We start from the raw sequence: 72,089 nt of genomic DNA, 5'->3' as shown, positions 1-72,089 counted from the left end.
CTACTTGCATTTTTACGTGCTTTCAAACTGCTAGGTTGGCAGAAGCTAAGACGAGTAACAGGCGCTCAGTCTGCTACACGGCACTCAGGATTCGACCTGCCAAACTGCCGACCTTCCGATCGACAAGCTCAGCGTCTTGCCTTTATTATTTTAAAAAATAACTCTAGAAGGCAAACATATCCAACACAACTTCCTTCTCCTATTTTCCCCACAGCAACAACCCTGTGAGGTGAGTTGGGCTGAGGCACTGGCCCAAGGTCACCAGCCAGCTTTCAGGCCTAAGGTAGGACTAAACTTGAGGTCAGCCGCTTTCCAGCCTGGTTTCTTAATCACGAAACCAAGCTGTATTTATTACTTACTGTCTTACGTAACTACAATCAATCAATCTATATAGCCAAACCCCCAAAACTATGTGACACCAGAAAGCAATTCATATTATCATGCAAAGAGAAGAGAAATGTTCAGATAAAAGATTTTCAAACTGCAACAATAGTGCTAAACCACTTCATGATGAAGTGGAAATGAGAACCTGGAAGTTTCACCAATCTATAATGTTGGCTCCCAGAAACCCAAGATCTGAAATACTTAGTAGTCGGCAAATAGTCCACACACTCAAAAAACTGCAGCCCACTGGTAGAATTTAAAACAATTTAAGTTGCTAGAAAGAGAAGGATTCCTCAGTCTTTCTCCCACACATACATGGTTGCCATATTGCGAGGAGAAAGTGGAGCCATTACGGTAGCTTTATCACTGTCACACATCCCTAGTGCCACTGATATTCAATCACATGGGAAGCCAGCTTCTGTAGGGAAAAAACAACCCATCCCATTACAGAAATTCAAACAGCCAGTTTGGGGTAGTGATTAAGGGAGACTGGGTGAGCGTGAATTCTAGTCCTGCCTTTGGCACAAAGCAAACTGGAGGATCTTGGGCCAGTCACTCTCTCTCAGACCTAGGAAATCTTGCCAACTACTTCTGAAGTTTTGCTAAGAAAATGGCACTAAATTGACTCACCAGGAGTCAACACTGATTTAAAAGCACAAACCCCTGTCCCCCCCCCAAAAAAAACCAACTATAGGAATTCAGCGCCAAACATGTTGAGGTTGTGCACCAGAATGGCAATAGGAATGGTGCCAATAAGTTTCTATCCGAGTTCCTCTGATTAAGTTAGTCTGAAAAAAAAGGGTATTAGCAAAATGTATTGGAAATCAAGTTCAGGATCCTCTGGGGCCAATGGTCCAGAGGAAAAGAGAAGCTGCCCTAGATTGCTGAAACTTTTTTCCACTGTGACAGAGCTACATCATTAGTAACTGATATGCCAGTTGATTTGGAAACTGCTCGTCTCTTTTTATTTTGAGGTTTGATTGCACAAATACGACATTAAATATTTGTAACAAAAGATACCATTGCATGTATTTCAGGAGCACCTGCCTAACGGTTAGAAGCACACGGCTTATTTAATACAGAATGACAAAATCTGCAGTGCCTCTTTAATCTAATGGGTGGCTTTACACCAAGGGTACGAGAAATTATCAGTGCGGTACTGTCCAGCCATGGTGGAACTTCCATGCATTTTCAACCCTCAAAGTCACCTTCTGCAAGAAATCCGGATTCTTAACGTTCAGCTGCCTTATCCACTATCAACGGCACCATGTGAGACTTGGAGGGAAGCGGGTGTTCCCCCTTGATATCCCCCCTCCCCACCCTACAGCACGCTCTCCAACAATGCCCTTTGTTCTTTAATGACTCACAAATCTGAAATGCCTATTCAGGCTCCTTCCCAGTTTGTGCCACTAATTCTTTTAATTAATCCCCTATGAAACAAACCGTTAGAATACCCATTGTTAATTTGTTCCAAAGCAAATGATTATCTAAAATTTACACAGTAGGGAAATTCTTAATTAGACTGTCATCAGCTAGGACTCTAAGTGCCTCTGGGAGTAGGAGGCTAATTAATTATTCCTACCGCCAATGTAGAGAATTTTTGGTTTAGCTCTAGCTACTTCATTGTCCAGGCCTAGTGTACCACAAGACAAACTGCTCGCCTCAGAGATCCTCAGAAGGGCGGTCTTTCCATCACTATGAAATGTTGATATGTCAGAATCTCAAGATACATTTACTCCGTCAAGTGTCTAATGATTTATTGCTGGAACTTGCAGTTAGAAGCACCATGCTAAAAAAAAAATGTAAGAGGACTTGTAGAAAGGCTGGCCTACAGATGGGGTGAGCAGAATTAATGTAGAATAGGCAAGCTTGACATAAAAAAAAATAAATGGAGTCAAACTCGATTTCTGGTGATTTTATGGACAATTCCCTATAGGCTTCTTGGTAAAAGTGGTTTGCTATTGCCTTTTTTTCTAAGATTTTTATTTTAACTTCTGCATCTAGACTACAACTCTCAAATGGCCCCAAGGCATGTATTAACCCTACAGCCCGACATTCTGTTATTTAATTACAGTAAATATTAACAGAAATATCAATTTCATGAAATTTAAAAAAAACAGTTTGTTGATGATTCCAGTGCCTCTGCAATCATATATAATATGAGGAGGTAGAAATAAAGTTGACGTTTTCTTTTAAGAACGTTTGCCTGCAAATGTTCTCCTCAATGGGCAGAAATATTATGCTTCGTGTATCTGAAGAACTAGGTCTTAGTCTACAAAAGGTTATGCTATAGTATTATTTTTAAGGTATTTTTAAGGTAATGCAAAGCTCTTTGTTGCTTTTATTTCCAGTTATCACCCTGGAATCAGAATATAGTGGATGCAAACAGATGCTCTTACAGAGGGCAACACAGTTAACCAGCTACTATACATGTATACAACAAAAGAAACTGCATTCTAAGAATATTTAGCCACTTCCACTTCCAGTTCTAAACTCCCTTTTAAAAGTTTCTATTTCTTATTTGTACGGAAACCTTCCATGGCATCTAAATGCTTCCCTATTCCCACATTTTCAACTGATTTCAAACTATGAAAGCTGTTTTCAAAGTGGTCTCAAGAGCCTGTTATTGTTTGATCAGTAACTGCAACAGGTCCACTCATATTCCACAAAAGCAGCTAAAATTTGGTAGAAATTATTTGTTGGATCTAAAAAATATATAAATTCAAGTGTGGGGAACCCTAATAGTTCTGAGTGCTGATAAGGAGGTGACAAAGGCATGCAGTTGATAATGGTCATCTCATTATTTTCTCAAGGCAGGTCTGTTAGATATTTCTGGATTGCTGTCTTTCAGTAGGCAATACTGGCCAGCTAGAATGCTGAAAATTTCATTCTAGCAGAGAAGAGGAACAAAAATGATTAGGGAGTGGAGGCTAAAACATACAAAGAATGGTTACAGGAATTGGGTATGTCTAATTTAATGAGAAGAAAGATTAGAGGAAACAATAGCACTGTTCCAACATTTGCGGGGCTCCTACAAAGACAAGGGGTGGTGATGGTCAAACTATTTTCCAAAGCACCAAAAGGCAAAATGAGAAACAATGGATGGAAACTAATCAAGAGAAGCAACCTAGAACTAAGAAGAATTTTCCTAATGATGAGAACAATCATCCAATGCAATAGCTTCAGAACTTGTGGGTGCTCCATCACTGGAGGCTTTCAAAGAGACTGGACAACCATTTGTCTGAAATGGTATAGGGTCTCCTGCTTGATCAGGGGGTTGGACTAGAAGACCTCTGAAGTCCCTTCCAACTCTATTATTCTATGTTCTGTGTTCCAGCCACACCTGGAAAATCATTTTCCTCTCCTCATTCAAACTACTCAGTAGTTAGAAACAGATGATTATAAAGATTCATATCCAATGACAGTCCGTTTATTTATCTGGAATCAAAATTCATTTGCAATCACATAATTAATGTAATCAAACTAGTGTTTCTAGGTGTACTTTTTATGTGAAATCTTCTAAGAATGCTTTATATTTTATCTCTTCAATAACATATGTCTGGCTGTGCATGAGAATGCAGTTCTTCTTTAGTAAATCAAGTCAACTATTGTTCTTTGAAAGATAAAAACTCAATATATTTGATTATATCTGTTTTACCATAAGAAACCTCACACACTGTATTAAGCCAAGTTTGTTTTGACAATGGTCAAGAGTGATTTACATTTTAACCATCATGCTGCATCAAAATCAAGTTCACACAATGTTTAAAGAAAAGTGAGATCCCAGAAAAGATTCCTTCTACAGTGTTTGGTGAAAATAAAATGTAAAACAAACAATACAAAACAGCTGCTATAATCTTTCCCAACTGAGTAGTAAAGCCCAGAAATTATTACAGCAGCTGTTTTGCTTTTGGTGTATTGCTTAGAGCAGCTGTTTTGATCTTTTGTGATTTTTATGGAAGGTTAATACCATAGTCTTCTATAGACTGTACAGAAGAATACATATATTTATCTGCCTTACATTCACACTCTCTCATGCAGTTTCCTCCAAATTTCTGGTAAAAAAACACTTTTCAAATTAAATGGGAAATGCAAAACTTTTTGTTCTCTGGTATTATTTCATCGACAGCAACAATCCTAGAAAGAAAATGTGTTTCCTTGTAACATTTTGAAAACATATCAGAATGGATGGAAAGTAAGCTTCCAGGTGAGGATCTATGATGAACTAGATGACCCTGAAAGAGTGGAGATCAGCAGCCCGAAAGCAAATTCTGGCCAGCACTGTCTTTCCAGATAAAGGAGGTATCATGAGATCACCCATTTGAACTCCGGACAGCTGCTCTTCAGAGGGCAGGAACTAAAGTTTTTGCAGTTGATACATGAGTTGAGCTGGACACAAGGTTTGTACATGGCTCACTTTCTTAAACATTTTCAGATGTAATTAATTTGCAGCAGGATAAGAGTATTCCACTTGGTGAATTGAAACATTAATGGGAAAAGTAAAAGAAGTTGAAGCATTAGCAGGTTTGAAGATCAACAAACTGAAGACAAAGATATTAATGAAAATAGAAGATTAATAAAGTGGGCTTTAAAGTAGAGTAGGAAGTAAAGTATCTGGGCATCACTATGATAAATGTGGGGAAGAAATGGAGGTAGTGACAGATTTTATTTTCCTGGGCTCCAAGATCACTGCAGATGGGGACTGTAGCCAAGAAATTAAAAGATGCTTGCTCCTTGGGAAGAAAGCGATGTCAAATCTAGACAGCACACTAAAAAGCAGAGACATCACCCTGTCAACAAAAGTGCGTATAGTCAAGGCTATGGTCTTCCCAGTTGCAATGTATGGCAGTGAAAGCTGGACCATAAGAAAGGCTGAGCGCCAAAGAATTGAAGCCTTTGAACTATGGTGCTGGAGAAGACTCCTACGAGTCCCTTGGACTGCAAGGCGATCAAACCAGTCAGTCCTAGAGATCAACCCTGACTGCTCTTTAGAAGGCCAGATCCTGAAGCTAAAACTCAAATACTTTGGCCACCTAATGAGAAGGAAGGACTCACTGGAGAAGAGCCTAATGCTGGGAAAGATCGAGGGCAATAGAAGAAGGGGACGACAGAGAATGAGGTGGCTGGATGGAGTCACTGAAGCAGTAGGCATGAGCTTAAATGGACTCCAGAAGATGGTAGAGGACAGGAAGGCCTGGAGGAATGTTGTCCACAGGGTCGCGATGGGTCGGACACGACTTCGCAGCTAACAACAACAACATGATAAATGTGCACTGTATGTTATTTCAAAATAACTATGTTAAGACATGAAATGAAATTTAAAAAGATATGTTAAGATGGGAGAAACTAGACGTGCCCAATTCCGGCAACCCTTCTTTATATGTTTTAGACTCCAGTTCCCTAATTAGCTTTGTTGCTCTTCTCTGCACTCTTTCTAGAGCAGGGGTGTCAAATTGCCAGCCTGTGAGCCGGATGCATCACAACGAAACTGCGCCTACCCCATTCCCGGCAATGGCAAAAAAGCTGCGATACGTTGCGTGACGTTGCGAGTTTGACACCCCTGTTCTAGAGTCTCAATAATTTAGAAGTATCCTAGTTAGTTGTTTCACTAATGATAAATTTTTAATCAGTGACTGGTACTCCCATTATAACCTTACAAATATTTTGAAAAGGGAGTAAATACTGTTAGAAAAGCCTCCCCATCCTTGAATGTCTGAAAATGAGAATAATCCTTTTTGCAGTGCCTTTACTATGGTGACTTATTACTGATTATTACCCTCACGTTATTTTTGTTCAGAGAAATACAGTGGTCATACACAAAGGGACAAGTAAAAATGATATTCACTTTAAAATCTAGGCAATTGTACGAGCTGACTCAGTTAGGTTGCCATTTGGTTCTAAGTAGTTACACAGATGCTAAGAACTCATTAAAAGCTCCCCACTGAATAGACTTTTAAAGAGTCTGCATCAGAAATCTTTTAACATATATCCCACCCTTGGGACTATAACCATCTCCATGTTCATGCCAGAAAAATATACAGTAGTTTCCTCAAGCTAGTCTTTTTTTTTGACTTTCCTAAATATCTAGCCTTAGGGGCTTATTGAACAAATCACTTTCCTCTTATAATTCAGACAATTTGGAACGTCTTCTGCTAGAGTCACCGTCACCAGATCTCATAACTTGGCCATAGGACTATCTAATCAGCTTGCAAATTCACCAGATGGCAGCTGATGGTTGCAGAGTCTGTACACCATGTGTCTAGTTGTTATCCAGTTTTGCAGCCCCAATACAGGTAATCCTTGAGTCATCTGATCACCTTTTGTGACCTTCTGAAAAGCGAAGTCAGTGGGGGAAACCAGAGCCGCTTAACAAACATGCTACTAACTGAACAATTGCTGTGATTCACTTAACAACTACGGCAAGTAATATCATACCCAATTCCAGCAACCGTTCCTTGTATGTTTTAGCCTCCAATCCCCTAATCATCTTGATTGCTTCTCTCTGCACTCTTTCTACAGTCTCATCATCTTTTTTACATCATGGCGACCAAAACTGGATGCAGTATTCCAAGTGTGATCTTACCAAGGTATTACAAAGTAATACTTCATGTGATCTTGACTGTTAAGGCAGTATAGGACTGTAGTGACTTTTTTGGCAGCTGCAGCACACAACTTTGTGGATAGAGCAGGGGTAGGGAACCTTGGCTCTTTTATGACTCGTGGACTTCAACTCCCAGAATTCCTGAGCCAGCCATGCTGAGGGGAAAGAGATAGGTTTCCAAGCTGAGCCATGCTGGCTCAGGAATTCTGGGAGTTGAAGTCCACGGGTCATAAAAGAGCCAAGTTTGCCTACCCCTGGGATAGGGGCTGGGACGTCTAGCAGGTATGAAGTTTTGGCATAGTGCTTCTATGAGAGTCTAGCAGGGGAATTCTGGGAGTTGAAGTCTACAAGTCTAACTTCAAGGACACCCTTGCTATAGAATCTGCTACCAATACTCATCAATGTCCAGCCCTATTCACATCTGAGCAGTCATTTGTTAAGCGAAAATAATTGGGCACTATTTTGAGACTAAAATAGATCTCTCAATATAATGGAGCCATAGGTGGGCAACTTTGATGTCCATTATGGGTTTTTTTCTAGAGGGAACTGGCACATTTAAGGATAAATAAAAAGATAATTTGGGGGTTTTAAAGTGTTTAGTTTCTTACTCATTTGTGATGTGCTTATTTGGTAATGATTCTGAAGAAGTGTTTCAGGGATTATTATATGAGCACAGCAGATCTGTTAGTCAATAAAGTAACCCAGTTTTTATTTTTAGTTTCTGCACAAGCTTGAAAAAACGGTGCTGGGACTTTTTCAGGCTTGCGTGGAAAAAATGCAAGGGTAATATCATGGCCAGAAGTACTTCTTACGAATAAATTTCAAAATGTATAAATCCCTAAAATTTTAACATATTTTAGTAATTTAGAATTGTTTTGAGAACTCAGAAAAAAGATCTGAATTCCTCAAAAGCTTCCTACTCTTCTAGTTCAATGCTTTTAGTGGCATTCCTAAGGAAATATTATTCCTAAAAGATTGTTTGCTGAGCCAACTGCCAATTGTTAAAAATGAGTACAATTTAAGGCAGGGCTTTTCAACCAGTGGTACAGGTACCAACGGTGGTACATTGGCACCTGGCAGGTGGTACGTGACCATCCTAGAAAAGTGGTAGTGGGGGAGGGGAATGAGCTGAACCAGTGGCAGCACCGCACAAGCCTGAGTGAGAGACGGCTGGAGCTGCAGGGCTGTCAGAGCTCAGTGGAAGCGCCAGGATCAGCGCCAGGCTCCAGCTGGAGCTCGGCGCTGATCCCGGTGCTTCTGCTGAGCCCAGAAGAAGCGCCGATCAGCTAGAATGCTGCAGCATCTCCAGGGTCTTGTGATTTACATTCAGATGCTTGGCAACTGATTCATATTTATGACAGTCACAATGTCCCAGGGTCATGTGAAGTGCCCAAAACCTGCTGCAACCACGCAGCAGACAGAGGAATAAAAACCAAACACCCCCCACCCCACCCCCACTGCCAATCCTCAACAGAAATACTCACAACAATGAAAACCTCGGACAGGAGGAAGAGCACCACTGGGCGGGCAGGCAAGTGTCTTGCTCGGCTGTGGCTTGGGGGGCACTTTTTCCAGTGCCATTGTAACTTCAGTCACAAAGCGAACTGTTGTAAGTCGAGGACTACCTGTGCTTCATCACTTTTTTCCTGTGTTTTTTTTTGACACCTTGCTAGGCGACTGGTGGTACTCGGATGTTGGCATATCCTAAAAGTAGTACAATGGGTGAAAAGGTTGAAAAACCCTAATTTAAGGGACTTCAGCTCTGACAGAGCCTTAGCACCTGAAGAATTACGGTAATCCATTTTAGGCCATAGTTATCTAAATGGTAGTAAGGCACATTGGCTAATCAATGAAATGTATGTTGTGATGCAAGCAGTGTAATCTTTCGTAAAATAAAATAAAAAGCCTGTACTGGTGGCACCTTAAGAAACAAAATGAAAGATAAATGGACAGAATTCAGAAGTCATGGTGCATGGTGCTTAAAGCGGGCTTGTGTTTCTGCCTAAGTAGTCTGGCGTATTTTGCAACTCATGCAAACTTCAGCAGCATTGAAGGTGAAAGCCACAGGATGAGCGGTCTGATCAAACTGAACAATGATTTAACAGATCCAGAAAAGATACAGAGTTGACAGAGAAAGCAACTCTCCACAATGAAGGCAAATAATGGAACAAGCCCAGTGGAAAAAAGTGATAAGTGGAAGCAAGAGACCTATAAAATATTCTGCACTGCTGACAGTCAGAAAACGCTTTCAGGCCATTGCAGAGAAGAAACAATTCTAAAACCTCATGGGAAGAAAAAGAAAATGGGGTAGAACGGAAAATGGGAAAGACAAGGGGGAATGCAGCTATGCCTTGCAAAAGACTAAGAGAATTATAGCAGATGATGATTCACTAGTTATAAGCAATCCAAGTAAATGTGTGTCAACTGGACCTTGCAGATTGTGATGTGTACTATCTGCCAGAAATGCAGATTAGAGATATGGCAGAATCTTCCAGGCTTATTGAATTGACTGACAATTATCCCTTGACACGGAGACAAATGTTCCTGCAAAAAACATGCAACGTTATTACCTTGGCCTTTGAAGATTTAGGAAACTTAAACACCTAGGAAGTTAAGGCAGTCTCTTTTAGCTTGGAAAATTGGGGTGGGTGGGTGGATTTCTAAGCTGTGTAGATTCTATTCACTGGAGAATAGGGGTCAGTTATCAATCTATGATTGTCTGTGACCTTGGATAAGCTGCATCTCATAAGATCTTTATTTAACTTTTAAATTTAATATTTAATTTAAAAGATCTTTTACTTAATCCTTCAGTAAGGGTGGTGGTTTTCAATCAGTTAAAAGTCCTCCCGATTAAGATTATGAACACCACAACAAAACACGCTTATCAGTCCTTAAGTGTTTAATGCTCTCCCTCCCCCTCCCTCCCCCCCCTCTGTTTCCCTCCCTCTCCTGTGTTGGGCTGCAAAAATCAAAACGATCATTGACTACTAGACCAAAGACTTAACATTTCTATATTTCTTTGCTGCCATCTAATAGTTGCCTGATATATTTGAAGGCTTAGATCTGACGCCTCTACTAAAAGTCCAATTGCAAACAGTTTCAACCAGGAGAGGGGAGGCATCAAGGAGAACCAAATTAAATAAATAAATAAATATGTTTGTGTGCTTTATGCAGTGTGTATGTATTATGATGAAACCTGAAAGGATATACAGTATAGCAAATGGAAAAATGGACTAAAGAGAAGCATACAGTGCTTGTCCAGAACAATAGAAAGACAAAAAAAAAATTAAACTCAGAATATGTTGAGATTGGTGAGGGTAAAAATGTCAATGGGGTTCAAAATAAAAAGAAAATATTCTGTATCAGCTGTTCAGTGAAGGCAGGAAACTGATGACAGTTAAGAAATAAAAAATAGGCTACTTAAGTCCAATTTGGATTCAGTCTTCTCCCATATGTGCTCCATCAGGCAACAGTGAAGAGTAAGATGAAAGGACAAAATTGGAACTTGAGATGGATAAAACTTTGCAGGGGAAAACATATTGACTTTGAATTAATTCAAATCTATAGAGCTAGATGAATTGCATAATTGGGTTCTAAAGAGCTTGCTCATGGTCTGGAATAATTTTAATGTATTATCTTTATAAAAGCTGGAAAGAGGATTAAGATACCAGATGCCTGAAAAAGAATAATTATTGCCCCTATATTCAAAATGGGGAAAAGATGGATCAGGGAACTCTAGATTAGTTGGTCTAACTAACATTGATAGCTCAGAAGATTCTAGGGTATGTCATAAAGCGAACCATTTATATACCTCTTGGATTTCCCAAACACACGTTTTGTCTAATTTTATCTAATGTTTTCCACTGGGCAGCTTAACTGATTTAATGTCTAATCAGCAAGGTAGTTAAAGGTGGACTGAACAGCATTATAATTAAGTAGATATATAACAGGCTTTAACAATACCTAAGAGAATCTACCAGTGGTTTCTCATTGAACTAGAGTCAAATATGGAGTCAGGTACGTTGAGATACAGTCTCAGGGCCTAGTCCTCTCCCCCGTTTATGCCAACGGTTTAGATGAGGAGGTAGAGGCTATACTTATCAAATTTGCAAATAACTGGGAATGGGAATGAATAAATACTATCCTAGATGGGAATGAATAACTAATATCCTAGATTACAACCCAGAGTGTAGAACAAAAGACAGATTTAAGGTACAGAAAGGCAGATTCCAATCGGTTGTTAGGGAGGAAAATATTCTGACAATGAAACCAGCTAGGCAGAAAAGTAACGTTGCTTGCTAAATTAGTCAGAAAAGGTTGCGTGGCAATTTTGCATGGGAGATGCTTCAGCCTGGATTCATGAACTGAGTGGGGGAATATACAGGATAGCCTAGTACAGGGGTAGGCAACCTCGGCTCTTTTATGACTCGTGGACTTCAACTCCCAGCTGGCTCAGGAATTCTGGGAGTTGAAGTCCACGAGTCATAAAAGAGCCGAGGTTGCCTACCCCTGGCCTAGCAGTTCTTAAAGTGTGGTCTAGGGGCCCCTGAGGGACCCTCTTTCAGGGGATCTGCAAAGTCAAATAAATGTTTTTTAATTTCTCAAGTTTAATTTCTAAAACAGCAGGTGTCTCTAAACTTGGCAACTTTAAGACTTGTGGATTTCAACTCCCAGAATTCCTCAGCTGGCCATGCTGATGGGAATTCTGGCAGTTGAAATCAACAAATTACTGCAATACAGTAAATGTTAACAGATACAATTCCATAAACCAAAGTTCTGTGAGACCCTAAATTATTTTTAGGAATGTAAAGATGTCCTGAGACCAAAATGTTTGAGAACTGTTGGTCCAAAGAGATGAACATTTTGATTCAATTATTCAACAATGTATTCTGATGGTGTGTATAGAATAATTTCTCATATCTTCCATTTCTCTCTCATTTCGTTATTTCAGTAATGGAAATTAATAGTTACAACATAAATTTATGTTAAATTTAGACCTAGAAAATATGTTTAAAATATGGGACTAATATTTTTCTCTCTGAAACAAATGGGAGAAATGGCTATGACATGTAACAAATATATGATGAAACAGTTGAAATTTACTTGCCTTTTTCCTGCTCATTTATCTCATGCATATTTTGGAAAGTTTTAGAACTACTTTTCTTGTATTTAATCATATTTATGCCATATCACCAAGAGTTTAATTCCTCCCTTGCATCTCAGAAAAGATTTAATAGGTAAACTGAGATTCCAGAGGCTTATCTTGCTGTCCATCTGCTCCGGCTAAACAATAATGAAAAGTCAAACACTACCATTGCAGGATTTTTTTTTCTCATGTGAAACCTTCCTCTTCTTGATAGCATTACATGTGTGTACCTTCAACCCCACTGCATTTAATTTCCAGTAAATTTAAAACAAAAACAAAAATGTGTATGTACTTTCACATAATAAATGTAATTCTGTAAGCAACTCCCTCAAACATACATTGTTTTATATGAAATGTCTGACTTATCCAAGTTGGTTAGTCTTCAACATACATGTACAGACGTGCACATTCAAAAATGAGTTCCACTGTTCTCGAGAGGCTTGCTTCCAAACAGAACAGCTCTTTAAGGTGGAATCCTATAATTGTTGTTGCCCTGTGAACCGCCCTGAGTCCCCAGGGAGAAGGGCGGTATATAAATTAAATAAAACATAAACATAAAACATAAAACATAAAAACCCTCTCTTCTTTAGAGCCAGTTTTCTGAACAGCCAAGAATAATTGGTGATTTAGTTGTAAAAGGCTCTATGCTGTCATCTATCAACAAGCATTTGTAGAAGTTTAGCTCAGCTGGCATCATTTGATTCAATCCTTGTTTTTCTTTCTGTTTTTAAAAAGAAATGCATAATTCTACACTGTATTTCAAACTGCTACTGTTATCATTCACACATACGTTTATGTGTATTTATCACTGGTTTCACACAGTCCAAAAAAGTTCTGTAACTTTACGTTGCTGAAAAGGAACAAGGACACCACATAATCAACATTCTCTCTGTTCAAATAACATATCTTTGTAGCCTGAATCTTCAGGATCTGGATGCATTTTCTATTCAAGTAGAACATAAAATAGTTGAAAAGGTAAAAAAAAATCACAAAATATAAAGCAGTCTAATAATACTTATTTTATTAATAAAATATTAATAACCTAATGAAAAATTATTTATATTTAAGCGTTAAACCTAAAAGGAATTTAGGTTTAATTTTTAACCGATGTGCTAGCAAATAAATCCTTTCTTGTTCCATGCTACAAAATAAATTCAAGTATCGAAGGGCCTGGAACACTTGATCTTTTTGAGATAAATTGCCTCGATTATTTTTGTGGCTATTCGTCACCATGCAAAGCATGTTTTAAAAATGAGCTCCTCGCTTTGTGCTAAAATGCGCTATTCAAATGATTGCCTAAAGGGCAACGATGGAAGCGCTGATCCAGAAAGCTATTTGGGCTCACATAAGGAACTATTGCTAGTACAGCATTTTTTAAATGGTTGACCTGCATATCAAGTAAACACACGTACTTGTGCAAATGCAAACAACCATTCCCATTTCAAAAACAATTTATTATGCTATCATCAATCATCGTCATCATCCAAAACCCTTTAGGCTCTCAGATTTAGTTTTACTATTCTTTGTTTCTTAGATTTAAGAGTCAAAGAAGGTGGAATTAGGACTCCTTCTCATATAGAAAGGCTAGGTGTCTAATTTATCTTAAAGTATTAAAGGTAAAGGTAAAGGTTCCCCCGCACATGCCTGCTAGTCGTTTCCAACTCTAGGGGCCGGTGCTCATCTCCGTTTCAAAGCCGAAGAGCCAGCACTTGTCCGAGGACGTCTCCGTGGTCATGTGGCCAGCATGACTAGATGCCAAAGGCGCACAGAACGCTGTTACCTTCCCACCGTAGTGGTCCCTATTTTTCTACTTGCATTTTTATGTGCTTTCGAACTGCTAGGTTGGCAGAAGCTGGGATGAGTAACAGGCGCTCACTCTGTTACGCAGCACTCGGGATTCGACCCGCCAAACTGCCGACCTTCTGATCGACAAGCTCAGTGTCCTAACCCACTGAGCCACTGCGTCCCTGTATTATGTATTATGCTCCTCCTTTCTCCTCTGCTTGAGAGCATTAGCCTTCCAAATTGAGTTTAACAACAGGAATGGAGTTTATCAATTGCCTTGTTCAGTGGCTGCCTAAGTATGAAATGGGTTTTAACCTGTATTTTGTATTCATATAAACTTCCTGCCATGGACCACAACTGCCAGGATTTCCCAGCTCCATGGACGTGAGTGGGGGCATGACAGTTGGGTTTTTTCCCCAGCATGATTGAAAGATAACTGGATCCTTCGTCATAACTTCCGTTTCCATTAAGATTTTTTTCTAATATTTAACAGAATATTCCTTGCTATTCTGCAATACGAGAGCCAGTTTGGTGTAGTGGTTGAGGGTAATGGAGTGCATGAATGACCTTGCAGAAAAGACACAATAACAGAAGAAGGGCAGGAGCCCGCAGTTGCTTATCAGTCAGAAAAAGAAACTTAGGAAAGACAAGTCCTAATGGATTAAGTCATTAAAAATGGAGATGGAAAGTGTGTCCCTCCAGACTTGGAACATTCTGTTAATGCAGCCTTACAATAAAGTGGAATTCATCTGGTTGTGTCTGTTCATGTGGGAGAGCTGACATTAGGCATCAGGCTAGAAATTGTGAGTTCCAGTCCCATCTTAGCCAGTTGGGTGACCTTAGGCCAGGGGTAGGCAACCTTGGCTCTTTTATAACTCGTGGACTTCAACCCCCAGAATTCCTGAGCCAGCCACGTTGAGGAAAAAGGGAGGTTTCCAAGCTGAGCCATGCTGGCTCAGGAATTCTGGGAGTTGAAGTCCACGAGTCATAAAAGAGCCAAGGTTGCCTAACCCTGCCTTAGGCCAATCCCTCTCTCTCAGCCCTAGGAAGAAGGCAATGGCAAACCACTTCCAAAATCATGCCAAGAAAACTATCCTGGCAGCCACACTGAGTCAAAGATACAAAAATTAAAAAAAAATAATCTGTAATATAAGCAGTCTAATGCACCATTGCCCTGTTTAATCACAATCCTATGTAAAATTAACGTATATCCGTGGTGGTTGGATTTTCTGCAAAATTGTTTTTTTTTAAAACTTAGTAATGTTTAATAATACTACTACTTGTGAAGACTTCTGAATAATGGTGAAATGATGCAAATGTGTTTTTATGCATTTTGAAACAAATATTTGTTCAGAAACAGGCCACCCTATTAAACAAAGTATCTAGCAATCTTCATCCTTAAAATGCAAACAAGCTACAGCATGATCTCTAATTGGACAGTATCATTATATTCCTCAAGAAATTCAGCACAGCATGGAGTCAATATTTCCATACATGAACTTTGCCCTGCACCATAGGTAACTCCACATCTCTGCAGACTTCGATGTTTTTATATTTGGCAGCTCAGCTGCATTATATTCAGAATGGCAGAAAAAGCAATCTTTCCTTTGGCGGGGATGAAATTTTGCATAGCTTATGGGCAGGCCTTGTGCCCACTAGCAAAAACACACGGTCCTGACATAAGGCCCCTCCCCCCATTTTGTAAATCTTCAGCCTCTTCTTCTCCATGTATAGCTTTTAAACAATTCCTCCCCCCACTTTTCTAGTTGCTGTAGTAGCATGTAACCACAATTAAAAAGAGTGGGGAAAATGCTTGGCTCTGGAAGTGCCAACATGCTTTATTTCACCATCACAGATGCAAGGAATGGCATCTTGTACACAAGATGTTTCCTTCGTGGTACCAAAATTGGTTTTTTTTAAAGATTGCATCAGGCAAATATACATCACATGTACTGAAAAAATGAATAATGGAACATTAGGAATTTAATTTTTCTTAGAATGCAATTTTTATTGCTCCAGCTACAGTAACTTTAAGGGAAGTACATTCATACATACTGTAAATATGATCACTTCTTTTGTATAGCTCTGTTAGTAACATAGAAACAAACAATAATTCAATTTGTGGTATACGACATTGCACAAATTATGTGAATTATATCATTTACATTACTCATATATCACAACAAAAATAATGTACACTACAATACTCATGATGCATTTGTCTCCACTCCTTGTAGACTGATGCCCATGGCGGAACGCAGGACTGCAAACAAATGGAATAAATGTGGTCATGGAATAAAATTTGAATAATAAACCAAGTGTAAATTTAAAAAGACACCTTGATACAAACCTGCAGATTATTTATTTTACAAAGTCAGCTGATATAAAAATTTAACCCTCTTGTAGTATACTGCTCAAAAAAATAAAGGGAACACTTAAACAACACAATGTACTGTATTTAATAGTAGGATGTCTTATTTTTTGTTCCCTTTATTTTTTTGAGCAGTATATATTGCTTCTCAACAAGCAACATGTTGGCACGGAATAAAGTATGTCTCATGAAACAAACAAATCTGAGAGTTCCTATGATTATGGCCATATTTGAGCTCAAAATATCTGTTGCCAAACATGACAGTTGAATGAATTTTATTACCGTACTTTTCTTGCCAGAATTGCTAAATTAATCACTTTAGTAAGACAGTTATTAAGTGAATCTGGCTTCCCCATTGAATTTGCTTGACAGAAGGTTGCAAAAGGGCATTGATTACATGATCTGGAGACACTGCAACCATTCTAAATACAATCAGTTGCCAAGCATCTGAATTTTGATCATGTAACCATGGGGCTGCTGCAACAGTCATAAGAGTGAAAAATGCTCATAAGTTACTTTTTTCAGTCACTAAACAAACAGTTGTAAGTAGAAGACTACCTGTATATGAGAATATATTTTCCTCTAAGGGAGAAGAAAAGCATATAATTTTGTTCCAAAAGATAAAAAAAATCAATGGGGTAACCACGTAATGAGATTTTCTAGCACACCTGCTATGTTGTTCCTCACTGCCTTTGCCTCTGATAAATCCTGGATGATTTAGAATTAGATGCAATTTTTTTAAAAAGTGACTTTTTTGGAACGAATTATTGATATAATAGTTAAGACTGCCTTGCACATACATTGTTTACCACTGGGCATCCCAGTGAGTGAAAAAACAAGCACGTTAGAAGCAATGCTGCAAGATGGATGGAAAAAAATTGGCAAAGTGACTGTAGAAGCTGTTAGAATTAATAGCTTCTGCAAACACACTGAAACACTAGCCCTTGTGGAGGTTTTAATTTGAGCTGTACATCAACTAGGCCAATGAACTCTAGGCTCCACATCTGTCAAAAACATGTCAGATACTTTTAAGGGGCCAGTCACAATGCATTTTTCCTGATAGTTATGGTAGTAGCTAGCTTGCATATTTCCTTTTTTCCTTTTTCTCTTCCAACAATGGAGATTTTAAAGAAGACATTGCACAGCCATTTGTCCAAATGGGATAGGGTCTCCTGTTTGAGCAGGGGGTTGGACTGGAAGACCTCCAAAGTCCTTCCAACTCTTATTCTGTATGCTATTCTTTTCCCATCATTTCTCACGTGTGTGTGTGTGTATGTGTATACATATATATATATATATATATATATATATATATATATATATATATATATATATATATATACACACACACACACACACACACACACACACACACAGATATGTGTGTGTGTGTGTGTGTGTGTGTGTAAAAACATGACTTGGGTAGTTAACAATATTAAATATTAAAAAAGATGTAAATTATACAAAAAACATGCTGCATCCAGGAAAAATTACACAAGCAATCATCAGCCACTCAATATAACCAAGACATTTGCTTTATCATATACCCAGGGGCCCAAGCTTGTCCCCAGAGCCAAGTCTTGTGGGAAAATCTAATGTCTGGTGGAATGATATTCCAGAAGGTGGGAACAACAAAAAAGGCCAATCTGCTTATGATTATAACCCCTCACATAGATTCATTATTTGTTTCTGTCCCAAATACAGATAGTCCTCAACTTACAACCATAATTAGGACAGGACTTTCCATTGCTCAGCAAGGCAGTTGTTGAGTTGTGCACAATTTTATTCTCATTTTTGCCATGAGTGTTAAATGAATCACTGCAGTTGTTAAGTGAATCATATGGTCATTAAGTGAATCTCGCTTCCCCCATTGAGTATGCTTATTGGAAGCTGGCTGGGAAAGTCACAGGTGATCCTCAGACACTGCAGCCATCATAAATACATGTCAAGCACCCGAATGTTCTTACAAACTGCAGAAATGCTACAACAGTTGTAACTGCCAGACTGATGTAAGTCAATATTTTCAATGGCACCATAACATCAAACCCTCACTAAATGAAGTAAGTTGAGGACTACTTTTTAGGACTACTTTCTTAATTTCATTACAAATTTCAGTTCAAATAAAAAGGAAACCTCTGGAAACATTAGAGTTCAGTGCTGGATTTTGAGATAAGGAATTCCAATTGCATTCTACAGAATTATGGCATTCTGAAATAAGGAATATTTTACCTAACGTCAAACAATATAACTACTCCTTTAGTTATTTAGATCTTAATTTGGAAGTGATTAGTCTTGGGGAGTAGGACGAAGAACCTGAACATTTCAAGTGAAATGTGGCACTGGGAAAAAAAACCCAGGTACTTTTGTTCTTCCCATATATTGGTTGCAACCAAATGATCCTTTCATTTACACTCCCAATTTATTCACATTTAGAGCCTGTTATGCGCTCCTGGCCACTTTCCTTCATGACCAGAGACAAGCTCGCCTGACCAATAACCAGCCAAGACACAGTGAAGGCCTTTTGTTTCGTTTATTGCAATAAGCGGGGGGGGGGGGAGAAGCTATCAAAGCTTGGTTCTCTCCAAAGTTTCAACCCAAAATATTCCCATTTTTATACATCCCTGGCCCCGGCCGCAAATCCCTCCTCTTTCCCCATTGGCTGAGGTACTATGAGGTTACACTCTTTCCGACCGCCTCCTACATATTTCCTGCTACATACTAAATCACCCATCCCATGTACATTAAAATTAAGAGATAATTTATGCAAGGTGTGTCAGTTAATATTAATCAACTAATTGCACATGCTCAGTTGCCTGGGTTCTGGCCCCCTTTTTTATGACCTTTTAGAAAAAAAATAGGTTCTTTCCTGTTTTGCTAGTTATTTTCTCTTACAGATGTATTGATAGCTTGTCTTCTTCCTTTCCCACTCTTAAGACCCAGCTAATTTTTGCCTACTGTTTCACTTAGCAACCTCACTTAGCACAAAGCTCTCCTTTTCTGGTTCTCATCTTCTTAGTAAATTCAGTTTTAAATTTCTCTTTCAATATTAAAATTTGAAGACCTTTCATTTACTTCTATCAGAGCCCAATATAAATTCCCACATTTCTTTTAACTTCGTTGCAATTTGCATGATTGATCACAAGCAATAAAGATTTATCTAGAGAGCAGTTCCCCCCTCAGGCTTTCTTTCATATTATATTATTGAGCCAGAAGCTAAAGAAACGATGGCACAAAGAAGCATTCAAATCTGTATCAAACATTAGATTGCTGTGGTGAGTTCTACTGAAAACAAGACCTTCAGATGTATTTATCTTTCTCTGTGAAAAAAAACGTAGCTGACATTTGACTACACTAGCAAACACCTGGTTTGGGGGAGTGTTCTGAAGCAAACTGGCATAAAATGCTTGACGCAAATAATTCACTCTTCCCATCTGTCTTCTTGGCAGCATCACCTGACTACTTAGATTAGAACCTCGGAACCTAAGAAGTGATCCTGGCATCCATGTTAGACAAGTTTCGACAGAAAGCAGTGAAACATATTTTATGCACATCCCATCTACAAAAGATATGTATATAATGTGCAAGATGATAATGATGATTATGATCATGATTTCATCTATTCCGTCATGTCCAACTTTTGGCAATTCTATGGGCCAGGTCTCTCCACATCTTCTGATCTTGCACTACTTCTTTGAGTTGTTCTATGCTCTGGCTGGTGTTAGCATTGATAAGAGTCCAACTATTGTGTTCTTTGATGGCCTGGTTTCCTTTTACTGCTAACTCTTCCAAACATAATTGCTTTCTCCAGTGAATTCCCCCACATGACATGGGTACAATATTAATACTCTCACAACTGGTTTCCTTTTCTCTTTCAAAAGAAATATAGTAAACCTATATAGGGATGAAGGGACCTAGGCAAGAAAGTTGAAAAAAAGAAAAGAACATATATGTCTTAATCTGGAACTAGATAACGGTATGGTATTTGCTCTTTCACATACCCCATGGCTCGGTAGGTGGCAACACCTGATCAACCTTGTATTTGCTTGAAAGATAAACAGGGTTGAGGCCAGTTAGTATTTTCATGTATGCCATGAGGATTCAGTTTAAAGTGGGAAATTGAGGAAGCATCCTAGATCAAGGCAATAACAAATCAAGAAAAGTCCACTGATGAGTTCATGAAGCCATCAACAATACAGCTCAACTTGAAGAGGTTTTTACCTTTCTAAATAATTTTGAAGTACCTCATCTACCACCCATTTAGACTGCCTCTCACAAAATATCCACTTATCCCATTATTTCTAATTCCATAAATTTTGAAATAATGTCTCTAAAGGAAGCTGACTAAAGACACCACCATACTCATACGTACAAACCAACCAACCAATTAACTGGATATAAAAGACAAACCTTTTCACTAAGACTGCAGTTGTAATTCAGACTTTTAATCAGAACTGAACTTTGTGGTTTATTTAATAATAAACAGGAATTTCAGTCTTAGAAGTACATGTTTGTATAGAATAGATTCCAAATTCAATTCTTTGAATTCCACAGTCAAATGTAATTTTTCCTGAAAAGTATAAAATAGCAATGTGAAGGATGCCAACTTTGGCTCTTGTAGAACCCTTATGAGGTAGCACAGATTGTACTGTGATAGAGAGACTTGACCTAAGAGGAATTCTCTTACTAAACAAGCAAACAATTCCATTAATTTCCATTCTGGCTTACCGTGTCAGACAATGGGAAATGGTATTGGACACCTAGATAACATTTTGATAAAAAGGGAAAAATAATTTCTATTTAGTTCCCAATCTGAGATACTAGTTCCAAGGACAAAATGCTTTCTTCTGCTACTCTTTTCCAGACACTTTCTTTTTCCTCTCAATACCATTAATTGTTCAGATTTTGTCCCCAAGGCTGCTCTCTCTTTCACTCACACACACACATACACACAGACACACATAGACCTAAAAAGGGAGTGAGTGCCTGTTATTCGTCCCAGCTTCTGCCAACCTAGCAGTTCGAAAGCATGTAAAAATGCAAGTAGAAAAATAGGGACCACTACGGTGGGAAGGTAACAGCGTTCCGTGCGCCTCTGGCGTCTAGTCATGCCGGCCACATGACCACGGAGACGTCCTCGGACAAGCGCTGGCTCTTCGGCTTTGAAACGGAGATGAGCACCGGCCCCTAGAGTCGGAAATGACTAGCACTCATGTGCGGGGGAACCTTTACCTTATTTTTATAAGGAGAGTGCCAAATGCAGAAAGGTCCATTTGTGGGCTCATAAATTATGTTCCGTTGTAAGCACTACATCGCTTCATGACATCCTCATATTTACCAGAAACTCAGTCGCTAGGTCTGAAGTCACACATTGTGTAAAACTGTTGCCAAGTACATCCCACCTGCACGAACAGTAAATGTTATTATAGTTAGATGTGAGGTGTCACCACTTGTTAATCCGGCGGCTCTTTTCCTAGATGCTTTTTGTAATGTATTGGCCTTAACTGCTGAAATCAAGTTGCACAAAGTGTTGACCTTAATTGCTGTGCTCAAGTGATTGACTGCTCAACAGTTTTGTTATTGCAAGCCAGAGTGTCTGTCTCCAAGCTGTTAATTATGTTTTGGACAGGAATGTCTCTCTCTGTGTGTGTGTGTGTGTGTTTTTTTAAAAAAGTACATATTTGTATAGATTCCAAATTCAATTCTTTGAATTCCACAGTCAAATGTAATTTTTCCTACAAAGTATAAAATAGCAAGCAATGTGAAGGATGCCAACTTTGGCTCTTGTACAACCCTTGTAGAACACAGATGACAGCTGTTGCAAGCAGCCACTATTCGGTTGTTACCGTCCAGCGCTACAAACGAAGGCGGCCCTCACGTGCTTCCCAACAGAACTGCTGCTCTGTGGGGAGGAACGAGGCAGACTTGTTGTTTACCGTTTAACTACTGCTTGGCGCTTTAGCGCTTCCCTCTTCCTCAAAACTGAGGCGCTGAGGTTTGGCGCCTCAAATTTCTAGGCGGCGGCTGCCACCCGCTAGGAAACATCCCGCCATTTCTTCCGCGCAGCGCGGGCGCCTCGGAAGAGGGAACGAAAGCGGGAAGGCCGAGCTCGAGAGGTCGCAGAAGGACTTCAAGCGCTGGTGTTTTGCTTGCGTGGAAAAGCGCGCGGGGGTCGCGAACTGCGCTTCGAGCCTACCTGGAGCACGCCCGGGACACCCACCCGCCGGCTCGCTCGCCGTCTACACGTGGACGGGCCGCGTAGCGGCTTTGAAAAGGAGGTCCGTGGCCCCTGAAGACGCGCGTCTGCCTTGCCTTCTTACGGCTTGCCTCCTTGGAATAGTTTCGTCCGGGATCTGAACCAGCCAAGCAGTCATTTTTAGGCGCTTTTGTCTTCTTTCTTTTTCTTAGAGAAGGATGTAGGTGGATGAGAGGTCGATTTTGTTTCGTTCCTCTTGATGGGGCAGAATGCAAGTCGGGAACCGCAAGCATGTGGGGTTTTTTCCCCCTTTCTTTGAGAACTAAATTCATGGCGTCCCACCCGGACTCGTCGAGGATCGCCGCTTTCACGTGCTCTCTCGTCTCCCCTATCCACGCAAGGCCGAGCCCCAGTCTTTGACCCACAAACGTAATCGCGCGTTACCTAATTCCCTCGCTCGCTCGCTCGCTCGCGTACTGGGCATATTGAGAGCCTCTGCTAGGGTAAAAAAAAAAAAAGCCTTTGCAGTTGCTTTTAATGCATCGCTGATCTCTGGCCCGGCAATCCAAACGGAAAGAGCGAAGAAGCCCCTCGGGATTTCAACGTTGCCTTCAGGCTGCCGAGGCATAAGGCAGCTCGCCGAGCGGCATCCAAAGCAGCGACTGGAAGGGGGGGGGCGGGGGCGGGAAAGGGGAGCCTCGCAGGAGCCGCGTCCAGTTCTGGGGCTACGCGACGGCGCGCTCCGTCGAAAGGCCGGCCGGGAGTGGACGGGGAGGTGAAATGAGGCCAGGCGTCCGGTGAAGGCTGCGAGCGCCTTTGGAGTCCGTCAAGGAGCCGCCTCCCCAAGGACACGGAGCTCGCTCGCCCGCTCCCCCTCCGCGCGTTTCTTCGTGGAGCGACGGGACGCCCACCCACCTGCCCCCAATGACCTAGAGCGCCCGTAAGCCATGCGACCCGACGACATCAACCCTCGGACCGGACTGGTGGTGGCTTTGGTTAGCGTCTTCTTAGTCTTCGGCTTCATGTTCACCGTTTCCGGCATCAAGGGCGAGACTTTGGGCGACATCCCGCTCCTGGCTATCGGGCCGGCCATCTGCTTGCCCGGCATCGCCGCTATCGCCCTGACCAGGAAAACCGACGGCTGCACCAAATGGCCCAACGTCAGCTATTGCCCGCCGTGCGGCGGCGGCGGCTGCTGCTGCCGCAAAAAGCCTCAGGACAAAGAGGTCCTGGAGTTGCTGAGGACCCCCTCGGACCTGGAGTCCGGCAAGAGCAGCTGCGACCGGCTGGCTCCGAAAGCTTGCGACGGCCAGCCGGTCGAGGCCTCCCTCGGGGGGAAAGACTCGCTCGCCAGCCCCGCCGCGCGGGACTGCTTGGGCTTGGAGCCCCGAGTAGCTCAAGAGGAAATGCTGAGGTACTTGGAGAAGTGCTATCCGGACATGCCCGGCGGGAACATCTTTGTGGCCGAGGCCTCCCCTTACGGTGCCTTAGGGCAGCCGCGGCGGGAGTCCCCTGCCCTCGAGGGGGCCGCCGCCTGGCCGGCGGAGGAGGTGGAGGACGATCTGAGCGTCGTCCCCAGCGACAGCGTCATCGTTTGCTCCTACACGGAGAGCAGCCCTTACGACAGGTACTGTTGTTATATAAACCCCGTCGAAGACCTCGCCTCGGATCCCCAGGCGGTCGTCTGAACGAACCCGCGCCGTCTTGGCCCCGCGTTCTTTCAAACCGGGACGAACGAGACTGACCGACTCTTTTTGGTTTGTTTGTTTCCTCTTCCAAATAACGATCAACGGTAGTAAAAAGATCGTGCTAACGTTGTAATCCTGTTAGCTGGGGGGTTTTTTTTTGCACTGCATGGGGCTAGCTAGCCGCCTGGCTCAGCTCTTCACTTTAAAATCTGGTAGGTTGGAAAACGGTACGCGAACCTTTGGTGCCTGAAATACTTTTTCTTCGTTTTCTTGTCGAGGCAAGTAATAATAATAATAATGGCTCGTCCAAGGAGAATCGGCCTTTGGTAGGGTGAGTTCGAAGCAGCCAGGCTTTTTCTTATACAGTACTGGGCTAAAGAAATGGGGTTGAGAATTCCCCCGCCCTTGCCAAGTTCAACGTTTAATCGGAAATGGACTGGGTGCTATTATTAATGTCTACGGAGATTCTCAGTCGTCCAGGTCGTGGTTGTCCCAAAGGTGGTTTTTTTTTTTTTCAAAAGGCAACTGGACTTGTGTTTTTTTGCTTGGAAGACATTTTGCTTCACATCCAGGAAGCTTCTTCGGTTCTGACTTGAGGAAGCTTCTTGGATGCAAAGCAAAATGCTTTCAAGGGAAAAACACAAGTCCAGTTGACTTTTTGGGGGAAAAAAGCGCCTTTGGGTGCTGTTATTAATTTTTTTGCAAGTTAATATGGAGGGAGGTCCGTTAAGAGCCTTGAAGTTGTGCGGGCCCCCTTCCCTTGTCTGTCATTCCTTTCTCCAACTTTTAGCATATTAAAGATCCCATTTGGCATACTTCAAAGTGTGTGTTGTGTGCAGAAATCAAAGCCTGAAAACAATTGGGACAGACCGCATCCGTGAAGGGAAATTAGTGAAATTTCATTAATACCTGAGTTTTTAAACTTTACTAATAGACCATTAGTTTCCAACTGCTTTTTCTCTCTCCCTGTAGTATACTCAGCATTGTTTCATGTCATGCCATCTCCCTTCTGTAATAGATCTCCAATGAAATTGGAAATAATGATGTAAGCTAAGAGTTCTGGTTTTGAACTAACACCAGATTTTAAATTGGGCCATACTTGTGTATTCTTCTGTGACTATTCTGAATGTACAGTAAAGTTAAAAATGTTATTTAATCAGCAGTGCAATCTGACAAAACCAAGCCATTTTGGGTTCTATTAGTTTTGTGGGGAATCTTGAATGTCTTGCTGAATCTCTCTAGTTGAAATTTATGGCGTTCAAAAGGGCTTAAAGTTTGGCTAGGTTATCCTCCTAGCTTTTTCTGCTCCCCCTCCCCTATTTTTTAATACAAGGTTAGTAGTTTAATCGGCATGTAACTCCATAAGAGTGAATTCTTAAATAAGCCTCTCAGAAAATGCAGAATCAGCAAATCTCATATACGTATTTCTGTACATGCAACATCATTTCATATGTATGTTACATATTTAATCTATGCAGGATAACTTCCAAGGCATGAAATGTGAGGAACAACATACTTAATAAATTTAGAACAATTTGTACTTTGTTTTAGCTTTTTAAGTTTGCCTAAACCATAAATGTCTTCTAAAAAGCTTCCCGTTTTAAAAGCCAGGCACATTTTATTTCTGATAGGTTTGTTAAGCTTCCTGTGATCCATCTCTGTAGAAAACGAGAGGTGGTCGCGCACAATCCTCCTTCAGTTTTGTTGAGAGCAACTGACCATTGAACCCTTGTGCATATGATCCACCTTAACAGATAAAATGAAAAACACCTGTGAACACTTTGCGGGAAACATGGTTAAGTAACGCTTATTTCCAAGCAGAATATCAAAGGGAGATCTTGTCGTTTCCTGTTAGGAATTTTTAGATTTCTATCGGAAGGCGGGCCCATCACATTCTCTCCTCCCACTCTTCCCTACTACAACATCCTTGTGAGGTAGGTAGGACTGACAGAATGGGTGGCCCAAAATGAACTTAATGAAGTTTTGTGGCTGAGGATGGGCTTGAATTCTCCCAATGCCTGGGCAGCATCTTAACCATAATACTACTACTGTTAATATGCATGTGATATTTCTTACTTGTTATGTAAAATTCTTACTGGAGTAGGAGGACAGAATGGGAACAAATTCTTTTGGCCCTTTGCACGTTTTAAGGGAACAGTTTGAAACACCAGACAAAAGTTAGCAAACATACATCATCATCATCATCATCAAAGCACAGGCCCGCAGAGACCAGATTATGAAGAGAATGGAGCAAAATGTGTCCCAGGACTATAGATGGCTTTCCAGCATTTCTTTTTCAGGCCACAAAGTTCCCCAGACAGAGCAAGGCCAAAGTTGGTCTCTTAAAGGTTCAGGTTGATAGCAAGTGCTCAATGCACCAGCGTCATCCTTTCAAAAGTCCTGTTCTTCCTAAGGAACAGCAACTAGCTACACCCACTTTTGGAGTGTGTCTTTGAAGATGCGCACAGTCTCGTGTGACTTTTGGGCTAAAAAAAAAGTGCATCCTTGGCCAGAGGGCAACATGTGCTGTCAGGTTCCTTAGATTCCTTTAGATTCTCCAAACATTTCAGAATTCAAATATAACCAGATTCCATTGAGACTAGAGAGCGTGCCACAGGCCAAAATTCCAGGTTTAATCAAGGTGGAGATGTGGTGGAAGAAGGAGGAATTCACACTGATTAAACTGCATGTGGGAAAGGTTCATTCCCTGAACCAAGTCACTACCTTTCCCCCAGTGGCAGCAGTCTCTGTGGCACATATTAAAAGTTAAGCCCTGTTTTCTTTAAAGCCCTAAATGATTTGGGATCACATTAGCCGAAGGAGCATGTTGTCCTGTAACTAACTTAAAATAAGATTTTAAGACCTAATGAGGCCCTCTTCCAAGTCCCCACTACCAGCAAAAGGCTTGATGTGGGTCTCGACAAAGAGAATTTTTTTTTTTGCAGTAGCATCTGATTTGTGGAATTCTCTCCACAGAGAGGCTCAGCTAGCATCCACTTGAGGATCATTTTGACACAAGGTGAAAATCTGGCTTATTTCCCCTGACCTTTTTACTGCACTTTAATTATACTTTAATTTGTATTGTTTTAGCTTCGTATGATTGCCTTGCTGCTGCCTAGCTTGCATTTTATTTGATTTTTTGGTATATATTTTTATTAAAATTGTAAATTTTAATATGTTTTATTGTAAATCACCCAAGAGTTTCACTATTTGGCAATTTAAATTTTTTAATAAACAATAAACAACACTTTTAACCCTAATACCTACTTTCCCAACTATTTATTCAATAGAACCTTGTTTTGTGCCCATAATGTACCTCCTTGGGCAAATAACTGGGAAAAAGGGGGAAATTATTAAGAATTTAATAAGATGCTTTTAAGAAATTACAGAAAACAATGTGTTCTTTTTCTGGGCCTCAGCCTGTCTATTTGCACTACAGGAATAATTGTATTGATCTACTTTGGTGACTTGTTTTAAAAATTGCAAGTTTATTTAAATGAAACATTTTGAATGTTCAGAAAAGATTTATGCATGCTAACTTACTCTGTGTGACTTTGCTGGTTAGTATGTATAATTTTAGTAAGCTAGTTAGTTTGGGAGGGAAATTATTTAGAGTGCCCTTAATAGCCTAATTGAAAAACTTGTATAAGTGCATGACCTGTTGCTAAAAATCAGTGCAATCACAAAATCATTCATTTAAATATGAGCCTTGAAGTTTAATTACAGGCTTTTAAAGGGACTACAAAAGATAAAGTGAAGGATTATTAACTGACTGGATACTGGAAAAGAGTATTTCATCTTAAAATTCTGATGACAGATGATTCCATCTTATTTCCATGAGATGGTCATATTTTTAAAATCCATTGATTAAAATATCAAATATTTCATATCATTAATTAAACATAAAGTAAGAATAAACTTCTTCTTTTCCCTTTTAAACAATTTAGTGTACAATTCATAATTTCAATATTCATGTATTCTATTCTAAATTTTTAGAATATATTTATGACACTGGAGAAATTTATAGTAAGAATGATCCCAATACATGTAATAGAAAACGGCTTATAAACTCTAGAAAAAGGATCACAATTACAAAAAAATCAACTAGAACTAGAAGCATAGTTTTAGGTCCTACCAAGAGATTGCAGTTCCTATGCTTATGGAAATCAATGAAACTTTCAAGATAGAAAGCAACGGAAAGAGAAAAGTATTGAAAATGTGAAATGTTAATGTATTCTTAAATAAAAAGAGTTATAATCGCTATTATAATAAAGAACAAATTTTATCTCTTAACATCTGAAAAGCAAGTTTTTTTTCTCCAACTTCTGACATTCAATTAATGCACAAAGCAAAACAGAATAGCAGTTTCATATACTGGCTATACACTGAAAAGAAATTTGAAAGAGAATAGAAGTTACAAGAAGCAAAAAAAATCCTTCAAAGAGAAATTACAGACAATATGAATCTTTAAAAAATAGATAGGGAAACAATTATTATTATTATAATTACTGAAATATTACTGATTTACAATTTGGAATCTTAGGGGTAGTTAAGCTCAACATTTTTTCTAATAACGACTGGACAGGAAAACCTTTAACTAATCTAACACAAAAATATTTAGTTACTGTATAAGACTGAAGTATTTACTCCGTTAACCTACAGTTTAAATTCAAGAGTGACAAGTTCGCCAACTCAACACGTAATCAGCATACAGAGAAAGAGAAGGGAAATAAAATTTAATAATGACTGGATGTTCTAATATATGGCAAATTTCTCAGAGGGTATTTTTCACAATCTTTAGGCACGATACATGTTTTCTCAACCAGTCTGATTGGTCCAACAAGGTTTTTTTTTTCTTAAATCACTAGGAGACTTGAGCATCTTTGAATGCGTGTGCATTTAACTGATGCTGCACAGTTCTGCAACATGAATATCACTCACAGCAGTAGTTATTTAGGAACAAAGGAAAGCTTACAGGAAACAGCCAAGCTTTTGCTTCAGGAATCAGACTGCTTGGCCAACATCCCAAATTCCCAGAAAAGCCTGAGTGATTGTGATGTCCTTGATGAAAAAAGCCTTGCATTCTTCAGTAGCAAATGGAACCCAGCATCCCAAAGGTGAATTAAACAGTGCCAAGACAGAATGCTTATCCTCATAGAAAAAGGCACAGAACAGTATAGACAGCTTCATGATTTGTTTTCTAAAGTGTTTTGCTTTGCATCCAGACCTTGCATTTGTGCCTTTACTGGGTGCCTGTTGCCCTTTCAGCCTCCAAAAAAAGTTCTGAATATAATAGAGGTGAAAAATTATACCATCATGTATGAGTTTTGATACAGTGCCTGGATCAAAATCTTAATAAAACTGCTTTGAACAGCACATCTAACACAAACTGCCGTTTATTTCATTGCCTCCTATTTTTAGCACTTTAAGCTCCCCTATTTAGTGTTCCCAACCAAATGGAAATGGAAACGTGAGCAAGCTTGCTAGTTCCAAATTCTTGTGTCCTCTCTAACTTTGCCTAGTAGTTCTGCCCTAAGGCAAGAGGGAGAGTCTAAATCAAAGCGGGTTTCTACGTACAGACTATGTAGTACATTCTCCCAATCATGTCCTCTGGGTAGCTCTTAACAGGGATGGTGTATAAGGGACATTACAAGGGGAAAGAATGAAACCTATTCTTGGCTTTCACGATTGTACAATTGCTGATAGCTCCGCCCATCTTAGTAAAGCTGCTAACACTAGTTCTTGAACAAGAACTAGTGGCCTAACACAAGCTATAAAGCATGGTCACAAATTACAACTGCACTCACAACTCTTGCTAAGCCAAAACCAATGGCAGGATGAAAATGATACGGTATGTGTCCTCAGGTATTCAGAGAAAATACAGGCGAGCTATTGTTAAAAGAAAAATCAGGGTCCAGTCCAAGCCGGGAATAAACAAAATGGAGACTGCTTTAGAAAGAAGGGTTGTAGTTTACTGAAGAGCAGAACCAGAAGAGATGAGGCTCTGGATCAGCTGACCACATATAGCTGAGAGTGGTGGGGTTTTATACCTTCTTGGGCTTTTGAGGTTGTTTCCTGTTCCTGTGGCATGGACCTGAGCTTCAGTGTGACTTTCTAGTATTCTGATGGTGGTGGGTTAATCCTACTATGTCCTAAAGGTCATGGGTTTGGGTGGAGTATGTCGATTTTATAGGTCTTTTATCTTTCTAATGCAGTCTCCATTTTGTTTATTCCCGGCTTGGACTGGACCCTGATGAAGATTTTTCTTTCAACACTATAAATAAACTGGGGTGAATTCAGATGTACTAATCTGTTAAAAAAATAAGCCATAGTTTGATATGACACTTGAATCTTCACAGCGACTACTTGGGTCAATCTGTGAGTTGAGAATTGTATTGTTTGTATGGTTTGTTTGAAAAACAAGAGCCTTGAGATAACTCAGATTCTTCCTGCTTATAATTTCTTCCTGCTTATAATTTTCTAAAAAGCTGCAGAGATCAGCCATCTGGTAGCATTGTTTTGTAAGCGATTTGAAAACGGACCATTCTATACCAGGAATGATACCAAAACCACTCTGGTTAGTAGCTTGAGCGGTTGCATCTGGGCTTAATACCTTCTTCTGAATTATTCCAGACTTTTTTTCCTTCCAGCCAATACGTTACCATGTCGCCTTTCCCCTAAAATTAAAAACATAACAATAGAGCATTCTAGTAGTGTCAGTAACCTTACTTAGTTTCTGAGGATATTTCTGCCCTACCCATTATGACAACTGAGAAGCAGACTAGCCTACTGCTTTTTAAAATTAAGTTTGACTAGAGTTACAGGCGGCAAGCAATATACTATGGACATTAATCAACTCAAACATGCATTTTAATTAACAGAGCTGCAAGTAAAGATTACAAGATGGGTATGAAGTAGTTTTATTTTCTGGGATCCTAAAATTCTTAAGTTAATTTGAAATGAAACATTATTTCCTATTCTTCTCCCCCTTTCAGGACTAAGGATTGAAATAATTTTGAGAAGTGGCTTAGATGTGCTTCTGAAATAAGAAAAAAAAAACGCATTCTGAAAATCCTCTCTTAGCTTAATAAGCCAGCTAGACCAATCACCCCCTCCTCTCTCAGCCAACTCACCTCACAGGGCTGTTATGGGAAAATAGGAGGATAGCAATAGCACTTAGATTTATATACCGCTTCACAGTGCTTTACAGCCCTCTCTGAGCAGTTACAGAGTCAGCCTATTGCCCCCAACAATCTGGATCCTCATTTTACCAACCTCAGAAGGATAGAATGCTGAGTCAACATAAAGCCGGTCAGGATCGAACTACCAAACTGCTGGCAGCTAGCAGTTAGCAGAAGCAGCCTGCAGTACTGCATTCTAACCATTAGGATGGAGTTTTGTGTGTATTTGCTGCCTTGAGTTATATATTATTTATAAAATAATAATATATAACTATATTATATAAAAAATAATAAAGGTAGGATATAAAAAAATATGAACCAGCCTTTTTGTCTATGACCAATGTGCATTCCTTCCTCCCCAGTTTGTGTTTAACAGAATAAGATAACCTTGTTTGTCACTTTTTTCTGTGAACCCCACTGGCACACATTAAAAATGAAATTCTGATGCCCGCTCTCAAAAGAAAAATATATATAACCATACACCCATGCACGCCCATGTACACATATATACATATGTTGTATATATTCGTGTGTGTGTGTGTGTGTGTGTGAATCTTTTGTTAGAATAGCTAATTTCTTTTTATCCATAGTAGAAAACTAGTTTTAGAACTTGTCCAAGATAGAAATGTTAAGTCAGATACATGGGGCTAAACAGCCTGGGCTGTCTTGATGTTGTTAGTCACTAACTAAGCAACAGATTGGTTTACTGAAGGTGCTCTAAGTTGTCAATCAAATCATTGGTCACCAACAAACAGTGAAATGGCTGTTTGTAATAACTTGGAGTTTTATTTTAGAATGAAGCTGTGCAGATTCATCAGAACTGTGTCAGCCTCGTACTACATGCAAGTTATTCAAATCCATTCTTAATTCCAACACTTTGTAAGGAAGCCAACAAGCCATATGCAGGCTTTGCATTGCACATATTCTTTAGTGCTTCACTGGATTCAATTAATGAATGCAGCACCTTTGCTATACAGAGCATCTATCGTTCTTAATAAACTCCCTACTCTCTGACAAAAGGCCATGCCTGTAAGGGAGTTATACCTCTGTTACTTTGGAGCAAATTGGAACAAAAGAAGATATTAACCAGACAGGCAGGAGTAGGCAGGGTTCTAGGCAATGAATATACCGGGGGAAACAAACTCCAGGAATTAAATGAATAGGGAACAAGAAAGAGCCACAATTCTAAACCCAGTCAATACTCTCAGAAAATTTAAAGAGCCTCTCCTGGCATCTGCCTTCCAGCTACTTCTTTCTATTTTCTCTGATAGGGCTGTTGAAAGCTGGAAGTAAAAAAATAGTCATATAGTAATTCTATGTAGTGTTGTGATTCAGTGTCAGCCTGTGCTCCCAACAGCTGAATCCAATGAATCTGAGGAGGAGGAGGAGGGGTTTGAAGAGCCTTTGGTGTCAGAGGCAGGCCCTGATGCTCTGCAGGACTCTAAGCCTGGCCCCTCCAGTCGTGTTCCTCATGAGGCTCAGCTGTGTGAGTACGAGGTGTCAGACTCAGAAGAGTCACAGCTGAATCTGTTCAGAGACGCTAGAAGCAGAAGGCAATCCAGCAGAGCAGAGAAAATCAATGAGGCAACTCAGTGAGAGAAGGCAGTGAGAAGCCACGCCTTGGGACTGATAATAAAAAGGGAAGGGAAGGGACATTCTAAGGGAATCCTGGTCTGTTCTTGATACTTCTGTTTAACTCTTGTTTGTTGACTCTTGTCTGATATTTTGATTCATTTATTGAAGGAAATATTTTTGAACTGTAAATAAATTTGGGTTGGGTTTTCCCAGCCTATTGACTGTAAAAAGAAAACAGGGGTTGTCCCTGACACACAAACAGGGCCGGTCTTAGGCTGGAACAGAACATGTAGCAATTTAAGGCATCGGATTGGGAATGGGGAGAGTGTAAGATCTAGTTCTGCCTTGGTCATGAGGCCAACTGGATGACTCTGAGTCTTTCTCTCAATCCTAGGAAGCAAGCAATGGCAACGTTGCCAAGAAAACTGCAGAGGCTGAGGGCAGTCACCAGGAGTCAAAACTGACCTGAAATCACATACAAACATACACGGCAGGACAGAAAAAGCAATTTCAAAGTGGATGTGCCTTCAAGGCAAGTCAAGGCCAAGGAAGAAGTCCTAGGAGCCTTCCTAATCAAGAATCTGCAGGCTGAACATTTTTTAAAAAAATAAAAATGCTGCACTGAAATGAATTGGGTGGGTGAGGGGGATAGCTTTGTCTCTGGCACTTTTGCTAAAGTATAATGAAAGTTGATTGGTTGAAGCTATCCTACGTGATGGCGAGAGAAAACCTTTCTCAGTTTTCTTCAACTGTATTTTATAGCTTCATCTTCCAGGACTACAGCTTGAGGTTAAAAATAGATCCTGGAGAACCTCAGCACAAATGAGGCTCTAGGGTGATAATATCTCTCAATACTTTGCCCAAACTGCAGTTCTCAGGGCCCCTGGGGGTAGACATTAATTGCAAATTGGTCTAAGGAGCAATCCAAACATAAATGCAATTCATATTTCAAATACAGACAGGAGGGTGAGAGCAAAATCTGCTAAAGAATGACCATTCGTTTCCCATTTGGGGAAAGCTTGAACATATTTACCTTGATTTGTAAATTCCCCCGGCACACCAATACATACTCTCCAATCTGTTGCAGCAGCTGGTGTGTGCTTGAACTGCACTGTATTTTGAGAGCTAAAGGGAAAATGAGAAGTAGGGTTGCCATCGTTTTCGTAGGTGAAAAATCCATTTTCAAAGACAACGAACAATAGATACCCTGACTCTTAAAACAGATCTTGCTTTTACTCTTATCCTAACCTTCAGTCTTACTTTGAAAGCATCTTGACATATACACATGACTGTCAACAAGGGCTCAAGGCCACAGCTTTACATCTGATAGTATTTGTTAGGTTCTTACAATTGTTGACAGAATGATTTTTTCCCCTGCCAAAGACGGCTTCTGACTTACACATAACTTCACTTAGAGCTTACTGCTATTCACTGTGTAAACAGCAAATATAAAGTCTTCCTCTATATGGACCCTTTTATGAAAATTAAGAAATCGGAAAAGCTTAATATCCTTAATTTCAAGACATGTAGTTGCTAAATAAGCTTAAGAAGAAGCTCAGTAAAAGCACGAATAACTTAAATTTCGCGGTCTAACCGAACAAGAGAATGGTATCCCATTCGTCTGAAAGAGCATCTATAGGAAAACCCTGTGACATAATATGTCTAGAGAAGCACTTGGTAAAGTACCACGTAATTTTCTGATTAGCAAGCTAGTTACTATTGATTGGATGGCATGTCTATTTTGTAGATCTATAACCAACTTAAAACGCAAAATTAGAAATGCTCATCAGTGGTTGAAATGAAATCAAACGAAGCAAATTGGGCATGTGGTGCTTGGTTCTGGCCACAATACTATACTCTACATTTTTTTTAATTTAAAAAGTTTTACAATACATTTTAACTTTAATCCCCCCTCCCCCACCCCTATCCAACCCTCCCTATGCCTCCCTCACACTCCCTCCCCCCCCCACTTCCCAGAGCTAAATACAGGGCATAAAATCAAAAAACAAACATAGACACCCTTATGTTATCAACAATAAGCTATAAATTCTATCTCTCTCTAGCTCATATAAAATGAATACAAACAATATTAACATTACAAATAAAGTAGAGGGGGAAAAAAGAGGAAAACAGAAAAAAAGCTTTGCTCAAAATAAATTTTCTTAATCCCAGTCCTTATTCATATTAATTTCAAAAAAAAAAAAGAAAAAAAAAACAAAAAAACTTTCACCTGCTATTTACATTCTCCCACCTTTCTCTAATTTCCAAACAATTTCTCAGTTACACGCCAAAAGCGTCTATCTCTGTTAGTCTTAATAATCTCCAACCAAACTAAACTACGATCAAAAATAGTTCTTGCATGTATCACACCAAATGTCTCACAGTTCCAAATCATCCTTAAATTCAAATAAAAGTTCAAATACAAAGAATATATATAAAAAAAAAAGATTTAGGCAATCTCTAAGACAACTTGTTATTAATTAGGAGCTTACATACCCATTCTTAGTTCAACACATACTTTAAATCCATTACCCTAATATACTTTTCTAGCAAGCAATCTTAAATTGTGTAAAATATTAACAAAAAGAAAAAAAACCTTCTTTCTCCTCTATAATAATTTTACTCCATTGACATTCTAATCTAAAAATTAATCAGCAATCTTAACGCCCCAAAACTTTTGGAGCACCTCTGTCATGACCCCCAAAACTTCTTTAGACCGCTCCTCTCTCACATCTTCACTGTAAGCACGCTTTGGAGATTCCATAACTTTCTGCTGATCTTGCTCTTGCTCTCGTCTTGCTCTTCTTAGGGCGGCACGCATCCTCTTCTGGCCTCCTGCAGCAACCGATGAAACTGTGACTTGATCCCCTCCAACACCATTGTCCTCTGTCTGTCTATCTGTAACATCTTGAGGCTTTCCCCCACCGTATCCTTTTGCAGCTTCCAAAAATGATAGGGGGGGTTGCTTTTAACACATTACTATAAAAATCACGTGCCTGAGCCACAGTAACCAAACGATGTCTTTTACCTTCATACGTCGCCACCAATCCAACTGGAATCTCCCATCTAAACTTAATATCACGTTTCTTAAGTTCCTGTACCAAAAATGCAAAATCTTTCCTTCTCCTTAGGATCTTCGGAGGGATCTCTTTTAAAACCAAAACTTCTTGCTCATCCACTACCAAATTAGTATCATAAGCAGCTTGAATAACTTCATCTCTCGTTACTCTCTTTGTAAAATAGACCACCACATCTCTGGGTAACTTCTTCTGTCTTGCAATCCATGAATTTACACGAAAAACTTTGTCCATATTTCCCTTAATTTCAGATGTTGACTGGCCCAGTACCCCTTCCAGAGCCTCAGAAATCAGCTGCTTTAAATCTTCTTTACCATTCTCCTTTAAACCCCTAATTCTAATAGCATACTGCATCTGATTATACTGAACAAGGCTCAATTCTTCGTCCATTTTATCCCTTATATTTTCATTTTCTAATACCTTTGCTTCTAATATAGAGTTCTTTTGACTGAGATCCTCCACTTTTATATCCAGCTGTAGCACACATTCAGCTACGGATTCAACCTTAGACAAAATGTCCCGCCTCATTGCTCTCAGCTTCTCTTCTGTCTTCTTCTCCAATTTCTCCATTTTCTCCTCCATTTTCTCCTCCAGCTTTTTCAACTTTTCATCCATCATATCAGACATCAATTGTACATGCTTTCCAAGAGCGTCTTGTAAATCCTTAAGCGTCAATGCCGGGGGAGATGCAGGAGGAAACAAAGCTTGCAATGAGGTCTCTTGCACCAGGGAAGACCCCACATTCCGAAGAGCTTTAGAAGTTTTAGCCGCCATGTTCCCCCACTTTCACTTATTACTCACTTTCACTTTGAAGCTATAAAATCCATTGAGCTAGAGAGTAAAAATAAAGAGTCCACTTCACCTTGACCTCCTGTACCGCTCTGCCTGCTTCTTGATAATCAAAAGTATTTCCATTTGGCAGGGGTGGTTGCTAACGCCTGGCTCTGCTCCAATAATCCCAGAGCAGAGGCGCTGCGCAGCTCGGAGCAACCCAGGCTTCGGGGGGCTCATCCTTCAGCCGCCCAAGCTCTCAGCTCAGGCGGCCCCAGAGAGCTCAACCCCTACCTGGGGCCTCACCCCCTCCTCTTCTCCCGAGGAGGGGGCTTCAAATCCATCTAAACAGCTGATCGGCGCTGTTTACGATGGAAAAACACAGCTGCGGAGCGGGCAGCCCGAAAACGGCTGTCTTCGGCGTCGCGTCGCCACCGGAAGTCTATACTCTACATTTTTTATTAATGACTTGGATGAAAAGGTGGTGGGAACGCTTTTCAAATTTGCAGGCAACAAGTTACACGAGAAAGCCAACGTTCTAAGGACAGAAGCAAAATTCAAAATTATCTTCTCAGATCAAACCATGTGACTTGAAAATAATAAGATGAAATTTAGTAGAGAGTTTCGTGGTCAAGCAAAAGACATCAAAACTACAAGTATAGAAGGGAGGAAACTAGTTTACTAATAATATGTCAGAAAAGATCTTAGAATAGCAGGTGATCAGACACTGAATATGACTTAGCAGTGTGACGTGGATTTAAATAGGGTAACTGATGTTCCAGATACAAGGCAAGAGAACAAGGAAATATAGAAACAAAATCATAGAGATGGAGAAAGAGGTGGGCTATGGTGGCATTTTCAAATACTTAAAGAGAAGTCACACAGAAGATCAAGGTTTGTTCCTTTATTGTCCAGAGTCCCAGACACAGTAATAGCCATAAATTGCAGGAAAGAGGTCAGTGGAACTTTAGGAAAAACTAATGATAAGAAGAAGGGAGGCAATGATCTCTGTTTCATTGGCTGCCTTTAAGCAGAATCTGGACAGTCACCTGTCACGGATTTGGGGACTTCTTCCAGCTGTATGATTCTCTTGCAGAGCTTTCCCCAACTCTATTATTTTTAAATGCATTCCTCAACTTCAAGAATTCTTCAGAGGATACTATATTAGGAAAAATTAACCTAGTAGATCAGGCCCAATGTTTGTCATTTTTTTACTGACTATACTGCCTCCCAGTAAAGAGAGGAATTTGCTGCTTAAATTTGTTGATCTAAGACAGTCCACAAGTCATAAAAGGTCCATAGTTCACCATCTTTGATTTAAGACAGGCATGTACAACTGTTTTCTATAGCTTTCTTAGTCATATCTGTAGTTTCGTTATGACAGCTTAGGATGGCATGGCCTTGCAGGTAATCCTTGACTTATTACCAGTCATTTAACAACCATTCAAAGTTATGGCAACCTCAGAAAAGTTGCTTTACGGTTCATGAAGTATAAGGCACTCCGGCCGTTATCAAATGTTGCACTGGGCCTCCGAGCTAAGTAATTTCATTTGGGGCACTTATCTAGCTTGCACTTATGACCAGTTGTGGCATCTTGCAATCTTGCGACTGTGATTTATGACATATTTTGCTGATTTACAGCATTTTATTTTTTGCCCATTTCTAGCAAAATACATCCTTGCAGGAGAACGGATTCATTTAACAACTATGTGATTCAGTCTTATGACCATGTGATTCACTTTATGACACCATGACACAGTTTTTTGACCATGTGATTCACTCAACGATTGCCATAAAAACAGTCCAAAAATCAGGTCCAATCACAAGGGTGCGTTGACTTACAACCGGAATAACGCACGACCAAAATTGTCCCAAATGTGGTTGTAAATTGAGGACTTCCTGTACTTTATTAGAGAAAGATACAACAGACTTTCAAACAACTCTATATCTGAAATAATAATAATAATAATAATAATATAATAATAATAATAATAATAATAATAATAATAATAATAATAATAATAATAATAATAATAACAATAATCAGTGTTTTTTTGTAAAAGAAAAAGGTGCCGGAACTCACACATGTCATACAACCTGCCTTGCCTACTCTACAAGGTTCCATCCAAAAAAGGTGCCCGAACTCCGTTCTGAGAGTTCTATGAGAAAAAAAGCCCTGATAATAATTCATAAAACATGAAACTCAGTCAACTGAACACTCAAACTGACTGGCACTGATGTTTGACATGGGTTGCTGCCAGCATCCTAGGTATCAACCAGGTATCTCCTTAAAATGTAAGATGTTCCAAGTAGCGCAGTTTTTTGTAGCTTTGCTGGAGTTATTGCAGGAAGCTGCAATTTCTTGATGTATTTTGCAAAGTTTTTGGACATAGTTCCCAGTGCCCCGATGACAATGGGTATCACTGTTACACGTTTCATCCATAATCGCGCAGTTTCAATGGCCAGGTCGCAGTATTTCATCATCATCATCATCATCATCATCATCATCATCATTATTATTATTATTATTATTATTATTATTATTATTATTATTATTATATCACAAGATCACACAAACTGCAAACAACAGCATGGCATTTCAGCAGTGACTCTGGGAAGTAGAGAATAATAAACATTTAAAATGTAAACATGCATCAGCCAAGATAATTAACAATCATCCACATTGCCAGGAAAAAACACACAAAACCAGAACCAGGGCCATGTCTCTAAGGCCATACAGAAAGCCAGCAGGATCAGGATCAACCTAAACTCTGAGGGATAATGTTCAAGGGGTCAGGCACCATACAGGAATACCTCATCCTCTGTGCCCTGCAACCCACTGTTCCTTAGCCAAGAAGACCTGAAACATACCCATCCTTCCAGACTAAGTCAGGAAAGAAATCTGAAGTGACACCAACTCATAGCTCACTGCTTGATGCTACTGTTAAATACTGCGCTTCACCTTCACTGGTAGATTCCATCCTGGAGGCTGTGTTGACTGTGTCCCCAAACAGGCAATACCGTGGCATTTTGGTTCCAACAATTCCGGCCACAACTGGACCTAAAGAAGACAAGTAGAAAGATTCCTTTAGCTCTTGCGTGTCAATTACAGCTTATCGCAATGGAACAACTAGGCATATAGATTATTCACATGAAGAGTAATTGCATCAAAAGAGTACTAAAGGGCAGCGGGGCAAGATGAAAAAAAAGAGAAGAAGGATAACAAGAGATGAGCAGAATGACATCATTCTAAGCAGAAAGCAGATGCTTAGCTGATGCAGCTGCACTCGGAAAGAAAAGACAGATGGTACCCCATTCATGCAATAATTCGGAATCCAATCTAAAAAGTTGCTTGTAGTCATGTAAATTGGTTGTCTGCAAGTAGTCTACATTTAAGCACCAGAGTTACTGAAACTATTCATTGGTGCAAGTCAAGTGAGGGCAATTTAATGGCCAGTTCAAATGCTAGACCAAAACATTTAAGAATGTGAAACGCAAATGATCCTTTACTTCCTATTAAGGGAATGGCGGCAATTCCAAGGATTATGCTACTAGTTCTCCCTCTCACTACCACTTCTTCCCGATTATGAATGAATGAAATCAATCAATCTGCTGCCATTTTGTCACTTGATAGATGACACGACTAGTGCTACAAGTACCCAGATTTCACCTTTGCCAGTTGAACATTCATAACCAGCGTCAGTCAGGGAGGTGAACAGTCCAATCAATACCTGAGTGGATTCCTGCTCGAATTTTAAGCTGGGTCTCTGGCTTGTGTGGAATCTTAAATATTTTGCACACCAAAACAAGCTCCAGAGCCATGCTTGCAATTTCACTGGCATGGCGAATGCCATTTTCTCTTGGCACTCCTGATACTACCATATCTGAAAATGACAAAAAGTACATAAAAGCGGCAAATTATAATCAACATTCATGTTGCGGTTGCAATTTCACAGATACATATAAATGAAACCCAACATGCACACGGTCTGTAGCATCAGGCAGCGCTAAACGGCATTCTCATAGTCTCTACCAAAAATCAATCAAAAAATTAAATCATTTATTTATTTTTAAAAAAGCTATTTCTGAAGGTTTTGTACAAAAAGAAGTAATGGTTTGTTTGAGAAGAGCTTTGCATTTAAGAGAAAGAGCTCCTGGGGAATTTATATTAATTCATAAATACAAAATATAACGAATTTTTGGCATGGTTAAACATTCAGTATGGGAGGGAAATTCATGAATGGAAATGGACAGATTTTTCACAGTTTTATAAATTGGAAAAAAAATAAAAATCCTAAAATACTGCTCTATAAAACCTTTAAAAAACATACCAGATTTATATAGATTTGCACATGCTTATACACAAAATGACTTGCACACCAGGAAAGCAAAATATTCAGATTACTGAATTAGAGCAGCCCTTGTTAAGAAGTTTTCACCTCCTGTAGAGTTAGTCAAACACAAAGGTTCTTTAACCAAATGCTAGTGTGGCTAGATGTATCTATCTCATCTTGGCGCAGTATTAATATTTTAAATAGTTACATCTAGAATCTGCCAATGTCTCATTACATTAAAATGATTTATTAAAATACAGATACCAAGCTTTTTTATGACCCAAATAATTCTGAACTATCTAAAAACAGACAAAAGGGCTTCTTTGTAAGCTGGCAAAGCCAGTTTTGATGTGTATTTTCATTATCAGAACCAGATTGCTGACACCGTTTGTGAAATGCAATGTAAACATTCAAAGTACTTCCTTTGCATTCATTAGTTGGATCCAGTTTATAATAATGGTAATTAAGTTAGTCTTTATTAGCATAATCCCGGCAATTTCACCGAGTCAATTTGAAATATAACTATGCCTAACTCCATAGTTGTGCTTCAAGTTGATTCAAGTTAAATTGCTGGGATTTATGTTAATTCATAACATAATGAGTATTGAAATTCATCATCACAGAAAGACATTATCTGCATGACATACACCAATGTCCTGCCCCAAGTGACTTGTGTTATTGTGCATGTCACTCTTAAATCTATTCTCCCGTGCCTAGCATTGATTGACCCATTCATTTTAATGGCTGTCAACCATCCATATGACAGCTGTCTTAATCCTAAAATCCTCTGGCTTTTAGTTAAGCCTAGCTGCAATATAATCTGAAGAAATCCCTGAATTCTCTGCAAGAATAACCCATCCTAAGAATGCTCTATTGGAAAATGTAACTTCCATACGGCTGCAAGAACCACTGAAAACCACAACTCATTTACCTTACACACAGTACCCATAATACATAATTATACATCCTTATTCCTTCAATTATCCTCTTTTTTTATCTAAATGGATCTTCATTTCCATTTTATTGTACCATGAGTTGATAATATTAATACAGTATGTTGCAGTTTTCTATCCTTTAATTTTTCTGCCTGAGGTTATTATTGGCTTCTGTTACCTAAAGGTAAGGTTTAGAATTAAAGACAGTTGGAAAAACAGTGCTATTTTTAATTTTTAACTCACAGGCATCTCCTATAGTTTCAACTTTGTAGACATCGTAATTATCTATGATTTCATCAAAAGTGGTGTAGAGTTTGTTTAAAAAATCCACAACCTGGTAAGGTGTGCTGGTGCTGGAGAGCTGCGTGAAGCCAACAATGTCACTGGAAAGAAGAAAGAAGCAAGCAAGTCACGATGTGTCCCATTAGGATTTCAGAACGTTTTGAAATTGACATGAGATGTTCATGACACATTGCAAATTCTGATCATGGAACCCTGTTTCCCCCTCTACCACCGTTATCATCACTTTTCCCTGTGCGCCTTCAAGCTAGTATTAATTCCTAGTGACTTCCTAGACCAGGGGTAGGCAACCTTGGCTCTTTATGACTCGTGGACTTCAACTCCCAGAATTCCTGAGCCAGTGTGGCTCAGCTTGGAAACTCACCTTTTCCCCTCAGCGTGGCTGGCTCAGGAATTCTGGGAGTTGAAGTCCACGAGTCATAAAAGAGCCGAGGTTGCCTACCACTGTCCTAGACTAATCCCTGCAGTATTCTTGCCAAAGTTTCAGAAGTGGTTTGCCAATGCCTACCTCGTAGGACTGAGAGGCTGGCACTAGCTTCATGCCTAAACCAGGACTAGAAATCACGCTCTCCCAGTTTGTAGCTTCCTCAACCACTATACCAAACTGCCTCTCGCCACCACCACCACTAAATACCCTGTAATCATTTGTTGCCATTTTTCAGTCAAATAAATGGCAAACTAAATTGTAAAGAAAGGCATGACCAGCAAAGACAAGCTGTTAGGCTTTTAGTAAGGATTAATGGGCAGGGCATCTACAGGATGTGCAAGTATTAAGGATCGCCAAGTTCAGTTTAAGAAGTATTTTATCCAATGTGCTTACACCATGTGTACTTTTGGAGGTGGCTGTTGTTTCAAAGCACTTGTGTAGCAGAAAATGAGAAACAGATTGTTTTTTGAGTTGTGCTTTAGTGTTTCTGTTCTCAGCAGCCACAGTTTCTTTCTTAATAATGTCTGACTTGTTATTATTTTGGACGGTTGTTTGAAGAAAGGCAGAGCTGCCTGCTGGATTGCAGCAGCATTTAAGCCCCAGTAAATAAAATAAAATACAGCTCTTCCATTGGAAAAAAAACCAATCATTTTTGTTATTTTATAAATTCACTTAAGTCTTTCTGAGTGTAAAATGACATTTCTACATAGATATGCTAACATACAATAAAAAAGACTTAAGTAGTTGATGAAAGGCAGATAAGTTAAATGAACATTTTAATTGGTTGACAATTTCATTCCCCAGTAAGTAACAGTCTAGTCAATTGAGGCTCTTAGCATTTCTGCCATTCCAACTGCTTTGTTGCTACCCACGGACACATGTGTTCAGTTTTCATCAGTACCAATTATGTGCACTGTGTGAATATATATTTGAACTCCGTATATGTAATTCTGCTTTTACTTTTAATGAGTAACTACTCATTACGTAGAATTCTAAAACTCATCGGGGGCAAGCCCATACCATTGTCTAATTTTATTTCTGGTTACTGTTAATTAAATGGACTTCTCTTATGTAAGCGAAGTTAATTCCTGAAATCCATTCTTAACCTATCAGATTTTGTTTTGGCTTTACTTTTGATCTCCCAAGGATAGTATTGCACTGGCTCTGCCTACTCTGAGCAGTTCACTGAGAGGATAAATAGTTTTGAGTTTTGGTTTTGTTGCTCAAGTATTGCTTAATTCCAGCCGTGTCAATTTAATTAGCATTTTTCCATTAGCACTTGAGAACTGAAAATAAAACAAGAAGATCCTTATGATTTTCAAGCCATGCTTTGCAGAACGCAAGTATGTTTAAACTATACTGCCCTAATCCTGTAATGTAGCTGCTGAGATTCCAGCAGGTCCCCTTATGTGAAAGGATGTTGTGAATGTTCCATATTTATATTTTAGGACAAAAAAGCCAGAGAGGAGGGGGAGGCTATGCTGAATCATTTAAATTTAATTTACAAGGAGATTAGATAACCTCTTATCTATATATTAGGTTTACATCTGCTGGGTATATAAATCTCTCAGAGTTGTTTTCCCAGTTAGGTATAAATCATGCCAATCTGCAAACAAGCAGATGTAAGCGTAAATCAGCAGACATTAATCTGCAGAATTTTAATGGACTTGCTTGCTGAAACACAGAAATGTACAACTCAGACCGGTTTTAAAAAACAGCGGTTTCTCTCAAGAAGAAGGAAAAAAAGGGGGGGAGAGATCAAATAACTGTTACATAAAATGTTGTGCAGATTATTTCTCTATAATAATTAGAACAACTTCTTTCTTTCTGCTAGCGCGGCACTATCTCAGTTCCAACATCAATACCGTAGCTTTAGGATCATACAATTAAAATAGAAAAGGGAAGACTTGCTGGAGATTACCCATATCCACGCTATTTCACTCTGTTTAATCAATTACTAATCATTCCCATCAAACCTCTTTCTGGTACACAGCTAATGAGCATCTTTTTTTTTCCTCCCCTCTGTTTTTCAAAACACAGGAAACCCTATCAAGACTGAATCCTCAGTATGGAAAAATAGGATGCTTTAACTCTTTGGATTGCCCACAATACGTTCTCTAGGATTCCATGACAACTTGAGGGTGTTCTGTAAGAAAGGGGAGGGCAGGGAGGGGAGAGGGAGAGGTGAATGAGGTCCATGTTCTCACTAGAGTTTTTCCCTCTTGATGAGAAATTCTGAGAAGGTTCTTTTAAAATAAGAGGTGGCCTGAAAAAAACGTGCATACTCCAGGCATGAAGGATTTCCTTGGCGTAATGAATATAGTGCCAGCCTAGCTAGTCAGTTCTCCCCAGGAGTTTTGTGGGGCTTGGGAAGCCATGTGAGATATCCAAACCAATTATATCCCATACATGCACATACTGTATTACACACCCCTAAGGATCTTACCCTACTTTTCCTTTCAAAGTCCAATGTGGAATGAATATGGGCACCATGACGTAAATAATAACCACACAGCCATTGTTTCTTTTAACATAATTAAGGGTAGTTAAGATGGTACTTTGTTTGTAGTTATGTTAAAGGGGAGTTAAAGCACATTATGAATTTGGTTAATTGTATATTATGCATAATTTTTATTTAGAATATGATTATTGTAACTATAATCCTGTATTTAGCTCTGGGAAGTGGGGGGGGAAGTGGGCGGGTTTGGGGTGGGAGGGATTTGGGGATATATTGTAAAATTTTGTTTTTGTAAAACTCTTTAATAAAAAAGAGTTAATAAAAAAAGATGGCAGAAGAGTATTTCGTTCGTCATAAGGAGATATAGATGTGTGCCAATTTGTGGGTTTTTTTTAAAAAAACCAACAACACATGAACAGGCATTGTGTTCTTGTGTAGTAGCTTTCTATAGTTCAACGTAATACGCAGTGCTGTAACCGTAATGCCAATTGCGATCAATGAAAATGTATGCCTGTAACGTACTTTGCAAAACCTCTTTTAAATCTTTCAACATTATTCACGCGCTCCAATTAGCTTGCGGTTCAAAAGTAATTCTTACTTACCTGAAAAATATGGTGGAATTTACATAACTTTGGGCCTGTGTTGGTTTCCCCTGCCTTAAATCATCTGCAACTTGTTTTGGCAACATACCTGTTTTATATAATTAATGCAATTACTATTGCTTTCATAACACGGCAATTAAAACATAAAAAACATGTTCACAGTGGGAAAAACTATGCCTAGCTGAAATATGCAAGTATCTCTTTACGTAGCAAATCAACTAACTATGCTTCAATTTACATCAAGAACCTTGAATAAGTTCCTTTATTTTAGCACTATCAAATGGATGTTAAATTTCTTTTCCATTTCTCAGGTTTCTAACTATTAAAAAAACCCCAAACATCCTAAAATGTGCCTTCTGCATTGTATTTATTTTTCCTACCTGTCTCTTGAATTAAAAAACTTACGTGTTTCTCTTTATTTCTAAGTAGCTAAGCAGGGGTTCCCAACTCCCGGTCCATGGACTGGTACCGGGCCACGGCATGTCAGCAACCAGTCCACACAAACAAGCAAAGCCCCATCCTTGGGATGCAAGCAGCACACAAAATCACAAAATCCGTGGAAAAACCTTTCTCCACGGAATCAGTCCCTGGTGCCCAAAACGTTGGGGACCTTTGAGCTATAGCACACTATAAATAGATAACAAGCAGCTAAATCTATATCCTTCACATCAAACAATTTCCTCCTTTTGCTTCTTTGTCCTATGTTAGCTTTTCATTCATGTGTGCTGGGTGTCAGCCGACTCAATTCAAAACAATTCTTTCCATGCAAGGTTCTCAGAGTTTTCTTTGCAATATTTATTTATTGAGATGAAAGATGGATGAAATTACAAAAAAAAAAAAACCACAAAAAACCAGTAATTGAAAATTTCCGGTTGAGAACACCAATACTTAGGGGCAGAGACTTTTTTTTTTTTACTTTTGGCTTCTTTTTGGGAACTGTTAGATAACGGACAAACTGTTAGATGGTTATTACAAATATTTCTCCTGAAACCTTTTCCATCTATACTGGGTTTTACTGAACATTAATCATTAGTGAGCAATAATAATTGGATTATATACTGGGAACACTTTGAAAACAATATATTGAAGCTTTAGTTTTCTTTGATGTTTTCACTACAGGCTGAAATCACAACTTGTTCCAATTTAGCAATTTAACTGAGTTAATTGTACCCCTTTAAGCAATGCAAGTAGCCAAAACTAGGTGAAAATGGCATATAATTTTGGCAAATCTGAATGATGATGATCAAAGAACAAATAAATTTAAGAGTGTTTCCAATGGAAGCTTAATAATATATTTACCTTTCCTTATTTGTCTACTTTCAACAAATGTCCCCTTTCACTTGTTTGTTTTCCATGTCTTTTCCTTACTTTTACTAATTTACTCTATCTGATGATATTGTAAAAAGGGAAAGTCAGAATACTTGAATCACTAGGGAAATTTAAAATCTGTTTTTAATGCCGTATATTACTCACTATTTCTCAAAATAAATTGTATTTCTGTTGATGTTGATGACTTACTATATAGCAACCGGTCTGTCTTCTGTTTTTCATATGTTAAATCCTGTGTTCTTTCCGCTACTAAGACTTCCAGGTGCTTGCTGTATTTCTCCATCTAGTCAAAATAAAAATGCTTTCAAGCAACTGCAGAGCATATTCAATGAGAAATAATCATCTATCTATTCACTGGATTTGCCTCACATTGCCAACAGACTCCTGAGAAAATTTTTGCCCGGATTTGCCCACGCATCTTCTGCAACAAAACAGAGGTGTGAGTCTGAAATCATGTTGATGCCACATAGCAATGATGAAAATGTTTAAAGGGGGCTCACATATACCGGTAGTCAAGAAACAGTGCCTCATATTTAAGCCTTGGCATCCAGCACTATATGTGTGTTGTGAAGTTTTATTTTTTTATTTTATTTTATTTTATTTATTTTAATCCCATTTATATCCCGCCCTTCTCCGAAGACTCAGGGCGGCTTACAATCTAAAGCACAATGTGCTTAGCAATAGCCTTCATTCTATATATATGCCTGCTTATTAGGGCTTTCGCGCCCCCCCAAGCGGCATTATTACAAAGTCAGCTTAATTGCCCCCAACAATCTGGGTCCTCATTTTACCTACCTCAGAAGGATGGAAGGCTGAGTCAAAGGATGGAAGGCTGAGTTACATTTCAAGTTCCCTTTTTATTTTCTCATAGAGCCCTTAACAAATGCTATAGTATTGGAAACATTGTGTACAAGAAGGAGAAAATGAACAATTTCCTCCTGACTTTGGCTATTATCATTTTTTTTAGCACTGGGCAGCTGCTTTGAACAAATGAAATGTCTTGTTGACTGCTAGTAGATCTGGGCTGTAAAATTTTGGATGACCACTACGGAGCTGAAAAGAAACTCAGAAAACTTTCTTTGGGGCCATAGAGGTCACCAGACTATTTTGCAGCTTAGGTCTGATAGACCTAGTCTTCCCCCCCCCTTTCTCTTGTAGCTCATTCTTAGAAGGAGAATTCCCAAACTCTATCCTCTCCCAACAAATGTGATACAGTCCTGCAGGAGAGTCAAATATGCTATTTCTGATGCAGTCCATTTCTTGGACAACAGCATCTAGGGAATCAGTCTTTTTTATTTATTTACAAATGTCTCTGAAAATAAAAGCTTACTTATTCCCTAGAAATTATGAAAGATGGATACTAGAAGGCAATGACTGAGCAATGGGATCCATCAAGAATATCAACAGCATAAGATGGATACTTAAATATTTAGTGTAATGTAAGCAGAAAGGTAGAAAGGGACGCGGTGGCTCAGTGGGTTAGGATGCTGAGCTTGTCGATCAGAAGGTCAGCAGTTTGGCGGGTTGAATCCCGAGTGCCGCGTAGCAGAGTGAGCGCCTGTTACTTGTCCCAGCTTCTGCCAACCTAGCAGTTCGAAAGCACGTAAAAATGCAAGCAGAAAAATAGGGACCACTACGGCGGGAAGGTAACAGCGATCCGTACGCCTTTGGTGTCTAGTCATGCTGGCCACATGACCACGGAGATGTGCTCGGACAAGCGCTGGCTCTTCAGCATTGAAACGGAGATGAGTACCAGCCCCTAGAGTTGGAAACGACTAGCACGCATGTGCGGGGGAACCTTTACCTTTACCTTTACCTTAAGCAGAAAGGTAGTGTCACTCTTTACAAAACAAAATGCCTTATGATTTATAGATTGTTTCACAGGTAGCTGTGGTTATTATTATTATTTTGTTAAATTTAGCCACAATCAAATCCAGACTATAATGGGTTGTAAGAATAACCTTGAGGAAGACGAGGAAGAGTTAGATTAACGAAATTTCATTCCAAAGCAGAAGTATAATTTGAGAAAGCATCTTAGACTTGACTTGCTTAGGTCAGGGATCTCCAAACTTGGCAACTTTTAAGTCTTGTGGACTTCAACTCCCAGAATTCCTCAGCCAGCCATGGGAATTGAAGTCCACAAGTTTTAAAGTTGCCAAGCTTAGGTCTAGGTCAAGAGAGGAAAGGGGGATGACTATGTCATATAAGCCTACTGAGGTATGCCTGACATTCTCTCTGCCTCCATGGGCTGGACAAGCTAAAGTTTCTGAGTGGTGTTAAAGAGTAGTTTCTTGTAGAGCATGCTGCAGTAATCAAGCCATGAGATGACTACAGCGTGAATGATTGTCTGAAAGGCATCCTAGTTTAGGAAAAATGCAATTGGTACCCCAAATGAAACCAAAGCCCCTCCTGGCCACAGCCACCACCTGCTCCTCAACCAGGACCCAAATCCAGGACTAACAGATTGCACACTACGTTTTAATGGGGGAAATCAAACATTGCTCAAGTGATCATAAATGATACTCATCGGAGTAGAATTTTATTTACCGGTATAATTTTAACATGCATGATAACTGTATATCCCTCACTACATATCAGCCATAGTAGGAAGACCAGATCAGGAGATTAAATCTACGGAAAGGTTAAAACTACTTTTATTGGCATTGGCTATAAAAACTGAATTTTCCAAGAATGCTTGTGCTTTGTCTCCTTCTTCTATTCCTTTTACCAGTAGTTAAGTCTGCCTCAGCTGCTTAGAAAAGTTATCCTGTAGTTTTGGACTTAAAAATGCTCCAGCCCATTTTGCCTATGTAATGGTTCTTGCATAGGACCTCCAGGGGGAGGTCCTTCTCTGTGGGCGCCCCGGAGCTAAGGAATCGGTTGCCGGTTGAGCTCCGGATGGCGCCCGACCTTCGCTCCTTCCGTCGCGATCTGAAGACACTCTTATTTGAACAAGCCGGCCTGGCCTGATGGGGGATGGGTTGGGTTTTTATTGTCATTTTAATATATGTATTTACTGTTTTTAGTTGGGCATGTTTAATTTTCTTTTAACTTTTGTATTTTTGTATTTTTATATATCTGCCCTGTTCACCGCCCTGAGTCCTTCGGGAGAAGGGCGGTATATAAATAAAATTATTATTATTATTATTATTATTATTATTATTATTATTATTATTATTATTATTATTATTATTATTATGTGATGGAGATACAGGAAAGGGGGTAAGAGAACTGAGAAAGCGGAATGTGTAGGAGTGACAGATCTCAATTAGGCTTACTTCCAGATGCAGAGTCCAGCTAGTAAAAGTGGCATAGATCGTTGGAAAATATCAATATGTTAATAAAAGTTTGAGCACCTGCTTCTTGTTATTGCTTTTTTCTGTGCATAACATTGGCTACCTCAATATTACCAATATTTAGCTGAACACGATAGCAATTAATAACGTATGTGGAAGGGACCACATTGGGAAAGGTCACTATAGAAGATTGTAATGACTTTCAAATGAACTGAAAGGTTGGAGACTTGGAAGAAAGAAATCTAATATACAATTAGGGTAATAACCTTGTTTCTTACCAAAGTCATCATCATGTCAACTGGACTAACTTTGTTTGGGTTCATTTTGTACAACAATTTCTTGGCTTGCTCAAAAGTAAGTCTTTCTGATGGATTACCTTTTCTACATTTCCTGATGAGCTGTCAAAAGAATAAAAGAATATAGTATTCAGTCATTCCAGTTCAACACACCTGTCTTTTGATCTTTTTTTCCTATCATTCATCAGATTTTATCCAGCTAAGAACGTTGACAAATCCCAGTTTCATTCAACTCCAGATATAGTCTATGTGGAATTTGGTCATACTTTTTCCAGTTTTGGACACGCCCTGGCTTCTTTATCTGCTAATAGCTTCCTATACATAAAGCTGAATTTATGATTTTTTTTAAAGAAAAATGTTATACAGCCCGATCAATCTACTCTGAGCAGCTAATAATCAAATTATAAAATAAGAAACTATAAAGAAAAGTCAGCCCTCATAAATCTGAAGAACAATAACTAAAAATATCTAAACCCCATCTACTTAAATCAAATACCCACTGAGAAAGGAGAGTTTTCATAGCTTTTTAAAAAGCCAAGAATCCAGCCTTAGCTTTAGATCCTCTCCAGACAAACTAAATATCTGAAAATAAACATGTACTCCCATTTAGCTCATCAAGGTAATTCCCAAGGTAATAAAACCTGGGCAAATCAGGAGTATGGCTAGGTTGGGGTGGGGTGGGGATTTAACTTTCCTCCTAGCAACAGGCTCAATGATTCCTCTCCTCAAAATCTATTATGAGTCTACGGTTGAGACAAATCAGAAATAAACCAGATCATATGTTATTGCTAATGTATTGAAAATAAGCCTGAGAATTTGGGTTACCGTACTTGCTTCAGCACAATCTAATCAGGAATTACCCTATGATTACATTAGCAAATTATTTTGGAGCAAGAAATAACCATATGCAAATGCCTATTTTTTAAATTCATTTGGCTTTACAAAGAGAATCTTCTAATATGAATCAAAATAGATTTTTGACTATTGTTTTTGCTAGCTAATTCCAGTGAAATGGATGAGGTGACAAGGGACTCTTGTTAGTGGTTTTTTAAATAGTTAATATCCTCAGTTCTTGAATGTTTTAAAAATTGTAGAAGTGAATCTGGGAACAAAATATTTAATTCTTCCCTTCCATGCTATTTCTCAGATCCATGTACGATGTATTTCTATTGTATGTGTTTGTTTGTGTGTCTACAAACATACACATGCACACTTATTCTGGGAGATGCTCTTAATTCTTTTGGGAAAAATACATTTTGCAGATACACTATTGGATGGCTGAAATATCAGAGCAGTTGCTTCTAGGGTAATTAAACAAGAGAAAAATAATAAAATTAAAGCATGGCACAGTGATTCTTAAATGATGAGCAAACGTTTGAATTCTTTTTCTTTTTTTTTAAAAAAAAAGATCCATCCTACTGACATATTTTTTGGCTCACTGACAGCCATCTTTTGAATGGAAAAGCCAAAGCTCCATAATTATTAAATTTGATTGTGGGACTGACAGATTATAACCAACAGAAGTCTTAAACCTCCAAGGACTGCAAATTAGCTGCACCATTTGCTGCCTTCTGTTTCTGTGAGACAAGCTGAATTATCAGTTTGTGACAATAATACCATTTTTAAAAAACAAAAAACAAAACCAAAAGCATTAATGCCGTTCACTGTTTCATGGCATTTAAATGAGAAATTGCAAGGGCAATGTTAGTTGATTTGTGCTTTTAACAAAACCAAAACATTTCATTTCTTCAAAGGGAGTATGCACTGGAACCGTTAAAGTTGTCAGCTTTTATGGATCGAACAAACTGTGTGCTTCCTTTTGTCTTCAACAGCAACTTGGCTTGCAGATACTGTTAAGTAAGGAGTATTATTATCATGAAATAATAATACTAAGGCATAAATAGCAGGCCAATACAGTGATTTTTAGGGAGATAAATTACACTCGTAAAGAAGACAGTAAATATTCCAAATGTTAAATTTACCTCTGTGTATTCTGTGGCACACGGACAAGCATTTTCAGATTTTTCAGATATTAGTTCTGCCAAAGGGAGGCACAAAGAATACTTTTCTGAATGTGTATCATCCTTCTGCAAAACACAATGTTAGTGTTTTTTCACACATAGCTATATACATATAGAAATAGAGTGAGTGGGAACAGAGACTATTGCATTAGATCAGACATGTCAAACACAAGGCCCGGTGGCCGGATCCGGCCCGCGAAGTGGTTTCATGTTGCCCATGAAGCCATCCTGGAAACAGTGAGGGAACGGCCCCCACTGCCTTGGCCCTGGCCCAGAGACCCTCCTTCTGCCAGAGACCCTCAGATCTGTCCCACTCCTGCCCAGGCCCCCACAGGCACCCTTGATGCGAATGATGTAGAGCTAGCCACGCCCACCCAGTAGGCCATATGCACTGTAGCCACGCCCACCCAGTAGGCCACGCCCACCCTGGCCATACCCACCCGGCCCCCTGAGGGCAACTGCAATGCTGATGCGGCCCTCAATAAAATTGAGTTTGACACCCCTGCATTAGATGTTAGAAGTTTTGGGAACTCTTTTGGGACCTGAATGCTTCGGCTATCATTCTTTGCACAATGCACCTAGCTTTATGGCCCTGCTTATCAAGGTTCGTAGGATGGTAGATGTATGGACTCACAAACTGGGTTTGTTATAGTTTTTATTGCAACTCTAGTCTGGAAAAGATGTTGCCCTTTTAAGAGGCTGACTTTGCACATTTGAACTATTATTGCACACTTCAGCCAATGTATGTAAAAAATTCTATAGGAAGGTCCCTGCCCATCATTGCTGATCCCAGACTGAATTATAAATTATAGAATTTTGAAGGGGAGTTCTAGGTGCATAAATAGAAATCTTCTTAAATAATAAAGGATTTTGCTCTAATTTCTTTGGTTTCTGTTTACTTCCCGAGTTGTATAAATAGGCTTAGTTAGCTTTCTGGGAAACCACTTTTCCTTTAAATGCAGTCCATTATTTTCATGCAAAGTGCTGAGCTATGTTCCTGTTGAATGAATTACATCTTCTGCTTATACATGGTTCACATGGTGTGGTAGGATGGAGGGTTTGTTGTCACTGTGTGTTGGGGGAAGAGAGCATGGGGGGAGGCTCAGCTAATCTCAATGTACACATGTTGTACTTTGACAATAAAGGTTTGTTTGTTTGTTAGTTAATTAATTAATTAATTAATTATTTTACTGAACTGCCACAGCTAAAGAGAAAGCAGGTATCAGAAATCCAGTGGATTTACCCCAAAGATAGCAGTATCTTCAAGGACCCCAGGACCAGCAAGGTTAACTTTAATTAAGAACCATATTTTATATCATTTCTTACCAGTGTTGAATCACTTCTTGTTGCTATTTCTAAAAGAATGATAGCGTAGCTGTGGAATTGAAACCAAAACATTTTAAGGTAAGCAGAAGTTATTAAAAAAAATTGAAAGAAATCAAACAGACTCTAATCTAGGTCAGATTAATCACAACCAAGTCCTCTGAAAACAATAAAACTTGAGTTTCCTTGCTCTCAAAGAGATGGTGTCATATAAATAAGATGAGCTGAATACAGTAGCCTTGTCTCTATCATAGATCTCATTAATGAAGCCTTTTCATCACAGTTGATTGCTGCTTTGTCTCCTTTAAATATTTAGTCATCTTCCCTTACATAATCATTTCAGACTATTAATCCTAGGCTTAGTACTTATAAACATATTGCAATTTTTTACGGCATATAAGTAGTGCACTGATATTATTTCATGGGGTCAATGTAAGAAGATAGGCAGAATTAAAGAGGATTGATTAGAAATAGACCACGAGTATGTAACATCTCCAATTAGCCAGCAGGAGAATTCAAGTTCTCTGCATAATTTTCCTTTATAGAGTTATCTACGTGTATGTACGTTTTGTGCACTACTAAAAAAAGGACCAAACAACGTAGGCTTCAGTAAATTAATAATCACATCCAGATTATTAATTTGGATTAATCATCTATTCTATGAATAATTAAAACATGCAGAGAAGCATAGAAACTGTATCCTTTTTCAGAGAAGGATCAGGCCTGGATATGAAATGGAAATGGCATTACCGTATTTTCCGGTGTATAAGACGACTTTTTAACGCATGAAAATCTTCTCAAAAGTCGGGGGTCGTCTTATACGCCCAGTCATCTTATACGCCGGAAAATACAGTAGTCATCTTTTGAATGAAGCCTGGTGTTGGTAGGATGGTGGCTGTGCATCTATCCTTCCTTTACTTTACCTCTCGGTGCCTTTCAATATCTTCAACCATGGTATCCTTCTAGGTTGACTCAGAGGACTGGAGGTGGGGTGGGCAGGGTATTGTGGTAGCTTTTCTCCTTTCTTCCAGGTTGATTCCAATCGGTGGTGATTGGGGAGACGAGGTTCCACCCCAACCCCTACTCTGTGGGGCGCTGCAGGGATATTCTCCCCTCTTCCATTTAACATCTATATGGGATCACTGGATAAGCTCATCCATCATCATGGGATGAGGTCAGTAGGCTGATAACACCCAACTGTACATCTCTGTCTCTGGAGAATTAAGCAATGCTGTGGACATCATATCCTAAATCTGAATGTTGTGAAGATATGGATGGGAAACAACAGGCTTCAACAGGGAAGACTTACTGGCTTTGGGTTTTGAGGCCCTCTGATCCTAGGACTATACTATCTTTGGTCCTGAATGGGGTTGCATTGCCCCAAACAGACCCTGTGTACAATGTGGAGGTCCTCCTGGGCTCATGATCCTACTTGATGAGGTGGCAGTGGAGACTAGAAGGACCTTTGCGCAATTGCAATTGATTCCTAGATCAAGGAGGCTTGCTCACAGTCACTCAGGTCCTGATCACCACCTGGTTGGACTACTCCAATGAGTTCTACATGGGGCTGCAAGCAGTTGTGTGTGTCCCTTGCAAAGCCCGCTTTATATCTCTGCTTCTCAAGCTGCACTGCTCGCCATTTTATTTTCAGATTCATTGTCAAGTTGCTGGTGCTGGCCTTTAAAGTTCTTCATGGAATAGGGCCAGGTAATTTGAGAGACAGCCTCTCCCCAGTTACATTTGCTCATCCCACCAGATGCATCAGAAGAAGGTATGTTGAGGTTTCATCATCTAGGGAGCTAATTTGATGGACCCTATGTGATGGGCCTTCTCTGCAGTGGCGTCCACGTTGTGGAATTTTCTCCCCACTGAAATGAGGTTGGTTTCATGTTTTCTGAGCTTCCGAACATCCTCAAGATCAGGTTGTGTCAGCAGGCCTGGGGATCCTGGCAGACGGGTAAGCTAGTAAGCTGGCACCATTATTGTTAACATTCCTTCATCTACGTTTTGTACTTTAGCTTAGTTTTTTGTAGTTTTTGACGTATAATGATTTTTTTAGCTATTTATTTTTATTTTAGCTATTTATTTAGCTATTTATTGGGTGTTTTAACTTGTAAGCCAGCCAATGTCACTAGTTTTATGTAAATCTGATCAATAAAAAGTAAAGGTAAAGACTACAGAAGAGATCATCCCAAAATACAAATATGTTTTCTTGGGTTTAAGCATACTGTAAGTTATCTTCTCTAAAATAAATTGTTTATGGTATCTGCCGTTATAAGGAGTTATTGATGCCACATAGCCGGGCGGAAGCATCCCCAGACTATACTATTGCACTCTTGATATCTGAAAACGTTATGTGTTCCACTCAATTTTACAGATATTCAAAAACTAAATCACTGTCTAGAAGTGTATCCTGATCTGTGCCAGTGTTTCTCAATCTCAGCAGCTTTAAGGTCTTAAAAGTTGCACAGATGTTAAAATTGCTGAGGTCTTAAAAGTTGCTGAGGTTTAGAAACACCAATTTATATGGTATTAAAAGTGTAGCCGATTACAATAAGCACTTCATTCCCTCTATCCCAGAATCTGAAGGTATGCTTACTATTTTTAATTTTTTTTTCCATATTCACTACATCAGTTTATAACCCATGAATAGCAGGTGTACATCCAAATTTTCTAAAAGGTTTATCTTGCAGCACGTAGAGGCTGTGTCAGGTTATTTCACGGATTCACTAAAACATAGTTTAGCCAAGGCTGCCTAAACATTTGTGTGCAACATACCTGGTTAAGCGGTTGGGGTTTAGAGGATTTGTGGACGGGGATGCATCTGACTGGCCTACAGTTGTTACAGTTTTTTGTGCTCCGTAGAGGAAATAATTTCACAATCGTTTCCTTCATGGTAATCAGGATTATTCCCTCTGGCAAAGATACCTCCACAGCTGTCCTGCTGATTCATCTTCTCGGTGATGAAATAGGATCAGGCAAGGCTTAGATAGAGTGGAGCCTTACTTGCAGAATACGGGGGGGGGGGGACTTAAGAAATGCACCAGCATCTTCAAACATTTAGCAAATGCGTGAGGCGACTAAGAGCTTAGATGGAGCTCAGCAGGTTTGAGAATGGCTTATTGATTGGTCAGCAAATGAAATGGGAAGCGTAATTTTGCGGTTATTCTCCCACGCTAAAACATTCTAAAAATATTGACAATCTGATTTCCAGAGCTCTGTGCTCCTCTGCAGAAGTCATCCTATGTTGGTGGAAAGGAATGCAAATAGTAACACAGCAACAAACGAGCAAATTTCCCTTGCATTTTTCATGCATTGATTGTGACTGAAGGGGGCATTCATTTCCTAAAAACCATCACATATGGCTTAAACCAGGGGTAGGCCACCTTGGCTCTTTTATGACTCGTGGACTTCAACTCCCAGAATTCCTGAGCCAGCTGGCTCAGGAATTCTGGGAGTTGAAATCCACGAGTCATAAAAGAGCCAAGGTGGCCTACCCCTGGCTTAAACAGTATATGCTGAAAAGAAAAAGAAAAAAAAACCTCGAAGATAATATTTTGATCTTCTTGCCTATCTTCAAAACAAGCAGCCACCCCAGAAATGTAAAAGTGTGTATGTTCATTCAATAAAAACAATAAAGCAATCCATATTTGTAGATACAGGAAAGTAACCATAAGTGCACTTATTGTGCTCACCTATATACATCTGCAGCAGGGGTTGGCTCAAAATTTGGCATGGAGTGAGCTTCAGGAGCCACATATATTTGATGAGCAATGTTGGAATTCATCACTGAATCCTCTTTTCTGTAAGACTGTAAACCATAGTCTGCCACAGAGAAAAGAAACAAAGAGATTGTCTTTCCCTCGATGTTTTGCAATCTATTTTAATCCAGAACCATCTAAACTAGACTGTGCAAATCAATACAAGGGCGTTTCCGATTTTAGAACACAAATGAATTTCTCTGCAAATTTCTCAGCCAATTTTGGATAATGAAAAAAATCCTCCAGACAAGAGACTATTCATGTTGTTCTACAATCCAGGACCAGCATTTAGCATGCAAAGTTTAGCTGTGGCTAACTTCGGAATGAATTTGAGAGCTGTTGTAGAGAAGGTGTTGGAAAAAAATGTTTGTCACTGATAAATATCAACATATGATGTCACTTGAAATTGGTCTCATTTGTTCTCAGTAATAGAGTCATAGAGCCAAATCTGATTGATAATGTTAACGTGCCTGCATTTCAAACAAAAATGGGGCCAGAACTGCAGCCTACCAAAGCCGCAGACAGGTCTCCATGAGCTTCCAAACTGAATTCTAGCAACACAGAACTGATTCCCTGAATATGTATGATAGGCCTTCTTTTGAAAACTTTTCTCAGACTTCTGGGGAAGAAATGGCGAGCTGAAGATGATTCCCAGCAGCTGCAGCAGTATGAATAGTAGATCAGCTTTTCGTAATTCCTTCCTGAGCAAGGAGAGGACGTGAGATCACCCGTAAGAGCTCCGGAGTTACTCCTTGAAGAACTTGTTTGTTGCATTTGAAGAGAAGGTGATACATTACTAAAATGGTTTAATAATAATAATAATAATAATAATAATAATAATAATAATAATAATAATAATAATAAGAAGAAGAAGAAGAAGAAGAAGAAGAAGAAGAAGAAGAAGAAGAAGAAGAAGAAGAAGAAGAAGAAGAAGAAGAAGAAGAAGAAGAAGAAGAAGTTGGAAGGGACCTTGGAGGTCATCTAGTCCAACACCCTGCTAAGGCAGGAAACCCTATACCATTTCAGACAAATGGCTGTCCAGTCTCTTCTTAAAAACTTCCAGTGTTGGAGCATTCACCACTTCTGGAGGCAGTTTGTTCCACTGGTTAGTTGTTCTAACTATCAGGAAGTTTCTCCTTAGTTCTAGGTTGCTTCTCTCCTTGACTAGTTTCCATCCGTTGCTTCTTGTCCTGCTTTCAGGTGCTTTGGAGAATAGCTTGGCTCCCTCTTCTTTGTGGCAGCCCATGAGATATTGGAACACTGCTATCATGTCACCTCTCACCCTTCTCTTCATTAAACTACACATACCCAATTCCAGCAACCGTTCCCTATATGTTTTAGCCTCCAGTCCCCCAATCATCTTTGTTGCTGTTCTCTGTAGTCTTTCTAGAGTCTCAACATCTTTTTTACATCGTGGTGACCGAAACTGGATGCAGTATTCCAGGTGTGGCCTTACCAAGGCATTGTAAAGTGGTATTAGTACTTCATGTGATCTTGATTCTATCCCTCTGTTAATGCAGCCTAGCACTGTGTTGGCTTTTTTGGCAGCTGCAGCACACTGCTGGCTCATATTTAAGTGATTGTCCACTAGGACTCCGAGATCCCTCTCACAGTTACTACTATCGAGCAAGGTACCACCTATACTATACCTGTGCATTTGATTTTTCCTGCCTAAATGTAGAACCTTACTTTTTTCACAATTGAATTTCATTTTGTTAGATAGTGCCCAGGGTTCGAGTCTGTCCAGATCATCCTTTATCTTAAGCCTATCTTCTGGAGTATTGGCTATTCCTGCCAGCTTGGTGTCATCTGCAAATTTGATGAGTTCCCCATCTATCCCCTCATCCAAATCGTTGATGAAGATGTTGAAGAGCACTGGGCCCAGAACAGAGCCCTGGGGCACTCCACTACACACTTCTTTCCACGTAGATGCAGTTCCATTGAGGACCACATGCTGAGTATGGCCTGTCAGCCAGCTACGAATCCATCTGGTGGTGATGCTATCTAACCCACATTTTTCTATCTTATCAAGTAGTAGGTTGTGATCTACTTTATCAGCTGCCTTACTGAAGTCCAAGTAAATTATATCTACAGCATTCCTCTGGTCCACTAGTTTTGTCACTTGGTCAAAGAATGCAGTAAGGTTTGTCTGGCATGATCTGTTTTTGACAAACCCATGTTGGCTTTTAGTGATAACTTTGTTCGCATCAAGGTGTTCGCTGATTTGTTGTTTGATTATCTTTTCCAGAATCTTCCCAGGTATTGAGGTCAGGCTGATAGGTCTGTAGTTTCCTGGATCTATTTTTCCCTTTTTTGAATATGGGAACTACATCAGCTCTCTTCCAGTGCTCTGGTAGTTCCCCAGTGCTCCAGGATCTTTGAAAAATATAGTTCAGTGGTTCTGAGATCACGTCTGCCAGTTCCTTGAGAACCTTGGGGTGTAATCCATCTGGTCCTGGTGATTTGAACTCATCTAGGCTGGACAGGTGCTCACTTACCATTTTCTTGCCTATCTTAACTTGTGTTTCTATTCTGTTTTTTATGGCACTGGTTTTGGTAGGTTGGACTGTTTTTTCCCTTTGTGTAAAGACAGATGCAAAAAACGACTTAAATAGTTCTGCTTTCTCCCTGTTGCTTGTCACCTTCTTGCCACTTTCCCCCACTAATGGACCAATCATTTCCTTAACTTTTTTCTTGTTTCTTATATGCTGAAAGAAGCTTTTTTGTTATTTTTGACTTTGGTCACAAGCCTTAGTTCATTTTGAGCCTTAGCTTCCCTCACTTCATCTTTGCAGGCACGGGCTGTTTGATGATATTCTGCCTTAGTTATGTGCCACTCTTTCCACTTCTTATACTTGTCCTTTTTATCTTTCAGTTTATCAGAGAGTTCTTTATGCAGCCATGCTGGTTTCTTTTGAAAGCTGTTATTTTTCTTCTTTGTTGGTATTGTGCTAGACTGGGCCTTTATTATCTCACTTTTCAAAATTTCCCAAGCTTCTTGAGTTTTTTTCCCCTTCAGGATTCTCATCCATGGAATTCTTCCCAAGGTCTCTCTAAGTTTATTGAAATTAGCTCTTTTAAAGTCCAAGACTCTAGTTTGGCTGTATTCTATTGCTTGTGCTTCCATAATGTTGAATTCCAATATTGCATGATCACTTCCCCCCAAGGTTCCTGTGGCTTTGACACTTTCTATCATTTCATCTCTGTTAGTGAGAATTAAATCCAATATGGCTAATCCCCGGTGTAGTGTATGCTCTTAAAGCATACACGGAATGTCAGCACAGCAGGGGGCTGGACAGCTCCAGGCTATAACCGCTTTTGGCAGGAAAGCCTGAATAGAGCAAGTCATTGACAGCCCCAGGGCATGGCCAGCTCTGGCAGGAAGCCAGGGTTTAAATCCATTGGCCACCTGCACTGGCGGGAAGCCCAGGTTTGAATCTATTGGTCGCGATTCACCTGGGCAGGTATAAAGAGACGCCAAGTAACCACCTTTGCTCAACCTCATTCCTGATCCAATAAAAACGTTACTACCCAGCTCCAGTGTCCGTCTCTCTGTGTGACCACGCGACATTGCACCCTAGTTCCCTTCTCTACTTTTTGGGAGAGAAAGTTGTCTGCTAGGTTTGTCAGGAATCTGTTAGATCTTCCACTTGGTGCAGAATTTGTCTCCCAGGTGATATCAGGGTAATTAAAGTCCCCCATTATTATTGTGATGCGCTTCCTACATACCTTAGTTAACTGACTAGCAAAAAGTCCATCTATTTCCTCTGCTTGGTTGGGCGGCCTATAGTATACACCTATGGCAATGTCATTTTTTCCCCTTTTATATTGACCCAAATACATTCAAGTTTACAGTTTTCATCATTGTTGTGCTCTATTTCTGTAGAGATAAAGTTATTTCTTATATAGAGAGCAACTCCACCTCCTCTTTTGTTTAGTCTATTTCTTTTAAATAATTTCAATCCCTCTAGCTGTGTGTTCCATTTGTGGGTTTCGTCCCACCATGTTTCTGTAATAGCAACAATATCATATCCGCCCTCATTTGCCTGAATTTCTAGTTCACCCTGCTTACTGTTCATACTCTGCGCATTGGTGTACAGACATTTGAGTCCTTTATGACTGACCCTGTGTTTACTTGCTACATAACTTGTGTGGTGCCTAAGTTCCCCTATTTTCTTAGATTGCCGGGGACAGTGCTGTTCTGTATCAATTAACTCACTGTCCCCATTGTTTAGTTTAAATATTCCTTCAGAAAAGCTGTGAATTTATTGCCAAGTAACTCAGTTCCTTTCTTGGATGGATGCAGACCATCTCTTTTGTACATTTTTTCATTGGACCAGCTACAGACATCGTGACTAATATAACCAAAGCCTTCTCCTTTACACCACTCCTTTAGCCACATATTAAATTCTGCAATACGCTGGCCTTTTCCATTTTGCTCCTAATACACTGGTAAGACCTCTGAAAAAGTAAGCCTACAGCCTATTCTGCTGAGTTCCTGCCCCAAGCTCTGGAAATCATTCTGCACAGAGAGTACATCATTTTGGGACAGATCATTAGTGCCAAGATGTACAATGGCATCCACATCACTGTCTTTGCTGGCATTGTTGACTATTTTGAAAATACGCTTCTTGTCCCTACTGGCAGTAGCACCTGGAAGACAGTTTATACCAGTTGCGATACTCATTTTTTAAAAAAAAATTCTTACTTTACTATATTCTTACTTTCTTTTCTGTTTTCCTCTGTTTTTTTCTATCCTGCACCTTCTTTTTTCATTTTATTTTTTTAGTTCGTATTAGTTTTTATTGCACCAATTGTAATTTTACTAAAATAACTTTAAAAATCCTTTTTCAAACAATATTTTTTGTTTTTTGTTTTTTAGTAAAAGTGACTATGCTAGACAGTCTTAAGCAGACTTTCTTTTAGCTTTCCTATTTACGCAAAATATTCTGAACCCCCCCCCCAAAAATGCTACAAGAATGCAGAGGCCTCTGGTACACACACAGCGGTGAAACAAAATTGACAAAATGTGCTTTGTAATATAACATGAATTATGTCTCTTGTATGCTGGCAGTGCAAAATGCCAAAAGATACGGTGTTTGCAATGCCATATTGACATATTTTTCATCAATTGTCCCTCGCATAAATACACTAACCCATTGATGAAAAATCTAGTTATCTGTCCTCTTTGGGCATTTCCACAAAGAACCTTTTCAATAGTTTACCTGCTTGATCTCAAAACAAGCTGTCTCTGGGAGCTAACTTGACTTACTGAAGTGTTATTGAAATCAAAACAAAGCTAGACCTTTTTTGCTTGGAACACTGCAAAATTGCTGAATTCAGTGGTCTATTCTCCCATTAGCAGGACCTTGCTTCCTCCTCCCTGCCAACTCTTTTTTTAAGTTAGGTGATTTTTGAGCCACTCTCAGGATTTCATCATCTGTAGACATGAAAACTATCTTAGGTCATCTTCACAGTGTTTGAAAAGAACTGGGAGTGGAAATTAAGGTTACACGTGGAAGTACCTACAGTTCAACATTAGTCTGATTGAGCCAATATTTAAAAGGTATTTGAGAATTCTCTAAAGAGCTGTGATTAATAACTTATGATAGCGGCCTCTATCAGGAATAAAAAAGGTTTATCAGCCTCTGGTAAAATGGCGGGTGTATTATTCCCTCCAGTAATTACCAAAATCTTCTATGATTTAGATTTAAAAATTCTTCAATGCAGCCGTTGAAATTGCATAAGATTTTGCATCATGACATCACATTTTTTGCAAGGTTGTGTTGAGACTTTGAAGTTTTCTTGTCATTCTGGAGATCCAGTTGGTTTAGCAGTCATGGATGTTACATTAACAGTCCAGACAAGAGCTATACTGTATGTGTTTATAGATTTTATTATCATGCTTACAGTATAATCCCACTTTTTCTCTTGGTAAAGAGAAATGTCTCTCTTTCCTTCTCCCTTCCCTTTATCCTCCCAATAAAAACACAGTGAGATAAGATAGTTAAGACCTACGGATTAACCCACAATTACCAAGTACATTCCATGATCAACTGAAGACTTGAATCTTCATCACCCTAGTCATCAAAATTCCTGGTCTGGTAACCTTAAGACTGTCATTTGATGTAAAATTGTTTCTCCTGTAGTATCTAATTTGGTCTCCTAATACTTAGCTGAAAGTACTTTTCCCCTTCTCTTCTTACCTGAAATCTTACAAACCCAACGATCATCGATAACACAGTTCCTTGATTTCAGCTGTCCATGATAAATTCGATGATGGTGAAGATATGCCATTCCTTGGGCAATGTCAATGGCAAAAGAAAATCTAAACAGAGGATGAAGCAATGGTTAGCATTAATATACTGTACATTAAGGGAGAAGGAGAAGTAGAAGAGATAGAGGAAAAGGCGATGGTAAGATTTACAAGAACTCAACAGAACAAACATGAAAGTCTTCAATGATATTTGACTTACACCCTACAACATCCTCTCCTACACTAACAACAATGAGCCATAAGGAAAACATTCATTCATATTGTTCATTCCTCTCCATCTGCCCACTCACTGTCAAATGCATCTTCTTTAATGATAGCAATAGCAATAGCATTTAGACTTATATACCGCTTCATAGTGCTTTACAGCACTCTCTCTAAGAGGTTTACAGAATCAACGTATTGCCCCCAACAATCTGGGTCCTCATTTTACCAACCTCAGAAGGATGGAAGGCTGGGTCAACCTTGAGCTCACCAAGAAATAACTCCTGGCTGTGGGCAGAGTTAGCTTGCAATACTGCATTCTAACCACTGCGCCACAACAGCTCATATGGCACACCCAATTATTCCAGCATAAAAAAATAACTTGAAAGACACTAGTTTTAGAGGGGAAGGATGACAGGAAGAAAGTATGTCTCCGTGGCCAAAACCATTTATGCTAAGTTCAAATCCTCCCTTTTCTTGGATTGTGGATTTTATTCCAGACTGACATAAATGTGGGTCTATACAGAGATACACCTGCAGACTATTGCATTTTCTTAAAAATAGTAACATTAGCTAAATTTAATTGTTTTGCATACAAAAAGTTGAGTAATTTTTCAGTGGGGAATAATTATCTCCATATTTTATTAAGGTAACTAAAAAAATCGATACTGTGGTTGCATGAAAAGGAATGAGTTCCTGGAACGTGCATGTATTGTGTAATTTTATAGACCTTTGCTTAATAGTCTTTTGCCTGCTGAGTTTTGTCCAACATTTGTTTTTTGTATCCCACCTTTATTATTTTTACAAATAATTCAAGGCAGTGAACGTATCCAACATATCAAATCACAGCATTCAGTGCTATACAATATTTCTGGAAAATGCCAATATGTGGTATTATTTATATTAATATAATATGAACTCTGATATCTGTCAGCAAAGATATATATCTTTTTACAGTCCAGATTTGGTAGCCCTACAAAAATCAAAGAAATATAAAGAGGTCTACTAAAATGTTCTATGAATGTCTAAGACAGAGAGCTTGGATTCTGAGTAAAATCTTAGCCATTGTGCAACATTACTTTAAAACGGCTAAGGTGGAAAAATGTCCTGGATTTCTAGATAATATAGTTCTAAAGGAACAGTCAAAGAAAACTGGGTATGAGGTTAGAACAAGAAGTTATTTTTATAAGAGCAGCCTTCCCTAGCCTGATTTTCTGGTGGAAGTACTCTAATTTGCAATCCAATACTTGTAGTAGACAACCAGATTAAACAAGACAGTACTAAACTAGACAGTACTAGTTAAATAATGAGGCACATATCTTCTGAATTGGCTACTTAGAGTCAACTTTCTAACTTGGGCAACAACCAGTTTTGGCAATAACATGTCATGTGAGTGCTTCAAAATGATATTGGAATATCTATTAATTAGGATCTATCAGTGAATTATTATTATTTTTTTAAAAAGCTGTCTTTTATTCAGAATCCATGAGTCACAACCTAAATTCTCAAACCATTTTATAAAGGTTTACGTTTCTTATCATTCTGATATCCTCAAATTCAGGCGTTTGCCCCCCCAAACAATGCAATGTTTAACTCGAGAGAGCAGCTGTTCGGGAGTATGACAGAAAAAGTTTCCTATAAAACAGGGGTGTCAAACTGCCGGCTCATGGGCCGGATGCATCATGCCGATACCGCAGCCACCCCATTGCCGGCAATGGAAAAAAAAGTCGCTATACATTGCGACACGTCACGTGACGTTGCGAGTTTGACACCTCTGCTATAAAACAATTCCTTTTGAGCTGAACTGTATTTCATGTTCATGATAATAAAAGATTAGAAAATTTGTCCTCGTTACTTTATACAGAGTGCTGGAGACACAGCCTGATATTCCTCTTGGGTGTGGGTGATGAGATTAGAAATGATCAGAGGTAATTTTTTCCCTCACATTTTTTAGCATTTCTTACACAGCACACAGCTAATGAATTAAAGTAGGTTTAAGTTAAGAGGCATCTTAAACTCACTGACTACTCTTCTCCTTAGAACTATAATTCAGTGTCTAGATGAGAGTTTTACTTAGTAGATATATGCAAATATAAAAATCTAAGAAAACTTTTCATCCATTACCTGTGAATCGTGCACAGTAAGTTCTGTCAGGGAATCAGTAGAAATAATTTTCATTAGGTGTCTAAATCCTAATGTTTTTCAATACAGTTGGAGGTAAGATATAAATTTATTTTTCCTTCACCCACCCACTCTGCTTGGACAAGCTATCTGTCTCCAAACTCAGAGCAGAATCTTAGCTGCATGAAAAGCTTGTTCTTTGTCAGTCACACTCCAGACTTTGCTTCTGAGGAAGATGAGAGTAAGTTTCTGGCTCAGCTATGATGGATGTAACAAATTAGCAATGTGGTCTCACATAACAAACCAAACCAATAGGCAATACTCCTGACTTTAAGTTTCTAAGTAATGTAAAAGGGAAAGGGAAAGGTTCCCCTGCACATGTGTGCTAGTCGTTTCCAACTCTAGGGGCCGGTGCTCATCTCCGTTTCAAAGCCGAAGAGCCAGTGCTTGTCTGAGGACGTCTCCATGATCATGTGGCTGGCATGACTAGAAGCCAAAGGCCCACGGAACGCTGTTACCTTCCCACCGCAGTGGTCCCTATTTTTCTACTTGCATTTTTACGTGCTTTCGAACTGCTAGGTTGGCAGAAGCTGGGACGAGTAACAGGCGCTCACTCTGTTACGCGGCACTCGGGATTCGACCCACCAAACTGCCGACCTTCTGATCGACAAGCTCAGCATCCTAACCCACTGAGCCACTGCGTCCCTTCTAAGTAATGTAGTTAGTAGTAATAAGTAATACACAGAATATAATATTCTAAAGCCCAGCAGCAATCCTACCATCACCAAGATCTGAACAGCATTTGATTACATATTATGCTCAGTCTGTTATTTATTCCTAAAGATAACACTAAATTTGCACTATCCTGTTAATGAAGTTTCATTCTAATAAAAATACAATATTCTATCTGCTCTTAAATGGACTCCAGAAGATGGTAGAGGACAGGAAGGTCTGGAGGAACGTTGTCCATAGGGTTGCGATGGGTCAGACACGACTTCGCAGCTAACAACAACAACAATAACAACAACATTCTATCTGCTATGTAGATTCTCTCACCTGAAGCCCCAGTTTAAAGGAATGTTTTCATTAAGCAGCACATCATTCAAACTTCCCTTAGGGCAATATTCTGTTATTATGGCAATATTTGGTACCTCAATGCAGCCTCCAATAAATTTGCAAATGTTTGGATGGTCTAATTGTCTGTAGAGGGGGAAAAACAGAACCCAGCATACTTATCAGAATTATCAGTTAGAGAATATCCAAATTGTGCTATGTTGCTCCTCAGAAATGCATTTCACTACAATAGAAACATATATGGAATTGGGATAAAATCCTAGAATAATTCAGAATTCACTCGAACATTAATTACTGGAGTGGGGAGCTGTAGATGATTTGGGTGGATTAACTAGTCCAATTTGCTGAAATTGGAGGTAAATCTAATGTAGCCTTTCCCAGCTTTTGTTGGGACTGTGAAGATTGGAGTAGATGATGACTGGGTATTCTGAATGTTGCTATGCTTCTTCCAGAGCTGCACAACAAAACAGTGGGGAATTCAAAAATCAAAGCTCAAAACTAGCAGAATGGACATCACTTACAAAATGTCCGGTAGATAAAAATGTGGTCAAGATCCAATTCAGAGTCCAGTTCCAGAAAAACCTGCTATTAGTAGAAGATTCAGAGCATCAATGCGTTCAGTTCTATCAGAAATTATGTACTCTTGCTATTCACAGAAACCACAGAGTATGCAACATTCCTGGAAAAGACATAGCTGCTTCAAAGGGTTGCAGACAAGAGATAGGCTTTACAACTCCTTGAAGCATCTGTTTGGAATTGAACCCAAAACATTGCATATCCTTATTTGGCAGACACTTACACAGTGGAAAATAAAGCCCATCAAACCTACTCAGAGCTGGCTGGAGGAACAAAAACTTCCTCTTCGGATGGAAGAGGGGGTATGACAGTGGCATTCTCAATATGTCTGCTTGTGTTTTGAAAATGCTTTAGGAGTGCTTTGGCACCTCTATGCAATACATAAGCAGGTTTTCTTTTCTTTTTTAAGGCTGCTGAGAAATCTGGAAGAAAAGGTGGCACTGCCTTAAAAGTTATATTAAGTTAAAAACATCTGTTTCTTAAAGGGATTCAATCTCTTCCTCCCCTCCCCCCATATTTCACAGAGAATCTTCCACTTTCAATGAATAGCAGAGACGTTGTGCTTGTGTAACATTTTTATTAATCATTTTGGAAGCACGCATAGGCATAATACCCAGTACATCTGGTGGATGCGTGGCTGGGGAAAGCTGATAAAATCTATTTGATTAGAAGAGTCAGCAGATCACGTAAGCAGCAGAATGGTGGAATCTGAGAAGTTGTTTTTTTTAATCCCATTTATATCCCGCCCTTCTCTGAAGACTCAGGGCGGCTTACAATCTAAAGCACAATGTGCTTAGCAATAGCCTTCATTCTATGTATATACCTGCTTATTAGGGCTTTCTCCCCCCCCCCAGTGGCATTTTTACAAAGTCAGCTTATTGCCCCCAACAATCTGGGTCCTCATTTTACCTACCTCGGAAGGATGGAAGGCTGAGTCAACCTTGAGCCTGGTGGGATGCGAACCTGCTCTAATTGCAGGCAGCTGGTGAAGGACCAGTGAGTTTAGGACAGGGTAAGAAAACCCAATCTTATTTTATTTCATTTATTTTATTTCACTGCCTTCATTCCTGATGTGGAATCCTTTATTGCCCACATAAATATTTAGTTCTTGTGATTTTTTTTACCCCATTTTTTATTACAGTTTATTTATTTATTTAAGAAAATTTATATGGCTGCCCAACTCACTCCAGGCGTCTTACAAAGATAGAGATATTATAAGATAAAATACAAATAGAAACAAAAATTGAGGACTTCCGGTTTGTGCTCATAGCGCATGGCCATGCAAGAGCGGACCTCTGCTCCCCATGGCTAATTTTGCCCTGCCAGGGGGACCCTAGATGGGTCTGAAGTTGCCCCGTAGAGCTGACTTCGAAGGAGGGGCTCCCCATTGATCATGAAGCAATGGGAATCACTTTGTTTGATCTGGGGAAAGCCCTCCGAACCCGACAGGAGAAAGGTTAGCCGCATGCCAGCGTCTAGCCCAAGCTACTGCAGCCGAAGTCCAAGAGCACTTCCAAGAACAGTGAACAGCATACTTGGAACTAGTGAGAGTATTTGATCTTCTCTCCCTTATTTTACAACTAGTCCCTGGGAAAGATCTCCAAAACTTCCGAAAGTGAGGGGAAGGGACTACATTCTCATTCCCCGATAGTGGCAAATTAACCTTTAAGGAGGAAAGAACCTTATTGAAATTAAATTCAAAATACTACAATCTGATAAAACTTAGAAACTAAAACAAACTGCTAAGATTATATTCAAAGGATTTTGATTGAATTACATAAAACAAGAAAAATAATAAGAACTTTTTGTCTCAAAGAGCTGGAAAATAAATATTTGCTGACATCTAGTGAACAATGAGAATATAGCACATTAAAGACAATGCCCAGAAACCAAGAAAAAAAATCTGTTCCCATGAACTTTAGCAAATATCTACCGTATTTTCCGGCGTATAAGAAGACCCGGCGTATAAGACGACCCCTGACTTTTGAGAAGATTTTCAAGATTTTTCGTCTTATACGCCGGAAAATACTTACATGCCAGTTGCCAAGTGTCCGACACAAGCCCAATTCAGATTCAGCCCTGTCTGATGCAAATGGTGCAATGCCACGCGCTCTTCCAGGCCAGACTCTGCAAACAGCACGCCAGAAGCCGCAACCACTGCGGGAACTCTGAGTCCCCGCCTTTTGGCAGCCTGCACGGCCAAGCACGATTCAGCTTTGAGATAGCATTTGCAGATGGAGCAGCCGCCGCATCTGGAGCCAAGCCCCGCCCAGGAGACGGTTGGCCAGGTGGCCCCGGAAGATGCGCTAGAGAGCCGGGCTTGGGGCAGCCATGCCAAGGCCGGCTGGCGAGGGGTGCTGCATGGTCTGCGGGCAAGAGGGGCGCCAAGTACCGCTGTTCCGCACTCCGTGACCAGGCAAGCGATTCTTCCGGTCGGCGCGGGTAAGGCAGTGCCTCGGCAGGAGCAAAGGTGCTCCCTTCTTACTGTCTGTCGCGGCCTATGGGCGCGACATTCAGCGGGGCCCCTCTTCGCAGCACGCCGCATGGGCCTCACCTGTCTCCCCATCGACGCGCCTCCCTCGCTACGGGAGCCACCCCCGCCATCCCTGCACGCCACAGACGCAGGCCCACCTCGACTCGTCGTGAGCCTGCCTTCCGCGCGTCGGCTGCTTCCTCTGATCGTCCGACGCTGCCATGGAGATCTCCCTGCCACAGACGCAGGCCCACCTTGACTCGTCGTGAGCCTGCCTTCCGCGCGTCAGCTGCTTCCTCCGACCGTCCGACGCTGCCATGGAGATCTCCCGGCAGCTGGCCAGCGTGCGCATGCCACACGGGCCTCACCCGTCTCCCCATGGATGCGCCTCCCTCGCTACGGGAGCCACCCCCGCCATCCCTGCATGCCACAGACGCAGGCCCACCTCGACTCGTCGTGAGCCTGCCTTCCGCGCGTCGGCTGCTTCCTCTGACCGTCCGACGCTGCCATGGAGATCTCCCGGCAGCTGGCCAGTGCACGCACATGCAGGACAACTCTGCCGGGTCCCGTCCGGTGCCAGAGGGCTCCGCGGCATCCTTGACCGGGACCGGACCCATCCGGGCTGCAACGTGCCTAGACGCGGTGTGGGCTGGGAAGTTTGGCGGCGACATGCTGGCTGGGAGGCGGCTTCGGAACACCTTGCCGGGGACTGCAGATCAGAGAGGTGAATAGTATTTTCCGGCGTATAAGACGACCCGGCGTATAAGACGACCCCCAACTTTTGAGACGATTTTCATGGGTTAAAAAGTCGTCTTATACGCCGGAAAATACGGTAATAAGATAGTTGCTAAGGAACACAGAAGAGCTTGCATACTGGGCCGGCTATAAGATTGAAAAGTGTTTGAAGGAAAAGAAATACTTTGATTGTGGTTTAAATTTATGAACTGTTTAAAAACTTCGATCTATGACAAATTATTGAGAAGTGAAGTTACAGGAAGGATTTAAGCTGGCTAAATATATTGAATTGACAATTGACTCCTGAAAGAAATAATTGTTATAAAACATTGCTTTTACTGAAACCTTGACAACTTAAAATTACAATGAATTACCTACAAAAATCATATATAAAAAGAAGAACTATACAAAATTGAACTGTATGGATTTTGAGTTTTGGTTAGTTTGACAAGGCTAGTTACAGAGAGTATGGCATTTATGATGGATTACTTGAAAGGGGGAGACAACATGGATATGACATACTCATCAAAAAATGATAGAAAACCACACTTAATATCTACTCGTGAAAGATTTAGCCTGAAAGATCAAAGACCTTTAGAAACACTTCAAGATCAAAGACCTTTGGAAACACTCCAAGACAAAATGTATGCAATGCTACGACAGATACAAACTACAATAGATCTAAACCATGAGGAGATTAAACATAACTTTGATACTATAAGTGAATATACTTCTAACTTAAATCTACAATCAAAAAATATCCAAAGAATGATGGTAA

The 72,089-nt window shown here is 39.7% G+C and overlaps 2 protein-coding genes across 2 annotated transcripts; one reads left to right on the top strand and one right to left on the bottom strand.

The window, feature by feature from the left end:
- Window positions 1–23,189: 23,189 nt before the first annotated feature.
- Window positions 23,190–24,168, top strand: TMEM215 (transmembrane protein 215; the record flags this gene model as incomplete). Its single annotated transcript, XM_083353155.1, has 1 exon — window positions 23,190–24,168. The coding sequence occupies exon 1, from the start codon at window positions 23,428–23,430 to the stop codon at window positions 24,166–24,168; it is 741 nt and encodes a 246-aa protein (XP_083209281.1). The 5' UTR covers window positions 23,190–23,427.
- Window positions 24,169–39,261: 15,093 nt separating this feature from the next.
- LOC310633519 (atrial natriuretic peptide receptor 2-like) lies at window positions 39,262–47,510 on the bottom strand. Its single transcript, XM_083351241.1, has 6 exons — window positions 47,347–47,510; window positions 45,829–45,916; window positions 42,285–42,424; window positions 40,504–40,656; window positions 39,735–39,833; window positions 39,262–39,383 (listed from the first exon to the last, which is right to left on the bottom strand). The coding sequence occupies exons 1-6, from the start codon at window positions 47,438–47,440 to the stop codon at window positions 39,328–39,330; spliced, it is 630 nt and encodes a 209-aa protein (XP_083207367.1). The 5' UTR covers window positions 47,441–47,510; the 3' UTR covers window positions 39,262–39,327.
- Window positions 47,511–72,089: the final 24,579 nt, after the last annotated feature.

The sequence above is a fragment of the Vipera ursinii genome, assembly GCF_947247035.1.
Source record: "Vipera ursinii genome assembly, chromosome: 2".
Lineage (NCBI taxonomy): Eukaryota > Metazoa > Chordata > Lepidosauria > Squamata > Viperidae > Vipera > Vipera ursinii.
This window is presented reverse-complemented; position numbering and strand designations above follow the sequence as displayed.

Excerpts from the sequence above, each read along its gene's own strand:
- LOC310633519 (XM_083351241.1), bottom strand. The coding sequence starts at position 47,440 with ATGGAGAAATACAGCAAGCACCTGGAAGTCTTAGTAGCGGAAAGAACA. Across the intron at positions 40,657-42,284 it reads TGAAACTATAGGAGATGCCT|ATATGGTAGTATCAGGAGTG; the intron begins GTGAGTTAAAAA and ends TGTCATTTTCAG. Across the intron at positions 39,384-39,734 it reads GATGGAATCTACCAGTGAAG|AGTCACTGCTGAAATGCCAT; the intron begins GTGAAGCGCAGT and ends TCTACTTCCCAG.